The sequence below is a fragment of the Micromys minutus genome (assembly GCF_963924665.1).
Source record: "Micromys minutus genome assembly, chromosome: X".
Classification (NCBI taxonomy): domain Eukaryota; kingdom Metazoa; phylum Chordata; class Mammalia; order Rodentia; family Muridae; genus Micromys; species Micromys minutus.
The window spans coordinates 109,463,134-109,535,222 of record NC_137970.1 but is presented as its reverse complement, the minus strand read 5'-3'; the positions used below and the strand labels follow the sequence as shown (position 1 = coordinate 109,535,222).

The following is a 72,089-nucleotide window of genomic DNA, read 5'->3' as shown; positions in this document are numbered from 1 at the left end:
TTACAATTTTAATGGAAATTATTTTGAATCTGTAAATTGCTTTTGGTAAGATGGTTAATAAACTATGTTAATCCTGCTCAGTGGGGATCATGGTAGATCTTTGCATCTTCTGATATCTTCCCCAGTTTCTTCATAGACATGAAGTTCCTGTTATATAGGTCTTTGACTTGCTGGGTTAAAGTCATATGAGGAATTTTTTTTAGGATTTTGGGGTATTATAAGAGAATTATCACCTTAAATTCTGTCTAAGCATATCATTTGCACAAATGAGGCCTACTGATTTTTATTTTATTAATTTTTTGTGCAAGCATCTTGCTGAATGAGTTCATCAGCTGTGGAAGTTTTCTGGTAGAACTTGGAGGTCTGCTATTTATACTTTCAAGTCATCTGTGAACAATAATACTGTGCCTACTTTGTTCCAAATTGAATCCCTTAGATATTCTCATGTTGTCTTACTGCCCTTGTTAGAACGTCAAGTTTGTTTTGCCTACATATTGTGCAGAGATAAAGGTGGAACAGACAGTGAGGAAACAGCCCTCCAATGATTATCCCAAAGAGAGATACATTTCATGGGAGAGAGTCCACACTAGACCATATTAATGATACTTGGCTAGTCTTCTATGCTTGCATGTAGGAACCTAGCATTATTGTCTCCTGAGTCTTCATCCAGTAGAGTATAGAAACAGACTGACAAACATCATGTGGAGCCCAGGAAGCATTCTGGAAGTTAAACAGGGTCTATCTCAGTCTCTGTTCATTGATATTGGTACTATTTTCTTCTTCCTGGCCTCACTGGTTAGGCCTCAGCACAGAGGATATGACTAGACCTGCTGGGAATAGATGATCCAGGGTGGGGTAATACCCAGTGGACTCTGTTTCATTGAGGAGATAAGGAGGTAGTAATTAACATAAGGATGAGAACCAATACAACCAAATAGCATGTGTTCCATGTTTTAAATGTTTTTAACTATTGCAATAAAAAACACTCACTACCTTAGCTATCATATTTCCTGGGGAGACATAATATTCATAATATTCATGCCTACTAATCTCAGATAAGACTCATGGTATATATATACATATATATACATATACATATATATATATATATATATATATATATATATATATATATATGTGTGTGTGTGTGTGTGTGTGTGTGTGTGTGTGTGTGTGTGTGTGTGTGAAGAGCTAGAAAGAGAGAGATTGAGAGATAGAGAGAGAGAGGGAGGTATGTAGGAAGAGAGGTACGGAGGGAGGGACCGAGGTAGGTAGGGAAGGAGGTGGGGAGAGAGAGAACTAAATTCCAACTTGGTGAATCAGTAAGTTTTATGGAGGTTATTTTCACAAAAGCAGATGAGGTGTTACAGGGGCAAAAATTACACAAAAGCAGCTTTATCTCCAATGTCCACCTCATCATTGGTGACAATTCACTAGAGGTAGAAACCTGAAGAAAATTGACAGCACAACAATTGTATAGTGCCTTTTTCAAGTGACTAAGCTAATATAAACCTCTCCCAGGCATGTAGGTTTGAGCTGCAAAGGAATAGTGGCATAATGGATATAATGGGTGTTTTGTGCTTATTCAGGGACTTCATGGATGTATTATTAGTCGTTTCCCTTCCTACCTAATATTCCTGAAGATTACTGAATGATGGAATGTTTTAGTCTCAGAGGAAACCACTGACCTTGGCAGCTCAAAACCATTATGTCTTACTCTCTTGGTTGTATCATAATTCTACCATAGTATCTGAATTTATATTACTTCATTTTGATTTTCTTATGTTAAAACTGTAAGTAATAATTCTACCTGTTGTGAAAGCCCCTTACATATTTATTGGCCTAGTAAATGAATATGTTCCCTTCAACTTGTGTTTCATTTATAAATTTGTAAAGCAGTTTATAAATAGTGAGTGTAAATCACGTTAGAAGAAATTTTATACAAGATAGTTCATAACACTTGAGCATCTAAAATAATAGACCCAGAAGTTAAACCAAGATTTTGGTATAGTACCATATCCTAACATATGCTCTACAACTCTATTAGGAACTAGAGACATTGCTGTGATGATGTCAAAATGGGGACTGATTGTTCTATAAAGAAATATCATGAAAATTTATTCCTGTGACTGATGGATACCATAGAGAAGCAAAAGAAGTGGCTAATATATAGTGCAAAGATCATATTGTCAACCTAACATATGTCCAAGAAAATATGAGAAAAATAAGAACTGTCATTATTCTAAATTTTTACATCTCTAGAAATCCAACATCATGATATATGTATAGGAGGAGTAGAATCTAATGTGTATGAATGAGACAGAATTTGTGGACAGTAGTGACTAAGGTTGAAATAAGAAGAGTTGAGACAGGAATATGTGCAAGAAGTCTATTGTAAAGGAGAGTTACTTTATATTCAAGGACTTGCAGATTCTGTTACTGTTAAAACCATCTTTTCTAGAAAGGCTGGATCATTACAAAGACAAACCTAGGTGCACAACAAATATTTATTAGAAAGGCCAATAAATCACACAATTTTAAAGTATCAAAAAAAGTCACAGAGTTTAAAAACTAGTGTTTTTACTCATTTTATTTGAGATGCAATTCATGAAAACAAGTTTGAGGGAGGAGGAAAGGGGAGTAAAGGGGAGGATATAAGGTTAGAAATTTAAATGTTCAGAATAACCAATAAAATTTTAAAAATGTCAAACATAACAAATTTTTTTTCTTAAAAAATTTTATTAAATTGCAAAGCAGAACTTGAACACAAATTTAAATATCAGTAACAAGGTCACAAAACGGTTGCAAAATGTCTGTAATGGGAGGATTCTATATCCTTATAACTAAGTCACCCATCCATGCCTACATTAGTACATTAGATAAATCTACAAGTCAGCAGCCCATCGAAGAACTAGAAGTTCCATTATTGGATATTTCCTGTTACAAAAACTTGCTAATATTTTGGGTATCAGCTCTTTATCAGATGGAAACTACAAACTAAAGTTTTAAAATTTGTTAAAGAATGACTAAAATACTGTAACTAATTTGGTTTCAAAAACTCTGGGTATACAACTGAGATAAAACACTAAGAATTATATTATCGCATTGAAAAAACTATTTTATATTTACGATTTTGGTATTAATATACTCTCAATTAAATTTCCAAAAGTCCATCTCATCATACAAATAAATATTGAGACCAACCTTTCAGTGGTCTCATAATCCACACACATTAGACTAAATTCACTTTCATTCATGTCCCAAATTTGCACCTGTGGGGTAGATGTAGCACATATTTATAGGGAAAATATAGGGAGTTGGTTATTCCTTTTTATCCAGTTTTCATTCCTATTTCTATCTTTCCTCAAGTCTTTTTTTTCTTTTCCTTTTTTTCTACTTCTCACACACCAGCATCTCTATCTTTACAACACCAAATGGAATATTTCATGTAATAGAGAGATTTTGTTAGAGATTTACTCCATTTTAAATTCATTTTCTAAATAAACACAGATAGAAGGACAAATGTTAAGCATTTTTACATAAATGTATAAGAATACATTTTAGTAAGTGCTTTGCTTTTTTTTAAGGTTTGATAATCTGCATTAAGGTCTTAATAGTTACAATGAGCAAAAAGTACATGTAAATCAGGATGTAACCCAGAAGTAGTCAAAGTTTTCTTGGTGTGTGAGGATTGAGTATAATGTTTTATTTTTTTTTTTCTTGAATTTCACAGTCTGTGAGTTTTTTCTGGGGTACGCTGAGCTTTCTCGGGTTAGTATCCCATTATCAATGACTGCATATTATATCTGTTCTTTTGTGACTGGGTTATCTCACTCAGGATGCTATTCTCTACATGCAATCATTTTCTTAAGAATTTGGTTAAGTCATTGTTTCTGATAGCTGAGTAGTACTTCATTGATTAAATGTACCACATTTTTTGTATCCATTCATCTACTGAAGGGCATCTGGGTTCTTTCCAGCTTCTGGCTAACATAAATAGTGCTGCTATGAACATTGTGGTGCATGCATCTTTGTTGTATATTGGAGTGCCACTGGGGTATATGCCTAGAAGTGGAATAGCTGGATTTTCAGGTAGTACTATGTCCAGTTTTCTGAGGAATGGCCTGACTGATTTCCAGAGTTGTTTTATCAGTTTACAACCCCACCAACAGTGGAAAAGTGTTCCTCTTTCTGCACAGCCTCTCCTGCATCTGTTGTCATCTGACATTTGGATCTTGGCCAATCTGACAGGTGTGATGTGGAATCACAGGGTTGTTATGATTTGCATTTGCCTGATGGCTATGGATGTCCAGCACTTCCTAGATGTTTCTCAGTTATTGGATTTTCCTCAATTGAGAACATTTTGTTTAGCTCTGTACTGCATTTTTAATAGGGTTGTTGTATTATCTGGTGTCTAGCCTTTTCTGTTCTTTGTATACCTTGGATATTAGGTCTCTATCAGATGTGGAGTTGGTTATGATCTTTTCCCATTCTGTTGGCTGCAGTTTTGTTTCTTGACACTGTCCTAAGCCTTACAAAAACTTGCAATCTCATTAAGTTTCATTTGTTAATCTTTGACCTTAGAGCAGTGGCCATTGGTGTTTTGTTCAGAAAATTATTTCCTATGCCTAAATATTCTAAGTTTTTCCCTATTTTCTCATCTAATAGTTTCAGTGTATCTGGTTTAATGTGGATATATTTGATCCACTTACACTTAAGCTTTGTACAAGGAGATAAGAAAGGGTCTATTTTCATTCTTCTGCATGCTGAGTGCCAGTTGGACCAATACCATTTGTTGAATAAGCTGTCATTTTTCCATTGAAAATTTAAAGGTCCTTGGTCAAAAATCTGGTGACCCTATATATGGGGCCTCATTACGGGGTCTTCTATTCTATTCCATTGATCCATGTGTCTATTTCCGTACCAGTCCCACACAGTTTTCATCAGAATTGCCTTGTACTTTAGCTTGAGGTCAGGGATAGTGATTGTCGCAGATGTTTTCTTGTATTTGAGGATGGATTTCGCTTTTCTAAGTCTTTTGTTATTCCAGGTGAAATCACACATTTCTCTTTTTAACTCAATAAAGAACTACATTAGAATTTTGATGGGGATATCATTGAATCTGTAGATTGCTTTCGGTAAGATGGTCATTTTTAGAATGTTGATCCTTCCATTCCATGAGCATGGGAGATCTTTCCATTTTCTGAGACTTTCATTGATATCCTTCTTTAGAGGTTTGAAGTTCTTGTCATACAGGTCCTTCACTTACTTAGTTGGAGGCACACCAAGGTATTTCTTCGTTTTTGTGACTATTGTAGAGGATATCTTTTTCCTAATTTCTTTCTCCACATGTTTGTCCTTTAAATACAAGAAGGCTACTGATTTGTTTGAAGTAATTTAATATCCAGCCACTTTGCTGAATGTTTATCAGCAGTAGTAGTTCTCTGGTGGAATTTGTGGGATCACTTACGTAAACTATCATGTCATCTGCAAAAATTTTTAGCTTCCAAATGTGACAGATTACATTTCACAGAAAGCCCTTCATTATTTACAGATTCAATGTATCTTCAGTTGATTAAAATGGTATCAGCAATCCTCTCTTATTAGTAAAAATCTCAAATGGCAAGCAATAGATAAGAAAGTATCATAGTTTGGTATAGTGTCACTACTTAGAGTCAGGTTACTCTGTAGGAGATAACTCCTTAGTTCTTCTCCTGACGAAGATGGGAAGGCAGAGGCAGATGTAGAGGAAAAAGTGGGTGCACAAAGTACAGAAGCTCTGCATTCAGTACATGATTTTGGTCTCTTTTTTACAACATGATTATTTTCTTGTACATTTAACTAGTTAGGGTTTTGATAAAACACAGTGCTACACAATATGTGTGTATATATATATATATATATATATATATATATATATATATATATATATATATATATATATATATATATATGTAAGAAATTGGCTAAAGATTCTTCTTAAATTTTCAAAAATATATTTAATTTTAATATAAAGTCTCTTCATGTGCACATTTTCAGAGACTAATATATACATATAACGTTAGTTCAGAGATGCTCCTGTTAAGCTTTAGTATTACCTAGATCTGACATTGTCTTTATAAATACTCAGCGAAGCAAACAAAGATACTCTAACTTTTGGATCATATCCAAGATTATGTAGAAAGAACAAAAGCAGCAATCCATAGAAGACAGTGAGGTGAGCCCTTTACTATCTTTTGCTTTTCATTTTAGATGTTTGACAAACACTGGAATCAGAAAAGAGTTTATCTGTATATTGTCCAAGAACGTGATTTTCTGATTTAACTTCAGGTTTACTTCCTAAACTGCATCTACTCTTGCAGAAAGATTTTCAAGTTTGTGTTGTAGTTCAAACTCCTGATTGAGAAGTTGAGTCTTTCTTCCAGTTCCACCTGATTTTCAGCATAAACTGCGTCCATATCAGCATTCATCATCTTGGGAACATACATTGAGCTCTTGAAAGCAAACTCCTTAGTGAAGGGTCTTGCATCTGCAGCACATGGAGGAGTTGGGATAAGTAGCCAACTTACATTAAATTAAAGAGGAAAAGTTTAATATAGGGTGTATGGAATTTAGATTTAAAAATCTGGTATTAAAAAGGGATCAGTTGAGATTACCTATGCAAATAAATAGATGTGAGGATCACATGGTCCACTTTCAAATTCTAAATGTTAGTTTGTTTGTTCATTTGTTTGTAATCTTCAGACAACAGTAAAATCTACTTTTGACGGAGGTGTCCATAGAAACAATAAACCAATTTCAGGGAAGATATTTTTTGAACAGTCAGTTTGTACTGGTGAATGATGCTTGGGAGTGAGACTTCAGATGCTGCTTGAGGTAATAGGTTCTGGAATAGCTTTTGTTGCAGAGGGTACAAGCATGGGGCCTCTCACCACTGTGCTTTTTTATGTGTCTGTTTAGATCTGTTGAACGGTAGAAGGTCCATTTGCTGCCAGGCACATTGCACTCATAACTCCTCTTTCCAGTGTGTTTCTTCATGTGGTCTTTGAGGTGGTGAGCCTTTGTGTAAGATTTCCCACAATCTGGGTAGGAACATGAGTAGCGCTTCAAAGGTTGAGGGTTGATTGGAGAGACAGGGCTCAGTGTCTGGAGGTCTGCGTTCAACTCTGGACCATTTCCTTGAACCAAATCAGAAGCTGAAGAGCTTGCCTGAGGTTGCCTTTGAAAAGAAGGGTAACTTGAAGAATTTGAGGATTCACCTACATATGGGGCTTGGTTACTAAGTAAAGTCACATGATGATCAAGGCTTTGCACAACATTGGGTGTTCCATTGCTACTTGGGTAGACATTAGGATCAAGAGAGGTTCTCAAATGATCCAAGGAGAATGACTCTTCAGAACTCGGACTTCTCTCTGGATGCCAAGCTAAGTGTTCTTGTATAGGACATGAATTCACCTGAGGATCAAGTCTTTCTTCCACATCAGGTGTTCCATTCACACTTGGGGAAGCATCAGAATCAAGAAAGGCCATTATGTCATCCAAGAAGAAAGACTCTTCAGAAAGGGGACTTGTCTCTGGGTGCCAAGCCAGGTTGACTTGGTTACTAAGTGAAGTCACTTGAGGATCAAGGCTTTCTTCAACTTTGGGTGTTCCATGCAAACTTCGGGAAGCATCAGAATCAAGAAAGGCAATTATGTCATCCAAAAAGAAAGACTCTTCAGAACTGGGACTTGTCTCTGGGTGACAATCTAGGTTGGCTGGGTTACTAAGTGAGGTCACCTGAGGATCAAGGTTTTCTTCAACATTGGGGGATCCATTCAAACTTGAGGAAGCATCAGATTCAAGAAAGGCAATTATGTCATCAAAGAAAAAAGACTCTTCAGAACTGGGACTTGTCTCTGGGTAACAAGCTTGGTTGGCTGGGTTACTAAGTGAAGTCACCTGAGCATTTTGGCTTTCTTCAATACTGGTAGTTCCATTCAGATTTAGGGAAGCATTAGAATCAGGAAAAGTTATTATCTCATCCAAGGAGAATGTCTCTTCAGGACTGGGACTTGTCTCAGGGTGACAAGCTAGGTGGTCTTCCTTACTAAGTGAAGTCACCTGAGGATCAATGCTTTTTTCAACATTAGGTTTTCCATGCAGACTTGGATGGATATTTGGATCCACAGAGGTTCTCATGCGATCCAAGGAGAACAAAACGTCAGAACTGGGGTTTGTCTCTGGATGCCAAGCTAGGTGGTCTTGACCAATATGTGAAATCATTTGAGATTCATGGCTTTTTTCAACATTAGATGTTCCATTCAGTCTTGGGTGGATATTTGGATCCACAGAGGTTCTCATCTGATCCAAGGAGAATAACTCTTTAGAACTGGGACTTGTCTCTGGATCCCAAGCTATGTGGTCTTGTTTACAAAATGAATTTACCTGAGTATCCAGCCTTTTTTCAACATTTGGTGTTCCATTCAGACATGGGTAGACATTTGGATCAGAGGACCTCATCTGATGCAAGTAGCATGACACTTTATAGCTGGGATAATTCTGTGGATGCCAAGTTATATTTTCTTCTGCATTGGATGTTGCCCTCTTAGACCCATGAATATTTGGGCCAAAACTGGTGTTTGGCATCTGAAAATCATAGAAAGTCTGGCCACCAATTGGATTTGTCACCCAGTGACTAACCATCAAATCCTGATCACATCTGTGTCCTGATAACTGATACCCAGTGAGAAAGTGCTCACAACAGACCAGGTTATCCTGACCTCTGTAGACATTCTGACCACGGAAGGATGACTTCTGGTAGTAGAGCTTCATGTGGTCATGGTTATCTCTCAACGGAGACTCATAAAAAGCCTGATACTCATTAGAAGGTATCATCCGATCTGCATTGAATCTATTATTAGATACTAAATCCCTCGGCTGATACCTAAAAGAACTCTGTTCAGAAAAATAGTCCAGGGAGCGATCTACATTTGACTTCTGGTCTGCATGGCTTCCAGAGGGAGCAGCATGATGATTACCAAAGGGAATCCTCTGACTCTCATTCAAGGCTGTATTTTGGATCACAGGAGTCTTGTCAAAGTTGACTGTCCTTATCCAGTGTCCTTCAATGTAGAGAGATTCCCTAGCTTCAAGGACAGCTTTATTCTGGGCATGATGTTGGCATATCTTTGGTGTGTTGTTGAGCTCCTTAAGCTGAGGATCTTCCGGGCATTTTTTCTGCTGAAGAGACACAGCTATCTGATTCACAGAGGAAGTCTCAATTGGCTCTCCAGTTTTTCTTGGGTGTGCTGTCGAGTTCAGAGTAAAGGTTATCTCAGGTGTGCTAGAGTATGCAGATGCCATCACTGTTGGTTTCCATGCAAGCATCTCTGAGCTCTGACCTGAGACAAACTGGCTGGACTCCACAGGGAAAGGTTGGGGATTACACCTCCCTGGCTGGAATGCACCTGTGGATTCTTCCATGTCTATGCAGGCTTCACAAATGGCCTGGGGACTCTTCAAGTTTCTGCACTGTTGGGAGAAAAATCAACATCTGGCTAAACTAGGTATTCAGTGGTAGAGATTAAAGTTCTTGAGAATACTCAAACTCGGCAGACAGGAAGAACTTAAATGGTAGACACAAGAAGGCATAAAATGTTTTCTGGAGATCAGGGATTCACAACTTTAAAGGCTCTGATGAAGGTGGGATGGGCAAACAAATGCTTCATTACTCTGGGATCTCCTTTTATAAAGCTAGGCCTGATATGTTCAGAACTTCTGAGTCTATGATTTCATAAGACATATGTTTCCACATGTAGGCCCCCATACTTAGAAGACATGTTTAAATATCTCACCCCAGGCTCTTAGAGTTTAGAAGATGCTCTCATTAAGTAAACTCTTAGGAACTGTGTATGTTAGCTTGCCTCTGATTTACTTTATAAACAATATACAGTTACATGGTTGCATTCATCAACTTTAGAAGAGAATGTGGAACAGGATTTGTTGGTGGGACTGGTGGGTTTTTACAGGAGCAGTAGGTCATGTGGGGTTTGTTTTGAATGAAGAGAGTGAATGAAAAGAAACTTGTGTGATGATGAAACCTCTTGCTGTGGAGACTTATAGAGTACAAGAGGTTAATCTTTGTAATGGTGGATACAGAATCTGGTGTGATTATTTTTTTGCAATGCTACAATCTGTTGTGTCCTTTTGGTATGGAATCCCATCCATTTTCTCAAATATTATAGATAAATGCTAAGAGAGGGTTTCACTCTCAGCACACTGACAATAGGACCCAGTTACCTAGAATTGTATCCACATAGTTCATGGATCCTGGATAGATCCTGATGGTGGTAAAGGTTGATAAAATGAGACAAAAATATTATTTTAAATTTTAAAAGCAAATAGTAAAAACAAATGTTTAAGAAAGGAAGATGGAATGAAAGACAGAAAAAAACAAGAAAAGAAATAATACAAATGGAGAAATCACATCATCATCATGAGACACAACATGTAGTATTGGAACAAAAGTGAAGTTGTTTGGATGGATAGTTGCACTCTGAAAATTAATAAAAAAAAAAGCTGTAAGATAGGAGATTAAAATTGCTTGCACCTTTTCTCCAATTAGAAACTACTTAAAAAAATACACTCTGGATTTGTGAAGGAATCATTCTGTAGGCATCACTTATTAAAACACATACAAGGTGTCCAGATCAACATCCAGCCTCTCTTCTATCCCAGAGAAGTGGAAAATCATTCCTCCCATGAAGATTTAAAGGAAGTTACAGGACAACTCATTTTTACAGAAGACATTTATACTTCAATCTGGTCTCATAATCTTTATCTTTTGTCTCTAACACTTGATTGCAGAAATTAAAAATACTTGCCATAATATAGGCCAAGGATTCTCTTTCTTTGTATTGCCATAACGCATAGCTGCAGGCTACTTCCTAATTAATACCATACCACATGACATATTCAGTTTTTAAATAATTTTTAATTTGATATTTATGATTTTCAACTAACAACATCTACAATAACAACAATTAGAATACTATGGTAAGACAATAAAATCAGTCACAACAATCTTAACTATCTCTTAAGATCAATGCCCTTGCCATTCAGCTGCATAAGGAAGAATTTTTAGAAAACAAAGTGGAGAAGAGCTTAAAACATGTTGTCACAGGGGAAAGTTTTCTCAACAAAAAACAAATAGATTATACTCTAAGATCAAGAATCAACAATTGGGACCTCATATAATTGGAAAGTTTCTGGAGGCTAAGCATATTATCAAGAAGACAAAATGTCCAACCACAGATTGAGGAAGGATGTTTGATACTCCTGCAACTGATGGAGGGCTAATATACAACATATACAAAGAGCTCAGGAAGTTAGACTCCAGAGAATCAAATATTTATATATAAAAATGGTATACAGAGCCCAACAAAGAATTCTCAGCTGAGAAATTCCAAATACCTATGAAGCACAAAAAGAAATTATAAATATGACTAGTTATCAGGTAAATTTAAATCTAAACAACCCTGAGAATACACCTTACTTTAATGAGAATGGCTAAGGTCAAAAATCAGGTGACAGAAGATGCTGGCAAGAATGTGGAGAGAAAAGAAAACTTCTTGAGTGTTGGTGGGATTGTAAGCTGGTACAACCACTCTGTAAAACAGTCTGGTGGTTTCGCAGAAAATTGAACATAGTGCTACCTGAAAACCCAGCTATTCCACTCCTAGACATATAGCCCAAAGATGTTCCAACATATGACAAGCACATATGCTCCACCATGTTCTAGCAGCCTTATTTATGATAGACAGAAGCTAAAAAGAACCCAGATGTTTAAAAAAAGAAGAATGGATATAGGATGAATGGTACATTTATAAATTAGAAACAATGACTTTATGAAACACCTAGGCAAACGTATGGGTTGAGATAATATCGTGAGTACCGCAGTCACAAAAACACACACATGGAATGCACTCACTGTGAAGCAAATACTAGCCACAGAAAACTTTGAGTACCCCAGAAACATTTGACAGACCTTATGATGTGCAAAGAAGAAGGAAGTCCAAAATGCCAAACCTCAGTCCTGTTTAGTAGAAAGAACAAAACCCTTTAGATAGGAAATACAAGGTAAAATAGAGGAATAGGGAATAAAGAAAAATCATTCAGAGTCTTCTTTAAATGGGGATCCACTCCATATGAAGCCACCAATCCCTAGCTCTATTGCTGATGCACAAAGTGCTTAGAAGCAAGAAACATATAGAAATGCCTCCTCTGGGTCTCTACCAGAGTTAAATGCATACAGCTGAGCACGTTAGCATCTAACCATCAGAGTGAACTTGGTGACCCCAATGAAGGTGCTAAAGAAAAGCCTGAAGGAGCTGAAAGGGGTTGCAACTGCATGGGAAAACAATTTGATCAACCAACCAAACCCTACAAAACCCCCAGGTACTATAACACTGACCATTGAGAACACATTGAGAAAACTATGGTTACAGTTGCATATGTAGCTGAACCTAGCAGTGTCTGGCATTAATTTGAGAAGAGGTCTTTGGTCCAGGGAGAACATGTTTCCCCAATATAAGGAAATGCCAAAACACTGGGGATCAGAGGGTTGGAAGGGAGCAAGGTGGAGGAAGAGCATACCATTATAAATATCAATACAAAGAGTATGTAATAAGAAAGGAAAAGAAGAACCAATAAGAAAGAAGAATTCCCATGTCGGGTCAGGGGCTAGTTATTGGCACTTTGCTACATGTTCCAGTCATCCACCTCTATTCTGAGCAAATAGTGACATATCTTTGAAAACCATCCCTTAGTCAGACTATTAGACTCCACAAGAAACTGACTTTCTCAGATCAAAAAATTGCCCTCTCTCACCAGTGGTCAACTCCAACTCTAAATGTACTGCCCACAGGTGTGGCAGATCAACTCCACAAGGAACAGTATTTTAAAATATTGTATCGACACCTGGCTTCACAAATTTTTTTCTCCTATAGTGCTCAATCATTGTGCTAATCATTGTTGACTTAGACTTGTGTAGCCACTTCCTCCTTCCCTGGTAATGATAGGACTCACAGGAATATGTTCTTAAGCATTCCATGGCCAAGGCTAGGGATGGCTCCCACCCTGTCTCTTAAGATACAACAGAAATACAGTAAAAACTCTAATTATGGGGCTTAGAATTCCATTCCAAACAATTAAAGGAAAATCCCACATAAACTGTATATGGATTTTTTATGAACTTCTAAATTCATGCCAATAGCATAAATTAAGCTTGTGATCATTAAATAAATTTATGAAACCACAATAAAATTCACAGACTGTATGGTGATGAAGAAGGAATTACGGAAGCTTCATTCTAACTTAGAAGAAGTAACTTAGAAGACCTACTTAGAAGTAAGGCCAGAGCCTTTCTGAAACCAACACAGATGCTTATAGCCAGCCATCAGACTGAGTACTGCGACCCCATTGGAGGAGTTATGGAATGTCCTAAAAGAGTTGAAGAAGTTTGCAACCCCGTTGTAAGAACAATAATACCAACCAGCCTGACTGTCCAGAGTTCCAAGGGAATAAACCACCCACCAAAGAGCAAATATGGAGGAAGAAACCAAGGTTCCTGCTGCATGTAGCCGAACATGACCTTACTACTGATTTAAGGGGAAGCCCTTGGTCCAGTATAGACTTGATTACCTTGTGTAGGGAAACCTTAGGGTCGTGAAGTAGAACTCTCATAGAAACAACTTGATGTAAATGGAATGAGGTTTGTGTAGAGGAAACCAGGAAAGAACATATAGATGAAAGTTAAATGAATACAATATCCCATAAAAATAAAATTATGAAATTAATTTTTTTCTATAAGTATGTAAAAAAAAAGAATTTTTGGATGTACTTACGGTTCGCAGTCCTGTACACTCACAATGGCAAGCTGAGGATGAAAAGTCCAAAAGAATTGTAGTTTTGAGTATTGGAACACAGATTGGTACAGCTGGTCTAATCTAGAGCCTGGAAACAGGAACAGCTGGTGCCAGTACCAGTGTAGGGACAGACTTGTGAACAAGCTGAGAACAAGCTGACAAATAGGCACTCCTTCCTGCTTCCATGGACTTATATCGGCCTCCATTGGAAGGTGTATCCTGGATTAAAGTATGTCTTCCTGTCACGTGTTCTTGGTCACCAACCAATTAACAAAATTCAACCAGTCACTATCTCACATGTGTGTCTATCTTGTGTAGATGTTTTGGCTTTCTAGGTATTTTCAAGTGTCCAATAAAGGGAAACTTGCTGGAAATCACAACCTTGACCTCAGAAAAATGTGGTTTTCGTGTCCTAAAACACATTAAAAGTAGGGGACAACATAGTGTATCATGATTTCATTTCAGAAGATATTTATTAGATGGATGAATACCTAAGTTTGACCAAGTGGACTTGCAAATGATCTCTTTCTTTTACTTACCTCCTGCATTTGCCAGGCTTCTCTACAGGACCAACACTTTCACAGTGAATTTTCTATATATGCAAGTAGGCAGAGATTTAGTATAATGGCTTACTGGTTGAGGTAGCTCAGCAACCCGTATCAAACAGAGCATAGCTTCAATCACTAGACTACTCCAAATATGATGAGAGTTTCAAGGTTTTATATAAAAACAAGACCAGCAGTTCTGGATTATTTCCCCAACAAACCTGGTTACAAAGTCAGTGTTTGCCTCAAAACTGTCAATGCAGAGGGAAGCAGATTTTAAGTTTATGATATGACTCCCAGCATCACCCAATTATGTTAAAGGCCACAGTAGTATTCCAAGTAGATGTTGGTACCCATCCATTCTAATCGATGTTTTCTATAAAACATTATTCCAGTAGATATTTGGGGTTGCAGTACAATACAAACTATCTTGCCTTACAATTGTAAATGTGGTCATGAGATAGCTTGAATAAGGACCTAGCTGTGAGTTGCATCATTTCAAGCCTGTCTGGTTTTCGGGAGATCACAAATATTTCCCTGGCACTATAGCTTCTTGAGTTCTCTTTGTACCTTTGATACTAGGTCCAAAAGGTAGTATGTGCCTTTTATCCCAACTCTCATAAGAAAAATTGGTAGATTTCTAAGTTCTAGGTAAGCCTGGGAATGAGCCAGTTCTACTTTAAAAAAATATGATTTGGTCGAGCAATGATGACACATGCCTTAAATCCCAGAACTCTGTAATTGAGCATTCAGATCCTTCAGTTGAAAATTACACAGAAAAGGCCAAGACAGCTAATAATAAACAGGGAATGACTTAATAGAATAAGGGAGACAAGTACCAGGCCCAGGAAACAGAATCATTTGGGAGCAATGGCCTTGTACCTCTGGCTTTAGAGTCAAGAACCAAAGGGATTGCAGATTCTGGCTAGCTGGAGATAGGATATCAATGGAGATAAGAATAGACCATTTTATTATGAAGAAATATTCTGATAAGTCATTTCTGAGGACATAAAATTGTTGTGTTCCAGAATTAACTGAGTCTGTACCTAGCCCTACAGGGAAATTAATTATTTATAGGTATCACACAGGTGGTAATGATTTTTAAGGCATTTAAGGATCAAGGAGTTTTGATCCAACAATTCCTGCAGAAATTACACAAACACAGATCTCACTCAGCCAAATAGTTACTTTGAATTCACACCCGAAGACTGTTCACATCAATGATGCAGCTCATGTTTTTGAATATGCCTATATGATAGAGAGTAGAATAGAGTGACTAGGGAGTGTGAATATTAGCTGTGACCTTGTTGAAGTAGTTGTGGCTTTATTCAAGGTAGTGTTTCACTATCAGTGTGTGCTTTGATGATCCAATGCTGTGGCTCCACCCAATGCAGAATGAGAGGGCTCCCTTGGCTCCCTTTGTATCAAGCAGTAGAATAATCATCTCTGCCAACACCATGTCTGTCATGCTACATGATCGCATGCTTCTTACCATGAAGAAATGGACTGAACCTCTCAGACTGTTAACCAGCCCTAATTAAATGTTTGCCTTTACAAGAAATGACTTGTTCATAATGTCTCTTCAGAGCAATAAAACCTTAACTAAAACTTATAGGTAATAAAATGTCAGAGACTACTGTAGGTTGGAATCATATGAAAAATGTGAAAGTATTTGAAATGTCTAAGGGACAATCTGAAATAAAGCAATCTTGAAATAATACCATGGTTTTATAACCATGGTTCAATTTTATACTGTTAAATGAATTAGTAACCTTGAATTTAGTACACAAAATTGTATTGAATTATTGTTCAGAGAGTATGTGTACTTTGGAGAGGCAAGCTTAGGTAGTATATAAGTGGGTAAACAAAAAGAACGTCCAATAGGGAAAAGGAACTCCACAGGAAGACCAATAGAGTCTACTAATCTGGACTCCTGAGAGCTCTCACCAAAGAGCATGCACAGGCTGATCCAATCCCCATCCCCATGCACATATGTAGCAGATTCTTAGTCTCCACTTGGATCCCCCAACAACTACATAAGGGACTGTACCTAAAGCTGTTGTCTGACTGGAATCTGTTTCCTTAGATGGTTAACTTGTCTGACCTCAATGAAAAAGGATGAGATAAGATTAGATGTGCTAGTGTGGGTGGGTTCCCACGGAGCCTTTCCCCCTGTAAGAGGAAAAGGGAGATGGTGGGAGAGGGACTCTGTAAGGAAGTGACAAATGAGCAGTGTTTGGGATACAAGTAAATAAATAAAAAATTTAAAAATAAGAAAATATATTGATAATGTAATAAAACAAGGGGTACATAATCACTGTCCTTCAGGCAGCAGTAAATGCTCTGGCCAGATGATTCTAGAAATAGAGACAAGAATAAAGGGACCACGGGGAAAACTGATGCTGTTATGCTGGAGCAAAAAAATTAGAGTTGATTAAGAAGAGACCAGCTTAGAGTCAGCCTCGAGTGCTACAAAGATCAGAGCTGGAAAAATGGCACAAGCCCTTTGTCATGGCACAGAAGACAATAGGTGAAGCCCAACTAATGACACAAGGAGCTGGGCATAATTTCTTCCCCAGGGTATTTTACTTCCCCTTCTAAGAATGACTGAAGCATCCACATTTAGGTCTTCCTTTTTATCGATGTTCATATGATCTGTGAGATATATTTTGGGTCTTCAAAACATTTGGGCTGATATCCCTTTATCAGTGAGTGCATACCATGTGTGTTTTTTTGTGAAGGGGTTACCTCACTCAGGAGGATATTTTCTAGTTCCTTCCATTTGCCTAACAGTTTCATATAGTCAGTATTTTGAATAGCTCTGTAGTGCATCATTGAGTAAATGTTCCATGTATTTGTTGTATGCATACCTCTTTTGAAGGACATCTGGGTTCTTTCCAGCTCATGGCTTTTATAAATAAGGCTGATATGAACAAATAGGGATCCATCCTGTTATGGTTTTCATATACTTGGCCCAGGCAGTGGCACTATGGAATGTGTGGCTTTATTGGAGTAAGTGTGTCATTGTGGAGATGGACTTTGAGACCCTCCTCCTATCTACGAGAGGAGACCAAGTCTGTTCATATCTTCCTTTAGATGAAAATGTAGAACTCTCAACTCCTCATGCACTTTGCATTCCTGGACTTGCCATGTTCCTGCCTTGATAATGAACTGAATAATTGAACCTACAAAGTAATCCCAACTAAATGTTATCTGTAAGAAATGCCTTGGTCATGGTGTCTGTTGAAAGCAGTGAAACCTTAAGACAGAAGATGGCACCAGGAGTGGGTTATTGCTTTGAAAGGCCTTATCATTCATTTGAGTGGAAAAATGTGGATTTTAGTATTTTGGATTTAAAGAGTACTTTAATTCTTTAAATGGGGTTTAATAAACTATCCTTGAAGGGATATGGAAGACTTTGTTGGTGAGGGTGATCTGAACTGTTCAGACCTGGCCCAAGATCATGTGGTCTATTTCAGTGCAGAATTTCAGTCTGTGGCCTAAACATTGGTTTTCAGGTAGTTGGGTGGAAAAATTCTTAAGCAGTGAAGGAGTTAGAAAATAGGCATGTAGTGATAATGTAATACAACAAGGGGACAGATTCAAGCTCTTGCAAGCAGCATAACTCAGCAGCTTTAAGCCTGGGTCTCTGGCTTTATGTTCAAGGGAATGAGGCTACCCAGACAATTGATGCTTTTGTCTGGAGCTAAAAAATTAGGGATGATTAAGAACAGGCCAGCATCACTGTGGTAAAATCTTCTGAAAAGTATTTTTGGAGAGCAGAAAGAATCTGTGTTCCTGAGACATGGAAAGTTGCACCTCACACTGCAGTTGTACTTAGTAATATGTAAGAATCCCCCATGTGGTCCTGGTTTTGAAGGAGCCATGAAGAACTCTTGAGGCTTGTTACTATGAGAGGCCATTGAAAGCAAAAGGGATTGTGAAAATACAGCTTATCAGCTGTAAAAGGTTTCTGGTGGAATTCTTTGAGTCACATAAGTATACTATCATATCATCAACAAATAGTGATAATTTACATCTTGTTTTCTAATTTACATCCATTTGACTGAATTTGCGGTATGATTGCTCTGTTAAGACTTCCAGTACTCCATTACAGAAGAAGAGTAATAGAAGTGTGGGCAGACTTGTCGAGTATCTGATTTTAGTGTGATTGCTTCAACGTTCTCCCTATTTAGATTAATATTGGCTGCTCATTTGCTGTATATTGCTTTTACTATCTTTAAGGATGAGCCTAAAGTTCCAGATATTTCCAAACCATGAACATGAAATGGTGTTATATTTTCTCAAGTTACTTCTAAGAATCTAAAGAGATCTTTATATGGTTTATTTATTTGATTTTGTTTTTGGTTGATTACTCTGATGGATTTTCATATATTGAACTCTCCCTGTGTCCCTGGGATGAACTTTACTTGATCATGATAAAGGATCATATGTTGTGTTCTAGTATTCTTTTTACAAGAATTCGATTGAATATTTTCACTGCTGTTCATGATGGAATATTGTCTGACACTTTCTTTCTTTCTTTGTAGGGTCTCTGTGTGATTTAAGCATTAGAGTAATTTTGGCTTCAAATAATGAGTTGTGTAGTGTTCCTTCTCTTTCTATTTCTTGAAATAGTGTCGACAGTATTGGTATCAGTTTTTCTCTGAATGTCTGATAAAATATGGCACTGAAACCATTGGCATTTCCCCCCCTTGGATCAGAGGCTTTTGATGAGTTCTTGTTTTTATATAGGTATTATGGGACTGTTGGGATAATTTACTTGATTTAGATTTAAAGTTGATCTTTGGTAATATGGAGAATATGAGACATTTTCTCCACATTTTCTGTTTGGTTGAATATACACTTTTGTTGCAGGATCTGATGATTTGTTTTTACTTTCTTCAGTTTCTCTTGTTATATCTTCATTTTCTTTTCTGAGTTTGTTAATTATGATAGTCTCTGTGTCCTCTAGTTAGTCTGGCTCAGGTTTCATCAATCTTTTTTGATTTTATCAAAGACCTAGCTCCTGGTGTTGTTGATTTTTTGTATAGTTCCTTTTTGTTTCTACTTTGTTTATTTCATCTCTGATTTTGAATGTTTCCTGCTGTCTATTCCTCTTAGATGTATCTTTTTCTTTTTGTTCTATAAGGTTTAGTTCTTCTGTCAACCTGGTTGTGTATGCTCTCTGCAGTTTCTTTTGGAATAAATCCAAGCAATGAGTTTTCTTCTTAGTACTGCTTTCATTGCATCCCATAGTTTCAGTTTGGTGTGCTCTCATTTTCATTAAATTTTGAAAATCCTTAAGATTTTATTTATTTCTTCCTTGAACATTGTATTGTTGAGTAGGGCATTGTTCATGTGTATGTGGTCTTTTTGATTTGTTTTTGTTTTTGAAGAGGAGCCTTTGTCCATGGTTATTTTAAAGGGTGCATGGAATCATGTCAATTTTTTTTTTTTTTTTTTTTTTTTTTTTTTTTACTAAATGTAGGTGCTCTTGTATTTGGAGCACAGTTCTTCACCTTGATAGAACTTTTCCTCTGATTAGTCAAAATTGTCCTTCCTTAACAATGTTGGTAACTTTTGGTTGAAAATTTATCTTATTTGGTATTAGAATAGCCACTCTAGATTGTTTCTTAGTACCATTTTTCCTTGAAATTTCTTCCTAGCCTTTTACTCTGAGGTACTATTTGTGTTTGTTCCTGAGAGGAGTTTCCGGTATGCAGCAAAATGTTGGACTCGGATTGTGTATACATTCTGATAATCTATGTCTCTTTATTGGGGAAATGAATCCAATGATGCTAAGAGATATCTAAGAACCATTATTGGTCCCTGTTATTTTTATTGTTAGAAGTAGAATTATGTTTGTGTGGTTTTCTTCTTTAGGGTTTTCACAAGTGATAGAAAAACACAAGGATTTGGGGGACTCTGAGACTTTTGCAAAAAGCCTCATTTGTATAATGTAAGACACTAAAAACATAGAAATGGTTAAAGTCAAACTCATAGACTTTCCAGTCATTACTAAGCTCTGAGACTCAGCCTGTGCCTGACAAATAAAAACAGTGGCCTAGAATAAATCTCTAAAAAGCCAGAATATACTGACTGATTGCCACCTATCTAGAAAGATTTTCATAGGTTCCTGATGCATGGCATATTCAGTTCATGCTATAATAACACAATTCTGAGAAACAAAACAGGGACACAACTCTAAAATATTTGGAATGTATAAAAAAAGTTCTAAACATGTAAAAGCACAGATTTAGTGGACAGGTTAAGCTATACAGTCCAAGCTGAGTATACCTCTTTTGCTATACTTTCTTTGTTTTGAATATTTGGTATTTTGACTATTTTATGTCAGAGGAAATTTTATTTATCTGGTATAATCTATTCGGATTTCTGTAGATTTCTTGTATGTTCATGGTCATCTCTTCCTTTAGGTTAGTGAATTAGCCTCTAAAATTTTGTTCAAGATATTTAGTGACACTTTTATTTGAGAGTCTTTATTTTCTTCTACAAATATTATACTTTGGTTGACTCTTCTCATTGAGTCCTGGAATTACTAGATGCTTTAGGATAATGCTTTTAGATTTTTGCATTATCTCTGACTGATGTGCCAATGTTTACTGTGGTATCTTTTGCCCCTGAGAAACTCTCTTCCATCTCTTGCATTCCGTTGGTAATGCTTGTGTCTATGACTTCTAATCTCTTTCTGAGGTTTTCTATCTCCAGGGTTGTTTCTTTTTGTGATTATTTTTTTCTATTTTTGTTTCTAATTCCTTCACCTGTGTGGTTGTATTTTTCTGTGGCTCTTTAACTGATTTCTCTGTTGCCTCTTTAAGGTCTTCTACGTGTTTAATGGTTCTCATGTGTTTCTTCAACTTGTTTACTGGTTCTCATGTAATTAATGTGCCTCTGGAAGACCTTCATCATCCTTATCATGCAGTTTGTTTTTATGTCCAAATCTTGCTTTTCTGGTGTGTTGGGCTGTTCCTTCCTTGTTTCTGTCATTTTCAGGTTGTGTTTGATTCCCTTGCTTAGTTACTAGCACTACACTCTTAACATCTTGTTATCTGTGATGCCAGGTTTTCTTATTGTCTCTGAATTGAGTGTGTGTGTGTGTGTGTGTGTGTGTGTGTGTGTGTGTGTGAATGTGAGTGGTCCCTTCAAACTACTCCACATTAGAGAGGTAATCAAAATTTTGAAGCACAAAAAGTATATAGTCCTATGGAACCAACTGATGTCAGTAGACATTGATTTGTTTTCATTACGTTTTGTATATATCAACTAATCAGTAATATTTATGAGTGACAAATTTATTTTCAAGCTTTTTTTGTATACTTTTTACATGTTTGTTTGTCCTGAAGTATATGTATATGCTCTCTAAAGACCAGAACATGTTAGATTGCCTCTAAATAATTGTATTACAATTTTAATGGAAATTATTTTGAATCTGTAAATTGCTTTTGGTAAGATAGTTAATAAACTATGTTAATCCTGCTCAGTCGGGATCATGGTAGATCTTTGCATCTTCTGATATCTTCCCCAGTTTCTTCATAGACATGAAGTTCCTGTTATATAGGTCTTTGACTTGCTGGGTTAAAGTCATATGAGGAATTTTTTTTTAGGATTTTTGGGTATTATAAGAGAATTATCACCTTAAATTCTGTCTCAGCATATCATTTGCACAAATGAGGCCTACTGATTTTTATTTTATTAATTTTTTGTGCAAGCATCTTGCTGAATGAGTTCATCAGCTGTGGAAGTTTTCTGGTAGAACTTGGAGGTCTGCTATTTATACTTTCAAGTCATCTGTGAACAATAATACTGTGCCTACTTTGTTCCAAATTGAATCCCTTAGATATTCTCATGTTGTCTTACTGCCCTTGTTAGAACGTCAAGTTTGTTTTGCCTACATATTGTGCAGAGATAAAGATGGAACAGACAGTGAGGAAACAGCCCTCCAATGATTATCCCAAAGAGAGATACATTTCATGGGAGAGAGTCCACACTAGACCATATTAATGATACTTGGCTAGTCTTCTATGCTTGCATGTAGGAACCTAGCATTATTGTCTCCTGAGTCTTCATCCAGTAGAGTATAGAAACAGACTGACAAACATCATGTGGAGCCCAGGAAGCATTCTGGAAGTTAAACAGGGTCTATCTCAGTCTCTGTTCATTGATATTGGTACTATTTTCTTCTTCCTGGCCTCACTGGTTAGGCCTCAGCACAGAGGATATGACTAGACCTGCTGGGAATATATGATCCAGGGTGGGGTAATACCGAGTGGACTCTGTTTCATTGAGGAGATAAGGAGGTAGTAATTAACATAAGGATGAGAACCAATACAAAAAAATAGCATGTGTTCCATGTTTTAAATGTTTTTAACTATTGCAATAAAAACACTCACTACCTTAGCTATCATATTTCCTGGGGAGACATAATATTCATAATATTCATGCCTACTAATCTCAGATATAACTCATGGTATATATATACATATATATACATATATATATATATATATATATATATATATATATATATATATATATATATATATATATGTGTGTGTGTGTGTGTGTGTGTGTGTGTGTGTGTGTGTGTGTCTGTGTGTGTGTGTGTGTGAAGAGCTAGAAAGAGAGAGATTGAGAGATAGAGAAAGAGGGAGGTATGTAGGAAGGGAGGTAGGGAGGGAGGGACCGAGGTAGGTAGGGAGGAGGTGGGGAGAGAGAGAACTAAATTCCAACTTGGTGAATCAGTAAGTTTTATGGAGGTTATTTTCACAAAAGCAGATGAGGTGTTACAGGGGCAAAAATTACACAAAAGCAGCTTTATCTCCAATGTCCACCTCATCATTGGTGACAATTCACTAGAGGTAGAAACCTGAAGAAAATTGACAGCACAACAGTTGTATGGTGCCTTTTTCAAGTGACTAAGCTAATATAAACCTCTTCCAGTCTTGTATGTTTGAGCTGCAAAGGAAGAGTGGCATAATGGATATAATGGGTGTTTTGTGCTTATTCAGGGACTTCATGGATGTATTATTAGTCGTTTCCCTTCCTACATAATATTCCTGAAGATTACTGAATGATGGAATGTTTTAGTCTCAGAGGAAACCACTGACCTTGGCAGCTCAAAACCATTATGTCTTACTCTCTTGGTTGTATCAGAATTCTACCATAGTATCTGAATTTATATTACTTCATTTTGATTTTCTTATGTTAAAACTGTAAGTAATAATTCTACCTGTTGTGAAAGCCCCTTACATATTTATTGGCCCAGTAAATGAATATGTTCCCTTCAACTTGTGTTTCATTTATAAATTTATAAAGCAGTTTATAAATAGTGAGTGTAAATCACGTTAGAAGAAATTTTATACAAGATAGTTCATAACACTTGAGCATCTAAAATAATAGACCCAGAAGTTAAACCAAGATTTTGGTATAGTACCATATCCTAACATATGCTCTACAACTCTATTAGGAACTAGAGACATTGCTGTGATGATGTCAAAATGGGGACTGATTGTTCTATAAAGAAATATCATGAAAATTTATTCCTGTGACTGATGGATACCATAGAGAAGCAAAAGAAGTGGCTAATATATAGTGCAAAGATCATATTGTCAACCTAACATATGTCCAAGAAAATATGAGAAAAATAAGAACTGTCATTATTCTAAATTTTTACATCTCTAGAAATCCAACATCATTATATATGTATAGGAGGAGTAGACTCTAATGTGTATGAATGAGACAGAATTTGTGGACAGTAGTGACTAGGGTTGAAATAAGAAGAGTTGAGACAGGAATATGTGCAAGAAGTCTATTGTAAAGGAGAGTTACTTTATATTCAAGGACTTGCAGATTGTGTTACTGTTAAAACCATCTTTTCTAGAAAGGCTGGATCATTACAAAGACAAACCTAGGTGCACAACAAATATTTATTAGAAAGGCCAATAAATCACACAATTTTAAAGTATCAAAAAAGTCACAGAGTTTAAAAACTAGTGTTTTTACTCATTTTATTTGAGATGCAATTCATGAAAACAAGGTTGAGGAAGGAGGAAAGGGGAGTAAAGGGGAGGCTATAAGGTTAGAAATGTAAATGTTCAGAATAACCAATAAAATTTTAAAAATGTCAAACATAACAAATTCTTTTTCTTAAAAAATTTTATTAAATTGCAAAGCAGAACTTGAACACAAATTTAAATATCAGTAACAAGGTCACAAAACGGTTGCAAAATGTCTGTAATGGGAGGATTCTATATCCTTATAACTAAGTCACCCATCCATGCCTACATTAGTACATTAGATAAATCTACAAGTCAGCAGCCCATCGAAGAACTAGAAGTTCCATTATTGAATATTTCCTGTTACAAAAACTTGCTAATATTTTGGGTATCAGCTCTTTATCAGATGGAAACTACAAACTAAACTTTTAAAATTTGTTAAAGAATGACTAAAATACTGTAACTAATTTGGTTTCAAAAACTCTGGGTATACAACTGAGATAAAACACTAAGAATTATACTTATCGCATTGAAAAAACTCTTTTATATTTACGATTTTGGTATTAATATACTCTCAATTAAATTTCCAAAAGTCCATCTCATCATACAAATAAACATTGAGACCAACCTTTAACTGGTCTCATAATCCACTCACATTAGACTAAATTCACTTTCATTCATGTCCCAAATTTGCACCTGTGGGGTAGATATAGCACACATTTATAGGGAAAAAATAGGGAGTTGGTTATTCCTTTTTATCCAGTTTTCATTCCTATTTCTATCTTTCCTCAAGTCTTTTTTTCTTTTCCTTTTTTTCTACTTCTCACACACCAGCATCTCTATCTTTACAACACCAAATGGAATATTTCATGTAATAGAGAGATTTTGTTTAAGACTTACTCCATTTTAAATTTATTTTCTAAATAAACACAGATAGAAGAACAAATGTTAAGCATTTTTACATAAATGTATAAGAATACATTTTAGTAAGTGCTTTGCTTTTTTTTAAGGTTTGATATTCTGCATTAAGGTCTTAATAGTTACAATGAGCAAAAAGTATATGTAAATCAGGATGTATCCAAGAAGTAGTCAAAATTTCCTTGGTGTGTGAGGATTGAATATAATGTTTTATTTTTTTTTCTTGAATTTCACAGTCTGTGAGTTTTTTTTGGGGTAGGCTGAGCTTTCTGGGGTTAGTATCCCATTATCAATGACTGCATATTATGTCTGTTCTTTTGTGACTGGGTTATCTCACTCAGGATGCTATTCTCTAGATGCAACCATTTTCTTAAGAATTTGGTTAAGTCATTGTTTCTGATAGCTGAGTAGTACTTCATTGATTAAATGTACCACATTTTTTTGTATCCATTCATCTACTGAAGGGCATCTGGGTTCTTTCCAGCTTCTGGCAAACATAAATAGTGCTGCTATGAACATTGTGGTCCATGCGTCTTTGTTGTATATTGGAGTGCCACTGGGGTATATGCCTAGAAGTGGAATAGCTGGATTTTCAGGTAGTACTATGTCCAGTTTTCTGAGGACTCGCCTGACTGATTTCCAGAGTTGTTTTTTTCATTTTACAACCCCACCAACAGTGGAAAAGTGTTCCTCTTTTTGCACAGCCTCTCCTGCATCTGTTGTCATCTGACATTTGGATCTTGGCCAATCTGACGGGTGTGATGTGGAAGCACAGGGTTGTTATGATTTGCATTTGCCTGATGGCTATGGATGTCCATCACTTCCTAGATGTTTCTCAGTTATTGGATTTTCCTCAATTGAGAACATTTTGTTTAGCTCTGTACTGCATTTTTAATATGGTTGTTGGATTATCTGGTGTCTAGCTTTTTCTGTTCTTTGTATACCTTGGATATTAGGTCTCTATCAGATGTGGAGTTGGTTATGATCTTTTCCCATTCTGTTGGCTGCAGTTTTGTTTCTTGACACTGTCCTTAGCTGTACAGAAACTTGCAATCACATTAAGTTTCATTTGTTAATCTTTGACCTTAGAGCAGGGGCCATTGGTGTTTTGTTCAGAAAATTATTTTCCTATGCCTAAGTATTCTAAGTTTTTCCCTATTTTCTCATCTAATAGTTTCAGTGTATCTGGTTTAATGTGGATATATTTGATCCACTTACACTTAAGCTTTGTACAAGGAGATAAGAAAGGGTCTATTTTCATTCTTCTGCATGCTGAGTGCCAGTTGGACCAATACCATTTGTTGAATAAGCTGTCATTTTTCCATTGAATATTTAAAGGTCCTTGGTCAAAAATCAGGTGACCCTATATATGGGGCCTAATTACGGGGTCTTCTATTCTATTCCATTGATCCATGTGCCTATTTCTGTACCAGTCCCACACAGTTTTCATCAGAATTGCCTTGTACTATAGCTTGAGGTCAGGGATAGTGATTCTCGCAGATGTTTTCTTGTTTTTGAGGATGGATTTAGCTTTTCTAAGTCTTTTGTTATTCCAGGTGAAATCGCACATTTCTCTTTCCAAGTCAATGAAGAACTACATTAGAATTTTGATGGGGATATCATTGAATCTGTAGATTGCTTTCGGTAAGATGGTCATTTTTAGAATGTTGATCCTTCCATTCCATGAGCATGGGAGATCTTTCCATTTTCTGAGACTTTTCTTGATATCCTTCTTTAAAGGTTTGAAGTTCTTGTCATACAGGTCCTTCACTTACTTAATTGGAGGCACACCAAGGTATTTCATCATTTTTGTGACTATTGTAGAGGATATCTTTTTCCTAATTTCTTTCTCCACATGTTTGTCCTTTAAATACAGGAAGACTACTGATTTGTTTTAAGTAATTTAATATCCAGCCACTTTGCTGAATGTTTATCAGCTGTAGTAGTTCTCTGGTGGAATTTGTGGGATCACTTACTTAAACTATCATGTCATCTGCAAAAAGTTTTTAGCTTCCAAATGTGACAGTTTACATTTCACAGAAAGCCCTTCATTATTTATAGATTCAATGTATCTTCAGTTGATTAAAATGATATCAAGAATCCTCTCTTATTAGTTAAAATCTCAAATGGCAAGCAATAGATAAGAAAGTATCATAGTTTGGTATAGTGTCACTACTTAGAGTCAGGTTACTCTGTAGGAGATAACTCTGTAGTTCTTCTCCTGACGAAGATGGGAAGGCAGAGGCAGATGTAGAGGAAAAAGTGGGTGCACAAAGTACAGACGCTCTGCATTCAGTACATGATTTTGGTCCCTTTTTTACAACATGATTATTTTCTTGTACATTTAACTAGTTAGGGTTTTGATAAAACACAGTGCTACACAATATGTGTATATATATATATATATATATATATATATATATATATATATATATATATATATATATATATATGTAAGAAATTGGCTAAAAATTCTTCTTAAATTTTCAAAAATATATTTAATTTTAATATAAAGTCTCTTCATGTGCACATTTTCATAGACTAATATATACATATAACGTTAGTTCAGAGATGCTCCTGTTAAGCTTTAGTATTACCTAGATCTGACATTGTCTTTATAAATACTCAGCGAAGCAAACAAAGATACTCTAACTTTTGGATCATATCCAAGATTATGTAGAAAGAACAAAAGCAGCAATCCATAGAAGACAGTGAGGTGAGCCCTTTACTATCTTTTGCTTTTCGTTTTAGATGTTTGAAAAACACTGGAATCAGACAAGAGGTTATCTGTATATTGTCCAAGAACTTGATTTTCTGATTTAACTTCAGGTTTACTTCCTCAACTGCATCTACTCTTGCAGAAAGATTTTCAAGTTTGTGTTGTAGTTCAAACTCCTGATTGAGAAGTTGAGTCTTTCTTCCAGCTCCACCTGATTTTCAGCATAAACTGCGTCCATATCAGCATTCATCATCTTGGGAACATATATTGAGCTCTTGAAAGCAAACTCCTTAGTGAAGGGTCTTGCATCTGCAGCACATGGAGGAGTTGGGATAAGTAGCCAACTTACATTAAATTAAAGAGGAAAAGTTTAATATAGGGTGTATTGAATTTAGATTTAAAATCTGGTATTGAAAAGGGATCAGTTGAGATTTCTCTATGCAAATAAATAGATGTGAGGATCACATGGTCCACTTTCAAATTCTAAATGTTAGTTTGTTTGTTCATTTGTTTGTAATCTTCAGGCAACAGTAAAATCTACTTGTTGACGGAGGTGTCCATAGAAACAATAAACCAATTTCAGGGAAGATATTTTTTGAACAGTCAGTTTGTACTGGTGAATGATGCTTGGGAGTGAGACTTCAGATGCTGCTTGAGGTAACAGGTTCTGGAATAGCTTTTGTTGCAGAGGGGACAAGCATGGTGCCTCTCACCACTGTGCTTTTTTATGTGTCTGTTTAGATCTGTTGAACGGTAGAAGGTCCATTTGCAGCCAGGCACATTGCACTCATAACTCCTCTTTCCAGTGTGTTTCTTCATGTGGTCTTTGAGGTGGTGAGCCTTTGTGTAAGATTTCCCACAATCTGGGTAGGAACATGAGTAGCGCTTCAAAGGTTGAGGGTTGATTGGAGAGACAGGGCTCAGTGTCTGCAGGTCTGCGTTCAACTCTGGACCATTTCCTTGAACCAAATCAGAAGCTGAAGAGCTTGCCTGAGGTTGCCTATGAAAAGAAGGGTAACTTGAAGGATTTGAGGATTCACCTACATATGGGGCTTGGTTACTAAGTAAAGCCACATGATGATCAAGGCTTTGCACAACATTGGGTGTTCCATTGCTACTTGGGTAGACATTAGGATCAAGAGAGGTTCTCAAATGATCCAAGGAGAATGACTCTTCAGAACTTGGACTTCTCTCTGGATGCCAAGCTAAGTGTTCTTGTATAGGACATGAAGTCACCTGAAGACAAAGTCTTTCTTCCACATCAGGTGTTCCATTCACACTTGGGGAAGCATCAGAATCAAGAAAGGCCATTATGTCATCCAAGAAGAAAGACTCTTCAGAAAGGGGACTTGTCTTTGGGTGCCAAGCCAGGTTGACTTGGTTACTAAGTGAAGTCTCTTGAGGATCAAGGCTTTCTTCAACTTTTGGTGTTCCATGCAAACTTCGGGAAGCATCAGAATCAAGAAAGGCAATTATGTCATCCAAAAAGAAAGACTCTTCAGAACTGGGACATGTCTCTGGGTGACAATCTAGGTTGGCTGGGTTACTAAGTGAGGTCACCTGAGGATCAAGGTTTTCTTCAACATTGGGGGATCCATTCAAACTTGAGGAAGCATCAGAATCAAGAAAGGCAATTATGTCATCAAAGAAAAAAGACTCTTCAGAACTGGGACTTGTCTCTGGGTGACAAGCTTGGTTGGCTGGGTTACTAAGTGAAGTCACCTGAGCATTTTGGCTTTCTTCAATACTGGTAGTTCCATTCAGATTTAGGGAAGCATTAGAATCAGGAAAAGTTATTATCTCATCCAAAGAGAATGTCTCTTCAGGACTGGGACTTGTCTCAGGGTGACAAGCTAGGTGGTCTTCCTTACTAAGTGAAGTGACCTGAGGATCAATGCTTTTTTCAACATTAGGTTTTCCATCCAGACTTGGATGGATATTTGGATCCACAAAGGTTCTCATGTGATCCAAGGAAAACAAAACGTCAGAACTGGGGTTTGTCTCTGGATGCCAAGCTTGGTGGTCTTGACCAATATGTGAAATCATTTGAGATTCATGGCTTTTTTCAACATTAGGTGTTCCATTCAGTCTTGGGTGGATATTTGGATCCACAGAGGTTCTCATCTGATCCAAGGAGAATAACTCTTTAGAACTGGGACTTGTCTCTGGATCCCAAGCTATGTGGTCTTGTTTAAAAAATGAATTCACCTGAGGATCCAGCCTTTTTTCAACATTTGGTGTTCCATTCAGACATGGGTAGACATTTGGATCAGAGGACCTCATCTGATGCAAGTAGCATGACACTTTATAGCTGGGATAATTCTGTGGATGCCAAGTCATATTTTCTTCTGCATTGGATGTTGCCCTCTTAGACCCATGAAAATTTGGGCCAAAACTGGTGTTTGGCATCTGAAAATCATAGAAAGTCTGGCCACCAATTAGATTTGTCACCCAGTGACTAACCATCAAATCCTGATCACATCTGTGTCCTGATAACTGATACCCAGTGAGAAAGTGCTCACCACAGACCAGGTTATCCTGACCTCTGTAGACATTCTGACCACGGAAGGATGACTTCTGGTAGTATAGCTTCATGTGGTCATGGTTATCTCTCAACGGAGGCTCATAAAAAGCCTGATATTCATTAGAAGGTATCATCCGATCTGCATTGAATTTATTATTAGATACTAAATCCCTCTGCTGATACCTAAAAGAACTCTGTTCAGAAAAATAGTCCAGGGAGCGATCTACATTTAACTTCTGGTCTGCATGGCTTCCAGAGGGAGCAGCATGATGATTACCAAAGGGAATCCTCTGACTCTCATTCAAGGCTGTATTTTGGATCACAGGAGTCTTGTCAAAGTTGACTGTCCTTATCCAGTGTCCTTCAATGTAGAGAGATTCCCTAGCTTCAAGGACAGCTTTATTCTGGGCATGAGGTTGGCATATCTTTGGTGTGTTGTTGAGCTCCTTAAGCTGAGGGTCTTCCGGGCATTTTTTCTGCTGAAGAGACACAGCTATCTGATTCACAGAGGAAGTCTCAATTGGCTCTCCAGTTTTTCTTGGGTGTGCTGTCGAGTTCAGAGTAAAGGTTATCTCAGGTGTGCTAGAGTATGCAGATTTCATCACTGTTGGTTTCCATGCAAGCATCTCTGAGCTCTGACCTGAGACAAACTGGCTGGACTCCACAGGGAAAGGTTGGGGATTACACCTCCCTGGCTGGAATGCACCTGTGGATTCTTCCATGTCTATGCAGGCTTCACAAATGGCCTGGGGACTCTTCAAGTTTCTGCACTGTTGGGAGAAAAATCAACATCTGGCTAAACTAGGTATTCAGTGGTAGAGATTAAAGTTCTTGAGAATACTCAAACTCGGCAGACAGGAAGAACTTAAATGGTAGACACAAGAAGGCATAAAATGTTTTCTGGAGATCAGGGATTCACAACTTTCAGGGCTCTGATGAAGGTGGGATGGGCAAACAAATGCTTCATTACTCTGGGATCTCCTTTTATAAAGCTAGGCCTGATATGTTCAGAACTTCTGAGTCTATGATTTCATAAGACATATGTTTCCACATGTAGGCCCCCATACTTAGAAGACATGTTTAAATATCTCACCCCAGGCTCTTAGAGTTTAGAAGATGCTCTCATTAAGTAAACTCTTAGGAACTGTGTATGTTAGCTTGCCTCTGATTTACTTTATAAACAATATACAGTTACATGGTTGCATTCATCAACTTTAGAAGAGAATGTGGAACAGGATTTGTTGGTGGGACTGGTGGGTTTTTACAGGAGCAGTAGGTCATGTGGGGTTTGTTTTGAATGAAGAGAGTGAATGAAAAGAAACTTGTGTGATGATGAAACCTCTTGCTGTGGAGACTTATAGAGTACAAGAGGTTAATCTTTGTAATGGTGGATACAGAATCTGGTGTGATTATTTTTTTGCAATGCTACAATCTGTTGTGTCCTTTTGGTATGGAATCCCATCCATTTTCTCAAATATTATAGATAAATGCTAAGAGAGGGTTTCACTCTCAGCACACTGACAATAGGACCCAGTTACCTAGAATTGTATCCACATAGTTCATGGATCCTGGATAGATCCTGATGGTGGTAAAGGTTGATAAAATGAGACAAAAATATTATTTTAAATTTTAAAAGCAAATAGTAAAAACAAATGTTTAAGAAAGGAAGATGGAATGAAAGACAGAAAAAAACAAGAAAAGAAATAATACAAATGGAGAAATCACATCATCATCATGAGACACAACATGTAGTATTGGAACAAAAGTGAAGTTGTTTGGATGGATAGTTGCACTCTGAAAATTAATAAAAAAAAAAGCTGTAAGATAGGAGATTAAAATTGCTTGCACCTCTTCACCAATTAGAAACCACTTGAAAAAAATACACTCTGGATTTGTGAAGGCATCATTCTGTAGGCATCACTTATTAAAACACATACAAGGTGTCCAGATCAACATCCAGCCTCTCTTCTATCCCAGAGAAGTGGGAAATTATTCCTCCCATTAAGATTTACAGGAAGTTACAGGACAACTCATTTTTACAGAAGACATTTATACTTCAATTTGGTCTCATAATCTTTATCTTTTGTCTCTAACTCTTGATTGCAGAAATTAAAAATACTTGCCATAATATAGGCCAAGGATTCTCTTTCTTTGTATTGCCATAATGCATAGCTGCAGGCTACTTCCTAATTAATACCATACCACATGACATATTCAGTTTTTAAATAATTTATATTTTGATATTTATGATTTTCAACTAACAACATCTACAATAACAACAATTAGAATACTATGGTAAGACAATAAAATCAGTCACAACAATCTTAACTATCTCTTAAGATCAATGCCCTTGCCATTCAGCTGCATAAGGAAGAATTTTTAGAAAACAAATTGGAGAAGAGCTTAAAACATGTTGTCACAGGGGAAAGTTTTCTCAACAAAAAACAAATAGATTATACTCTAAGATCAAGAATCAACAATTGGGACCTCATATAATTGGAAAGTTTCTGGAGGCTAAGCATATTATCAAGAAGACAAAATGTCCAACCACAGATTGAGGAAGGATGTTTGATACTCCTGCAACTGATGGAGGGCTAATATACAACATATACAAAGAGCTCAGGAAGTTATACTCCAGAGAATCAAATATTTATATATAAAAATGGTATACAGAGCCCAACAAAGAATTCTCAGCTGAGAAATTACAAATACCTATGAAGCACAAAAATAAATTATAAATATGACTAGTTATCAGGTAAATTTAAATCTAAACAACCCTGAGAATACACCTTACTTTAATGAGAATGGCTAAGGTCAAAAATCAGGTGACAGAAGATGCTGGCAAGAATGTGGAGAGAAAAGAAAACTTCTTGAGTGTTGGTGGGATTGTAAGCTGGTACAACCACTCTGTAAAACAGTCTGGTGGTTTCGCAGAAAATTGAACATAGTGCTACCTGAAAACCCAGCTATTCCACTCCTAGACATATAGCCCAAAAATGTTCCAACATATGACAAGCACATATGCTCCACCATGTTCTAGCAGCTTTATTTATGATAGACAGAAGCTAAAAAGAACCCAGATGTTTAAAAAAAGAAGAATGGATATAGGATGAATGGTACATTTATAAATTAGAAACAATGACTTTATGAAACACCTAGGCAAATGTATGGGTCGAGATAATATTGTGAGTACCACAGTCACAAAAACACACACATGGAATGCACTCACTGTGAAGCAAATACTAGCCACAGAAAACTTTGAGTACCCCAGAAACATTTGACAGACCTTATGATGTGTAAAGAAGAAAGAAGGCCAAAATGCCAAACCTCAGTCCTGTTTAGTAGAAAGAACAAAACACTTTAGATAGGAAATACAAGGTAAAATAGAGCAATAGGGAATAAAGAAAAATCATTCAGAGTCTTCTTTAAATGAGGATCCACTCCATATGAAGCCACCAATCCCTAGCTCTACTGCTGATGCACAAAGTGCTTAGAAGCAAGAAACATATAGAGATGCCTCCTCTGGGTCTCTGCCAGAGTTAAATGCATACAGCTGAGCACGTTAGCATCTAACCATCAGAGTGAACTTGGTGACCCCAATGAAGGTGCTAAAGAAAAGCCTGAAGGAGCTGAAAGGGGTTGCAAATGCATGGGAAAACAATGTGATCCACAAACCAAACCCTACAAAACCCCCAGGTACTATAACACTGACCATTGAGAACACATTGAGAAAACTATGGTTACAGTTGCATATGTAGCTGAACCTAGCAGTGTCTGGCATTAATTTGAGAAGAGGTCTTTGGTCCAGGGAGAACATGTTTCCCCAATATAAGGAAATGCCAAAACACTGGGGATCAGAGGGTTAGAAGGGAGCAAGGTGGAGGAAGAGCATACCATTATAAATATCAATACAAAGAGTATGTAATAAGAAAGGAAAAGAAGAACCAATAAGAAAGAAGAATTCCCATGTCGGGTCAGGGTCTAGTCATTGGCACTTTGCTACATGTTCCAGTCATCCACCTCTATTCTGAGCAAATAGTGACATACCTTTGAAAACCATCCCTTAGTCAGACTATTAGACTCCACAAGAAACTGACTTTCTCAGATCAAAAAATTGCCCTCTCTCACCAGTGGTCAACTCCAACTCTAAATGTACTGCCCACAGGTGTGGCAGATCAACTCCACAAGGAACAGTATTTTAAAATATTGTATCGACACCTGGCTTCACAAATTTTTTTCTCCTATAGTGCTCAATCATTGTGCTAATCATTGTTGACTTAGACTTGTGTAGCCCCTTCCTCCTTCCCTGGGAATGATAGGACTCACAGGAATATGTTCTTAAGCATTCCATGGCCAAGGCTAGGGGTGGCTCCCACCCTGTCTCTTAAGATGCAAAAGAAATACCGTAAAAACTCTAATTATGGGGCTTAGAATTCCATTTCAAACAACTAAAGGAAAGTCCCACATAAACTGTATATGGATTTTTTATGAACTTCTAAATTCATGCCAATAGCATAAATTAAGCTTGTGATCATTAAATAAATTTATGAAACCACAATAAAATTCACAGACTGTATGGTGATGAAGAAGGAATTACGGAAGCTTCATTCTAACTTAGAAGAAGTAACTTAGAAGACCTACTTAGAAGTAAGGCCAGAGCCTTTCTGAAACCAACACAGATGCTTATAGCCAGCCATCAGACTGAGTACTGGGACCCCATTGGAGAAGTTATGGAATGTCCTAAAAGAGTTGAAGAAGTTTGCAACCCCGTTGTAAGAACAATAATACCAACCAGCCTGACTGTCCAGAGCTCCAAGGGATTAAACCACCCACCAAAGAGCAAATATGGAGGAAGAAACCAAGGTTCCTGCTGCATGTAGCAGAATATGACCTAACTATTGCTTTAAGGGGAAGCCCTTGGTCCAGTATAAACTTGATGACCTTGTGTAGGGAAAACTTAGGGTGGTGAGGTAGAACTCTCATAGAAACAACTTGATGTAGACAGAATGAAGGTTTGTGTAGAGGAAACCAGGAAAGAACATATAGATAAAAGTTAAATGAATAAAATATCCCATAAAAATAAAATTATGAAATTAATTTTTCTCTATATATATATGTCAAAAAAAGAATTTTTGGATGTACTTACGGTTCGCAGTCCTGTACACTCACAATGGCAAGCTGAGGATGAAAAGTCCAAAAGAAATGTAGTTTTGAGTATTGGAACACAGATTGGTACAGCTGGTCTAATCTAGAGGCTGGAAACTGGAACAGCTGGTGCCAGTACCAGTGTAGGGACAGACTTGTGAACAAGCTGAGGACAAGCTGACAAATAGGCACTCTTTCCTGCTTCCATGGACTTATATAGGCCTCCAGCGGAAGGTGTATCCTGGATTAAAGTATGTCTTCCTGTCACGTGTTCTTGGTCACCAACCAATTAACAAAATTCAACCAGTCACTATCTCACATGTGTGTCCATCTTGTGTAGATCTTTTGGCTTTCTAGGTATTTTCAAGTGGACAAAAAAAGGAACCTGTTGGAAATCACAACCTTGACCTCAGAAAAATGTGGTTTTTGTGTCCTAAAACACATTAAAAGTAGGGGACAACATAGTGTATCATGATTTCATTTCAGAAGATATTTATCAGATGGATGAATAACTAAGTTTGACCAAGTGGACTTGCAAATGATCTCTTTCTTTTACTTACCTCCTGCATTTGCCAGGCTTCTCTAGAGGACCAACACTTTCACAGTGTATCTTTCTATATATGTAAGTAGGCAGAGATTTAGTATAATGGCTTACTGGTTGAGGTAGCTCAGCAACCCGTATCAAACAGAGCATAGCTCCAATCACTAGACTACTCCAAATATGATGAGAGTTTCAAGGTTTTATATAAAAACAAGACCAGCAGTTCTGGATTATTTCCCCAACAAACCTGGTTACAAAGTCAGTGTTTGCCTCAAAACTGTCAATGCAGAGGGAAGCAGATATTAAGTTTATGATATGACTCCCAGCATCACCCAATTATGTTCAAGGCCACAGTAGTATTCCAAGTAGATGTTTGTACCCAGCCATTCTAATCAATGCTTTCTATAAAACATTATTCCAGTAGAATTTTGAGGTTGCAGTACAATACAAACTATCCTGCCTTGCAAATGTAAATGTGGTCATGAGATAGCTTGAATAAGGACCTAGCTGTGAGTTGCATCATATCAATCCTGTCTGGTTTTCTGGAGATCACAAATATTTCCCTGGCACTATAGCTTCTTGAGTTCTCTTTGTACCTTTGATACTAGGTTTAAATGGTAGTATGTGCCTTTTATCCCAACTCTCAGAAGACAAATTGGTAGATTTCTAAGTTCTAGGTCAGCCTGGGAATGAGCCAGTTCTACTTTAAAAAAAATATGATATGGTCGAGGAATGATGACACATGCCTTAAATCCCAGAACTCTGTAATTGAGCATTCAGATCCTTCAGTTGAAAATTACACAGAAAAGGCCAAGACAGCTAATATTAAACTGGGAATGACTTAATAGAATAAGGGAGACAAGTACCAGGCCCAGGAAGCAGAATCATTTGGGAGCAATGGCCTTGTACCTCTGGCTCTAGGGACAAGAACCGAAGGGATTGCAGATTCTTGCTAGCTGGAGATAGGATATCAATGGAGATAAGAATAGACCATTTTAATATGAAGAAATATTCTGATAAGTGATTTCTGAGGACATAAAATTGTTGTGTTCCAGAATTAACTGAGTCTGTACCTAGCCCTACAGGGAAATTAATTATTTATAGGTATCACACAGGTGGTAATGATTTTTAAGGCATTTAAGGATCAAGGAGTTTGGATCCAACAATTCCTGCAGAAATTACACAAACACAGATCTCACTCAGCCAAATAGTTACTTTGAATGCACACCCTAATACTGTTCACATCAATGATGCAGCTCATGTTTTTGAATATGCCTATATGATAGAGAGTAGAACAGAGTGACTAGGGAGTGTGAATATTAGCTGTGACCTTGTTGAAGTAGTTGTGGCTTTATTCAAGGTAGTGTTTCACTATCAGTGTGTGCTTTGATGGTCCAATGCTGTGGCTCCACCCAATGCACAATGAGAGGGCTCCCTTGGCTCACTTTGTATCAAGCAGTAGAATGATCATCTCTGCCAACACCATGTCTGTCATGCTACATGATTCCATGCTTCTTACCATGAAGAAATGGACTGAACCTCTCAGACTGTTAACCAGCCCTAATTAAATGTTTGCCTTTACAAGAAATGACTTGTTCATAGTGTCTCTTCAGAGCAATAAAACCTTAACTAAAACTTATAGGTAATAAAATGTCAGAGACTACTGATGGTTGGAATCATATGAAAAATGTGAAAGTATTTGAAATGTCTAAGGGACTATCACAAATGAAGCAGTCTTGAAATAATACCATGGTTTTATAACCATGGTTCAATTTTATACTGTTAAATGAATTAGTAACCTTGAATTTAGTACACAAAATTGTATTGAATTATTGTTCAGAGAGTTTGTGTACTTTGGAGAGGCAAGCTTAGGTAGTATATAAGTGGGTAAACAAAAAGAACATCCAAAAGGGTGATCAATAGAGTCTAGTAATCTGGACTCCTGAGAGCTCTCACCAAAGAGCATGCACAGGCTGATCCAATCCCCATCCCCACGCACATATGTAGCAGACTCTTAGTCTCCACGTGGATCCCCCAACAACTGCATAAGGGACTGTACCTAAAGCTGTTGTGTGACTGGAATCTGTTTCCTTAGAAGGTTACCTTGTCTGACCTCAATGAAAAAGGATGGGCCTAATCCTGATGAGATAAAATTAGATGTGCTAGTGTGGGTGGATTCCCACGGAGCCTTCTCCCCTGTGAGAGGAAAGGGGAGTTGGTGGGAGAGGGACTCTGTAAGGAAGTGACAAAAGAGCAGTGTTTGGGATACAAGTAAATAAATAAAAAAATTAAAAATAAAAAAAAATATAGTGATAATGTATTAAAACAAGGGGTACATAATCACTGTCTTCAGGCAGCAGTAAATGCTCTGGCCAGATGATTTTAGAAATAGAGACAAGAATAAAGGGACCACGGGGAAAACTGATGCTGTTATGCTGGATCAAAAAAATTAGAGTTGATTAAGAAGAGACCAGCTTAGAGTCAGCCTCGAGTGCTACAAAGATCAGAGCTGGAAAAATTGCACAAGCCCTTTGTCATGGCACAGAAGACAATAGGTAAAGCCCAACTAATGACACAAGGAGCTGGGCATAATTTCTTCCCCAGGGTATTTTACTTCCCCTTCTAAGAATGACTGAAGCATCCACATTTAGGTCTTCTTTCTTATCGATGTTCATATGATCTGTGAGATATATATTGGGTCTTCAAAACATTTGGGCTGATATCCCTTTATCAGTGAGTGCATACCATGTGTGTTTTTTTGTGAAGGGGTTACCTCACTCAGGAGGATATTTTCTAGTTCCTTCCATTTGCCTAAGAGTTTCATATAGTCAGTGTTTTGAATAGCTCTGTAGTGCATCATTGAGTAAATGTTCCATGTATTTGTTGTATGCATATCTCTTTTGAAGGACATCTGGGTTCTTTCCAGCTCATGGCTTTTATAAATAAGACTGATATGAATAAATAGGGATCCATCCTGTTATGGTTTACATATACTTGGCCCAGGCAGTGGCACTATGGATTGTGTGGCTTTATTGGAGTAAGTGTGTCATTGTGGAGATGGACTTTGAGACCCTCCTCCTATCTACAAGAGGAGACCAAGTCTGTTCCTATCATCCTTTGGATGAAAATGTAGAACTCTCAACTCCTCAGGCACTTTGCATGCCTGGACTTGCCATGTTCCTGCCTTGATAATGAACTGAATCAATGAATCTACAAAGTAATCCCAACTAAATGTTATCTGTAATACATGCCTTGGTCATGGTGTCTGTTGAAAGCAGTGAAACCTTAAGACAGAAAATGGCACCAGGAGTGGGTTATTGCTTTGAAAGGCCTTATCATTCATTTGTTTGGAAAAATGTGGATTTTGGTATTTTGGATTTAAAGAGTACTTTAATTCTTTAAATGGGGTTTAATAAACTATCCTTGATGGGATACAGAAGACTTTGTTGGTGAGGGTGATCTGAACTGTTCAGACCTGGCCCAAGATCATGTGGTTTATTTCAGTGCAGAATTTCAGTCTGTGGCCTAAACATTGGTTTTCAGGTAGTTGGGTGGAAAAATTCTTAAGCAGTGAAGGAGTTAGAAAATAGGCATGTAGTGATAATGTAATACAACAAAGGGACAGATTCAACCTCCTGCAAGCAGCATAACTCAGCAGCTTTAAGCCTGGGTCTCTGGCTTTATGATCACGGGAATGAGGATATCCGGACAATTGATGCTATTTGTCTGGAGCTAAAAAATTAGGGATGATTAAGAACAGGCCAGCATCACTGTGGTAAAATCTTCTGAAAAGTATTTTTGGAGAGCAGAAAGAATCTGTGTTCCTGAGACATGGAAAGTTGCACCTCACAATGCAGCTATACTTAGTAATATGTAAGAATCCCCCATGTGGTCCTGGTTTTGAAGGGGCCATGAAGAACTCTTGAGGCTTGTTACTATGAGAGGCCATTGAAAGCAAAAGGGATTGTGGAAAATACAGCTTATCAGCTGTAAAAGGTTTCTGGTGGAATTCTTTGAGTCACATAAGTATACTATCATATCATCAACAAATAGTGATAATTTACATCTTGTTTTCTAATTTACATCCATTTGACTGAATTTGAGGTATGATTGCTCCGTTAAGACTTCCAGTACTCCATTACAGAAGAAGAGTAATAGAAGATTGGGCAGACTTGTCGAGTATCTGATTTTAGTGTGATTGCTTCAACGTTCTCCCTATTTAGATTAATATTGGCTGTTCATTTGCTGTATATTGCTTTTACTATCTTTAAGGATCAGCCTAAAGTTCCAGATATTTCCAAACCATTAACATGAAATGGTATTTTATTTTCTCAAGTTACATCTAAGCATCTAAAGAGATCTTTATATGGTTTATTTATTTGATTTTGTTTTTGGTTGATTACTTTGATGGATTTTCATATATTGAACTCTCCCTGTATCCCTGGGATGAACTTTACTTGATCATGGTAAAGGATCATATGTTGTGTTCTAGTATTCTTTTTACAAGAATTCGATTGAATATTTTCACTGCTGTTCATGATGGAATATTTTCTGACACTTTCTTTCTTTCTTTGTAGGGTCTCTGTGTTATTTAAGCATTAGAGTAATTTTGGCTTCAAAGAATGATTTGTGTAGTGTTCCTTCTCTTTCTATTTCTTGAAATAGTGTCGACAGTATTGGTATCAGTTCTTCTCTGAATGTCTGATAAAATATGCCACTGAAACCATTGGCTTTTCCCCCCCTTGGGATCAGAGGCTTTTGATGAGTTCTTGTTTTTATATAGGGATTATGGGACTGTTGCGATGATTTACTTGATGTAGATTTAAATTTGATCTTTGGTAATACGGAGAATATGAGACATTTTCTCAACATTTTCTGTTTGGTTGAATATACACTTTTGTTGCAGGATCTGATGATTTGTTTTTACTTTCTTAAGTTTCTGTTGTTATATCTTCATTTTCTTTTCTGAGTTTGTTAATTAAGATAGTCTCTGTGTCCTCTAGTTAGTCTGGCTCAGGTTTCATCAATCTTTTTTGATTTTATCAAAGACCTAGCTCCTGGTTTTGTTGATTTTTTGTATAGTTCCTTTTTGTTTCTACTTTGTTGATTTCATCTCTGATTTTCAAAGTTTCCTGCTGTCTATTTCTCTTAGATGTATCTTCTTCTTTTTGTTCTATAAGGTTTAGTTCTTCTGTCAAGCTGGTTGTGTATGCTCTCTGCAGTTTCTTTTGGAATAAATCCAAGCAATGAGTTTTCTTCTTAGTACTGCTTTCATTGCATCCCATAGTTTCAGTTTGGTGTGCTCTCGTTTTCATTAAATTTTGAAAATCCTTAAGATTTTATTTATTTCTTCCTTGAACATGGTATTGTTGACTAGGGCATTGTTCATGTGTATGTGGTCTTTTTCATTTGTTTTTGTTTTTGAAGAGGAGCCTTCTTCCATGGTTATTTGAAAGGGTGCATGGAACCATGTCATTTTTTTTTTTTTTTTTTTTTTTTACTAAATGTAGGTGCTCTTGTATTTGGAGCACAGTTCTTCACCTTGATAGAACTTTCCCTCTGATTAGTCAATATTGTCCTTCCTTAACAATGTTGGTAACTTTTGGTTGAAAATTGATCTTATTTGCTATTAGAATAGCCACTCTAGATTGTTTCTTAGTACCATTTTTCCTTTAAATTTCTTCCTAACCTTTTACTCTGAGGTACTATTTGTGTTTGTTCCTGAGAGAAGTTTCCGGTATGCAGCAAAATTTTGGACTCGGATTGTGTATACATTCTGATAATCTATGTCTCTTTATTGGGGAAATGAATCCAATGATGCTAAGAGATATCAAAGAACCATTATTGGTCTCTATTATTTTTATTGTTAGAAGTAGAATTATGTTTGTGTGGTTTTCTTCTTTAGGGTTTTCACAAGTGATAGAAAAACACAAGGATTTGGGGGACTCTGAGACTTTTGCAAAAAGCCTCATTTGTATAATGTAAGACACTAAAAACATAGAAATGGTTAAAGTCAAACTCATAGACTTTCCAGTAATTCCTAAGCTCTGAGACTCAGCCTGTGCCTGACAAATAAAAAAATTGGCCTGGAATAAATCTCAAAAAAGCCAGAATATACTGACTGATTGATACCTATCTAGAAAGACCTTCATAGATTCCTGATGCATGGCATATTCAGTTCATGCTATAATAACACAATTCTGAGAAACAAAACAAGGACACAACTCTTAAAAATTTGGAATGTATAAACAAAGTTCTAAACATGTAAAAGCACAGATTTAGTGGACAGGTTAAGCTATACAGTCCAAGCTGAGTATACCTCTTTTGCTATACTTTCTTTGTTTTGAATATTTGGTATTTTGACTATTTTATGTCAGAGGGAATTTTATTTATCTGGTGTAATCTATTTGGAGTTCTGTAGATTTCTTGTGTGTTCATGGTCATCCCTCCCTTTAGGTTAGTGAATTAGCCTCTAAAATTTTGTTCAAGATATTTAGTGACACTTTTATTTGAGAGTCTTTATTTTCTTCTACTACTATTATACTTTTGTGACTCTTCTCATTGAGTCCTGGAATTACTAGATGCTTTAGGATAATGCTTTTAGATTTTTGCATTATCTCTGACTGATGTGCCAATGTTTACTCTGGTATCTTTTGCCCCTGAGAAACTCTCTTCCATCTCTTGCATTCCGTTGGTAATGCTTGTGTCTATGACTTCTAATCTCTTTCTGAGGTTTTCTATCTCCAGGGTTGTTTCTTTTTGTGATTATTTTTTTCTATTTTTGTTTCTAATTCCTTCACCTGTGTGGTTGTATTTTTCTGTAGCTCTTTAACTGATTTTCTGTTGCCTCTTTAAGGTCTTATACGTGTTTAATGGTTCTCATGTGTTTCTTCAACTTGTTTACTGGTTCTCATGTAATTAATGTGCCTCTGGAAGACCTTCATCATCCTTATCATGCAGTTTGTTTTTATGTCCAAATCTTGCTTTTCTGGTGTGTTGGGCTGTCTCTTCCTTGTTTCTGTCATTTTCAGGTTGTGTTTGATTCCCTTGCTTAGTTACTAGCACTACACTCTTAACATCTTGTTATCTGTGATGCCAGGTTTTCTTATTGTCTCTGAATTGTGTGTGTGTGTGTGTGTGTGTGTGTGAATGTGAGTGGTCCCTTCAAACTACACCACATTAGAGAGGTAATCAAAATTTTGAAGCACAAAATGTATATAGTCCTATTGAACCAACTGATATCAGTACACATTGATTTGTTTTCATTACATTTTGTATATATCAACTAATCAGTAATATTTATGAGTGACAAATTTATTTTCAAGCTTTTTTTGTATACTTTTTACATGTTTGTTTGTCCTTAAGTATATGTATATGCTCTCTAGACACCAGAACATGTTAGATTGCCTCTAAATAATTGTATTACAATTTTAATGGAAATTATTTTGAATCTGTAAATTGCTTTTGTTAAGATAGTTAATTAACTATGTTAATCCTGCTCAGTCCGGATCATGGTAGATCTTTGCATCTTCTGATATCTTCCCCAGTTTCTTCATAGACATGAAGTTCCTGTTATATAGGTCTTTGACTTGCTGGGTTAAAGTCATATGAGGAATTTTTTTTAGGATTTTTGGGTATTATAAGAGAATTATCACCTTAAATTCTGTCTCAGCATATCATTTGCACAAATCAGGCCTACTGATTTTTATTTTATTAATTTTTTGTGCAAGCATCTAGCTGAATGAGTTCATCAGCTGTGGAAGTTTTCTGGTAGAACTTGGCGGTCTGCTATTTATACATTCAAGTCATCTGTGAACAATAATACTGTGCCTACTTTGTTCCAAATTGAATCCCTTAGATATTCTCATGTTGTCTTACTGCCCTTGTTGGAACGTCAAGTTTGTCTTGCCTACATATTGTGCAGAGATAAAGATGGAACAGACAGTGAGGAAACAGCCCTCCAATGATTATCCCAAAGAGAGATACATTTCATGGGAGGGAGTCCACACTAGACCATATTAATGATACTTGGCTAGTCTTCTATGCTTGCATGTAGGAACCTAGCATTATTGTCTCCTGAGTCTTCATCCAGTAGAGTATAGAAACAGACTGACAAACATCATGTGGAGCCCAGGAAGCATTCTGGAAGTTAAACAGGGGCTATCTCAATCTCTGTTCATTGATATTGGTACTCTTTTCTTCTTTTTGGCCTCCCTGGTTAGGCCTCAGCAGGAGAGGATATGACTAGACCTGCTGGGAATAGATGATCCAGGTTGGGGTGATACCCAGTGGACTCTCTTTCATTGAGGAGATAAGGAGGTTGTAATTAACATAAGGGTGAGAACCAATACAACAAAATAGCATGTGTTCCATGTTTTAAATGTTTTTCAGTATTGCAATAAAAAACACTCACTACCTTAGCTATCATATTTCCTGGGGAGACATAATATTCATAATATTCATGCCTACTAATATCAGATAAGACTCATGGTATATATATACATATATATACATATACATATACATATACATATACATATACATATATATATATATATATATATATATGTGTGTGTGTGTGTTTGTGTGTGTGTGTGTGTGTTTGTGTGTGTGTGTGTGTGTGTGTGAAGAGCTAGAAAGAGAGAGATTGAGAGATAGAGAAAGAGGGAGGTATGTAGGAAGGGAGGTAGGGAGGGAGGGACCGAGGTAGGTAGGGAGGAGGTGGGGAGAGAGAGAACTAAATTCCAACTTGGGAAATCAGTAAGTTTTATGGAGGTTATTTTCACAAAAGCAGATGAGGTGTTACAGGGGCAAAAATTACACAAAAGCAGCTTTATCTCCAATGTCCACTTCATCATTGGTGACAATTCACTAGAGGTAGAAACCTGAAGAAAATTGACAGCACAACAATTGTATAGTGCCTTTTTCAAGTGACTAAGCTAATATCAACCTCTCCCAGGCATGTAGGTTTGGGCTGCAAAGGAAGAGTGGCATAATGGATATAATGGGTGTTTTGTGCTTATTCAGGGACTTCATGGATGTATTATTAGTCGTTTCCCTTCCTACCTAATATTCCTGAAGATTACTGAATGATGGAATGTTTTAGTCTCAGAGGAAACCACTGACCTTGGCAGCTCAAAACCAGTATGTCTTACTCTCTTGGTTGTATCAGAAATCTACCATAGTATCTGAATTTATATTACCTCATTCTGATTTTCTTATGTTAAAACTGTAAGTAATTATTCTACATGTTGTGAAAGCCTCTTACATATTTATTGGCCTAGTAAATGAATATGTTCCCTTCAACTTGTGTTTCATTTATAAATTTATAAAGCAGTTTATAAATAGTGAGTATAAATCACGTTAGAAGAAATTTTATACAAGATAGTTCATAACACTTGAGCATCTAAAATAATAGACCCAGAAGTTAAACCAAGATTTTGGTATAGTACCATATCCTAACATATGCTCTACAACTCTTTTAGGAACGAGAGACATTTCTATGATGATGTCAAAATGGGGACTGATTGTTCTATAAAAAAATATCATGAAAATTTATTCCTGTGACTGATGGATACCATAGAGGAGCAAAAGAAGTGGCTAAAATATAGTGCAAAGATCATATTGTCAACCTATTGTATGTCCAAGAAAATATGAGAAAAATAAGAACTGTCATTATTCTAAATTTTTACATCGCTAGAAATCCAACATCATGATATATGTATAGGTGGAGTAGACACTAATGTGTATGAATGAGACAGAATTTGTGCAGTAGTGACTAGGGTTGAAATAAGAAGAGTTGAGACAGGAATATGTGAAAAAAGTCTATTGTAAAGGAGAGTTACTTTATATTCAAGGACTTGCAGATTGTGTTACTGTTAAAACAATCTTTTCTAGAAAGGCTGGGTCATTACAAAGACAAACCTAGATGCACAACAAATATTTATTAGAAAGGCCAATAAATCACACAATTTTAAAGTATCAAAAAAAGTCACAGAGTTTAAAAACTAGTGATTTTACTCATTTTATTTGAGATGCAATTCATGAAAACAAGGTTGAGGGAGGAGGAAAGGGGAGTAAAGGGGAGGATATAAGGTAAGAAATGTAAATGTTCAGAATAACCAATAAAATTTTAAAAATGTCAAACATAACAAATTTTTTTTCTCAAAAAATTTTATTAAATTGCAAAGCAGAACTTGAACACAAATTTAAATATCAGTAACAAGGTCACAAAACGGTTGCAAAATGTCTGTAATGGGAGGATTATATATCCTTATAACTAAGTCAACCATCCATGCCTACATTAGTACATTAGATAAATCTACAAGTCAGCAGCCCATCGAAGAACTAGAAGTTCCATTATTGGATATTTCCTGTTACAAAAACTTGCTAATATTTTGCATATCAGCTCTTTATCAGATAGAAACTACAAACTAAACTTTTAAAATTTGTTAAAGAATGACTTAAATACTGTAACTAATTTGGTTTCAAAAACTCTGGGTATATAACTGAGATAAAACACTAAAAATTATACTTATCGCATTGACAAAACTCTTTTATATTTACGATTTTGGTATTAATATACTCTCAATTAAATATCCAAAAGTCCATCTCATCATACAAATAAACTTTGAGACCAACCTTTCAGTCGTCTCACAATCCACTCACATTAGACTAAATTCACTTTCATTCATGTCCCAAATTTGTACCTGTGGGGTACATGTAGCACACATTTAAAGGGAAAATATAGGGAGTTGGTTATTCCTTTTTATCCAGTTTTCATTGCTATTTCTATCTTTCCTCAAGTCTTTTTTCTTTTCCTTTTTTTCTACTTCTCACACACCAGCATCTCTATCTTTACAACACCAAATGGAATATTTCATGTAATAGAGAGATTTTGTTTAATATTTACTCCATTTTAAATTTATTTTCTAAATAAACACAGATAGAAGAACAAATGTTAAGCATTTTTACATAAATGTATAAGAATACATTTTAGTAAGTGCTTTGCTTTTTTTTAAGGTTTGATATTCTGCATTAAGGTCTTAATAGTTACAATGAGCAAAAAGTACATGTAAATCAGGATGTAACCCAGAAGTAGTCAAAGTTTTCTTGGTGTGTGAGGATTGAGTATAATGTTTTATTTTTTATTTCTTGAATTTCACAGTCTGTGAGTATTTTCTGGGGTAGGCTGGGTTTTCTGGGGTTAGTATCCCATTATCAATGACTGCATATTATGTCTGTTCTTTTGTGACTGGGTTATCTCACTCAGGATGCTATTCTCTAGATGCAACCATTTTCTTAAGAATTTGGTTAAGTCATTGTTTCTGATAGCTGAGTAGTACTTCATTGATTAAATGTACCACATTTTTTGTATCCATTTATCTACTGAAGGGCATCTGGGTTCTTTCCAGCTTCTGGCTAACATAAATAGTGCTGCTATGAACATTGTGGTGCATGCGTCTTTGTTGTATATTGGAGTGCCACTGGGGTATATGCATAGAAGTGGAATAGCTGGATTTTCAGGTAGTACTATGTCCAGTTTTCTGAGGAATCGCCTGACAGATTTCCAGAGTTGTATTTTAATTTTACAACCCCACCAACAGTGGAAAAGTGTTCCTCTTTCTGCACAGCCTCTCCTGCATCTGTTGTCATCTGACATTTGGATCTTGGCCAATCTGACTGGTGTGATGTGGAATCACAGGGTTGTTATGATTTGCATTTGCCTGATGGCTATGGATGTCCAGCACTTCCTAGATGTTTCTCAGTTATTGGATTTTCCTCAATTGAGAACATTTTGTTTAGCTCTGTACAGCATTTTTAATAGGGTTGTTGGATTATCTGGTGTCTAGCTTTTTCTGTTCTTTGTATACCTTGGATATTAGCTCTCTATCAGATGTGGAGTTGGTTATGATCTTTTCCCATTCTGTTGGCTGCAGTTTTGTTTCTTGACACTGTCCTAAGCCTTACAGAAACTTGCAATCTCATTAAGTTTCATTTGTTAATCTTTGACCTTAGAGCAGGGGCCATTGGTGTTTTGTTCAGAAAATTATTTTCCTATGCCTAAGTATTCTAAGTTTTTACCTATTTTCTCATCTAATAGTTTCAGTGTATCTGGTTTAATGTGGATATATTTGATCCACTTACACTTAAGCTTTGTACAAGGAGATAAGAAAGGGTCTATTTTCATTCTTCTGCATGCTGAGTGCCAGTTGGACCAATACAATTTGTTGAATAAGCTGTCATTTTTCCATTGAATATTTACAGGTCCTTGGTCAAAAATCAGGTGACCCTATATATGGGGCCTCATTACGGGGTCTTCTATTCTATTCCATTGATCCATGTGCCTATTTCTGTACCAGTCCCACACAGTTTTCATCAGAATTGCCTTGTATTATAGCTTGAGGTCAGGGATAGTGATTCTTGCAGATGTTTTCTTGTTTTTGAGGATGGTTTTCGCTTTTCTAAGTCTTTTGTTATTCCAGGTGAAATCGCTCATTTCTCTTTCCAACTCAATGAAGAACTACATTAGAATTTTGATAGGGATATCATTGAATCTGTAGATTGCTTTCGGTAAGATGGTCATTTTTAGAATGTTGATCCTTCCATTCCATGAGCATGGGAGATCTTTCCATTTTCTGAGACTTTCCTTGATATCCTTCTTTAGAGGTTTGAAGTTCTTGTCATACAGGTCCTTCACTTACTTAGTTGGAGGCACACCAAGGTATTTCTTCATTTTTGTGACTATTGTAGGGGATATCTTATTCCTAATTTCTTTCTCCACATGTTTGTCCTTTAAATACAGGAAGGCTACTGATTTGTTTGAAGTAATTTAATATCCAGCCACTTTGCTGAATGTTATATAAGAAATTGGCTAAAGATTCTTCTTCAATTTTCAAAAATATCTGTAATTTTAATATAAAGTCTCTTCATGTGCACATTTTCATAGACTAATATATACATATAACGTTAGTTCAGAGATGCTCCTGTTAAGCTTTAGTATTTTCTAGATCTGACATTGTCTTTATAAATACTTAGCTAAGCAAACAAAGATACTCTAACTTTTGGATCATATCCAAGATTATGTAGAAAGAACAAAAGCAGCAATCCATCGAAGACAGTGAGGTGAGCACTTTACTATCGTTTGCTTTTCGTTTTAGATGTTTGAAAAACACTGGAAGCAGACAAGAGGTTATCTGTATATTGTCCAAGAACTTGATTTTCTGATTTTAGCTTCAGGTTTACTTCCTCAACTGCATCTACTCTTGCAGAAAGATTTTCAAGTTTGTGTTGTAGTTCAAACTCCTGATTGAGAAGTGGAGTCTTTCTTCCAGTTCCACCTGATTTTCAGCATAAACTGTGTCCATATCAGCATTCATCATCTTGGGAACATACATTGAGCTCTTGAAAACAAACTCCTTAGTGATGGGTCTTGCATCTGCAGCACATGGAGGACGTGGGATAGGTAGCCAACTTACATTATATTAAAGAGGAAAAGTTCAGTATAGAGTGTATGGAACTTAGATTTAAAAATCTGGTATTGAAAAGGGATCAGTTGAGATTTCCCTATGCAAATAAATAGATGTGAGGATCACATGGTCCACTTTCAAATTCTAAATGTTAGTTTCTTTGTTCATTTGTTTGTATTCTTCAGGCAACAGTAAAATCTACTTGTTGACAGAGGTGTCCATAGAAACAATAAACCAATTTCAGGGAAGATATTTTTTGAACAGACAGTTTGTACTGGTGAATGATGCTTGGGAGTGAGACTTCAGATGCTGCTTGAGGTAACAGGTTCTGGAATAGCTTTTGTTGCAGAGGGGACAAGCATGGGGCCTCTCACCACTGTGCTTTTTTATGTGTCTGTTTAGATCTGTTGAACGGTAGAAGGTCCATTTGCAGCCAGGCACATTGCACTCATAACTGCTCTTTCCAGTGTGTTTCTTCATGTGGTCTTTGAGTTGGTGAGCCTTTGTGTAAGATTTCCCACAATTTGGGTAGGAACATGAGTAGCGCTTCAAAGGTTGAGGGTTGATTGGAGAGACAGGGCTCAGTGTCTGCAAGTCTGCATTCAACTCTGGACCATTTCCTTGAACCAAATCAGAAGATGAAGAGCTTGCCTGAGGTTGCCTTTGAAAAGAAGGGTAACTTGAAGGATTTGAGGATTCACCTACATATTGGGCTTGGTTACTCAGTAAAGTCACATGATGATTAAGGCTTTGCACAGCATTGGGTGTTCCATTGCTACTTGGGTAGACATTAGGATCAAGAGAGGTTCTCAAATGATCCAAGGAGAATGACTCTTCAGAACTTGGACTTCTCTCTGGATGCCAAGCTAAGTGTTCTTGTATAGGACATGAAGTCACCTGAGGATCAAGTCTTTCTTCCACATCAGGTGTTCCATACAAGAGGTTAATCTTTGTAATGGTGGAAACAGAATCTGGTGTGATTAATTTTTTGCAATGCTACAATCTGTTGTGTCATTTTGGTATGGGATCCCATCCATTTTCTCAAATACTATAGACAAATGCTAAGAGAGGGTTTCACTCTCAGCACACTGACAATAGGACCCAGTTACCTAGAATTGTATCCACATAGTTCATGGATCCTGGATAGATCCTGATGGTGGTAATGTTTGATGAAATGAGACAAAAATCTTATTTTAAATTTTAAAAGCAAATAGTAAAAACAAATGTTTAAGAAAGGAAGATGGAATGAAAGGCAGAAAAAAACAAGAAAAGAAATAATACAAATGGAGAAATCACATCATCATCATGAGACACAACATGTAGTATTGGAACAAAAGTGAAGTTGTTTGGATGGATAGTTGCACTCTGAAAATTAATAAAAAAAAAGCTGTAAGATAGGAGATCAAAATTGCTTGCACCTTTTCACCAATTAGAAACCACTTGAAAAAAATACACTCTGGATTGGTGAAGGCATCATTCCCTAGGTATCACTTATTAAACACATACAAGGTGTCCAGATCAACATCCAGCCTCTCTTCTATCCCAGAGAAGTGGGAAATCATTCCTCCCATGAAGATTTACAGGAAGTTACAGGACAACTCATTTTTACAGAAGACATTTATACTTCAATCTGGTCTCATAATCTTTATCTTTTGTCTCTAACTCTTGATTGCAGAAATTAAAAATACTTGCCATAATATAGGCCAAGGATTCTCTTTCTTTGTATTGCCATAAAGCATAGCTGCAGGCTACTTCCTAATTAATACCATACCACATAACATATTCAGTTTTTAAATAATTTATATTTTGATATTTATGATTTTCAACTAACAACATCTACAACAACAACAATTAGAATACTATGGTAAGACAATAAAATCAATCACAACAATCTTAACTATCTCTTAAGATCAATGCCCTTGCCATTCAGCTGTATAAGGAAGAATTTTTAGAAACAAAGTGGAGAAGATCTTAAAACATATTGTCACAGGGGAAAGTTTTCTCAACAGAAAACAAATAGATTATACTCTAAGATCAAGAATCAACAATTGGGTCCTCATAAAATTGGAAAGTTTCTGAAGGCTAAGCATATTATCAAGAAGACAAAATGTCCAACAACAGATTGAGGAAGGATGATTGATATTCCTGCAACTGATGGAGGGCTAATATACAACATATACAAAGAGCTCAGGAAGTTATACTCCAGAGAATCAAATATTTATATATAAAAATGGTATACAGAGCCCAACAAAGAATTCTCAGCTGAGAAATTCCAAATACCTATGAAGCACAAAAATAAATTATAAATATGACTAGTTATCAGGTAAATTTAAATCTAAACAACCCTGAGAATACACCTTACTTTAATGAGAATGGCTAAGGTCAAAAATCAGGTGACAGAAGATGCTGGCAAGAATGTGGAGAGAAAAGAAAACTTCTTGAGTGTTGGTGGGATTGTAAGCTGGTACAACCACTCTGTAAAACAGTCTGGTGGTTTCGCAGAAAATTGAACATAGTGCTACCTGAAAACCCAGCTATTCCACTCGTAGACATATAGCCCAAAGATGTTCCAACATATGACAAGCACACATTCTCAACCATGTTCTAGCAGCCTTATTTATGATAGCCAGAAGCTAAAAAGAACCCAGATGTTTAAAAAAAGAAGAATGAATAAAGGATGAATGGTACATTTATAAATTAGAAACAATGACTTTATGAAACACCTAGGCAAACGTATGGGTCGAGATAATATCGTGAGTACCCCACTCACAAAAACACACACATGGAATGTACTCACTGTGAAGCAAATACTAGCCACAGAAAACTTTGAGTACCCCAGAAACAATTGACAGACCTTATGATGTGCAAAGAAGAAGGAAGGCCAAAATGCCAAACCTCAGTCCTGTTTAGTAGAAAGAACAAAACAGTTTGGATAGGAAATTCAAGGTAAAATAGAGGAATAGGGAATAAAGAAAAATCATTCAGAGTCTTCTTTAAATGGGGATCCACCCCATATGAAGCCACCAATCCCTAGCTCTATTGCTGATGCACAAAGTGCTTAGAAGCAAGAAACATATAGAGATGCCTCCTCTGGGTCTTTGCCAGAGTTAAATGCATACAGCTGAGCACGTTAGCATCTAACCATCAGAGTGAACATGGGGACCCCAATGAAGGTGCTAAAGAAAAGCCTGAAAGAGCTGAAAGGTGTTGCAACTGCACGGGAAAACAATGTGATCAACCAACCAAACCCTACAAATCCCCCAGGTACTATAACACTGACCATTGAGAACACATTGAGAAAACTATGGTTACAGTTGCATATGTAGCTGAACCTAGCAGTGTCTGGCATTAATTTGAGAAGAGGTCTTTGGTCCAGAGAGAACATGTTTCCCCAATATAAGGAAATGCCAAACCACTGGGGTTCAGAGGGTTGGAAGGGAGCAAGGTGGAGGAAGAGCATACCATTATAAATATCAATACTAAGAGTATGTAATAAGAAAGGAAAAGAAGAACCAATAAGAAAGAAGAATTCCCATGTCGGGTCAGGGTCTAGTCATTGGCACTTTGCTACATGTTCCAGTCATCCACTTCTATTCTGAGCAAATAATGACATATCTTTGAAAACCATCCCTTAGTCAGACTATTAGACTCCACAAGAAACTGACTTTCTCAGATCAAAAAATTGCCCTCTCTCACTAGTGGTCAACTCCAACTCTAAATGTACTGCCCACAGGTGTGGCAGATCAACTCCACAAGGAACAGTATTTAAAATGTTGTATGGACACCTGGCTTCACAAATTTTTTTCTCCTATAGTGCTCAAGCATTGTGCTAATCATTGTTGACTTAGACTTGTGTAGCCTCTTCCTCCTTCCCTGGGAATGATAGGACTCACAGGAATATGTTCTTAAGCATTCCATGGCCAAGGCTAGGGGTGGCTCCCACCCTGTCTCTTAAGATGCAACAGAAATACCGTAAAAATACTAATTATGGGGCTTAGAATTCCATTACAAACAATTAAAGGAAAATCCCACATAAACTGTAAATGGATTTTTTATGAACTTCTAAATTCATGCCTATAGAATAAGTTAAGCTTGTGATCATTAAATAAATTTATGAAACCACAATAAAATTCACAGACCGTATGGTGATGAAGAAGGAATTACGGAAGCTTCATTCTAACTTAGAAGAAGGAACTTAGAAGACCTACTTAGAAGTAAGGCCAGAGCCTTTCTGAAACCAACACAGATGCTTATAGCCAGCCATCAGACTGAGTACTGGGACCCCATTGGAGGAGTTACGGAATGTCCTAAAAGAGTTGAAGAAGTTTGCAACCCCGTTGTAAGAACAATAATACCAACCAGCCTGACTGTCCAGAGCTCCAAGGGAATAAACCACCCACTAAAGAGCAAATATGGAGGAAGAAACCAAGGTTCCTGCTGCATGTAGCAGAACATGACCTTACTATTGATTTAAGGGGAAGCCCTTGGTCCAGTATAGACTCGATGACCTTGTGTAGGGAAACCTTAGGGTGGTGAGGTAGAACTCTCATAGAAACAACTTGATGTAGACGGAATGAAGGTTTGTGTAGAGAAAACCAGGAAAGAACATATAGATGAAAGTTAAATGAATAAAATATCCCATAAAAATAAAATTATGAAATTATTTTTTCTCTATATATATGTCAAAAAAAGAATTTTTGGATGTACTTACGGTTCACAGTCCTGTACACTCACAATGGCAAGCTGAGGATGAAAAGTCCAAAAGAATTGTAGTTTTGAGTATTGGAACACAGATTGGTACAGCTGGTCTAATCTAGAGGCTGGAAACTGGAACAGCTGGTGCCAGTACCAGTGTATGGACAGACTTTGAACAAGCTGAGGACAAGCTGAAAAATAGGCACTCCTTCCTGCTTCCCTGGACTTATATAGGCCTCCAGCCGAAGGTTTATCCTGGATTAAAGTGTGTCTTCCTGTCACGTGTTCTTGGTCACCAACCAATTAACAAAATTCAACCAGTCACTATCTCACACGTGTGTCCATCTTGTGTAGCTCTTTTGGCTTTCTAGGTATTTTCAAGTGGACAAAAACGGGAATCTTGTTGGAAATCACAACCTTGACCTCAGAAAAATGTGGTTTTTGTGTCCTAAAACACATTAAAAGTAGGGGACAACATAGTGTATCATGATTTCATTTCAGAAGATATTTATCAGATGGATGAATACCTAAGTTTGACCAAGTGGACTTGCAAATGATCTCTTTCTTTTACTTACCTCCTGCATTTGCCAGGCTTCTCTAGAGGACCAAAACTTTCACAGTGAATCTTTCTATATATGTAAGTAGGTAGAGATTTAGTGTAATGGCTTACTGGTTGAGGTAGCTCAGCAACCCGTATCAAACAGAGCATAGCTCCAATCACTAGACTACTCCAAATATGATGAGAGTTTCAAGGTTTTATATAAAAACAAGACCAGCAGTTCTGGATTATTTCCCCAACAAACCTGGTTACAAAGTCAGTGTTTGCCTCAAAACTGTCAATGCAGAGTGAAACAGATATTAAGTTTATGATATGACTCCCAGCATCACCCAATTATGTTAAAGGCCACAGTAGTATTCCAAGTAGATGTTTGTACCCATCCATTCTAATCGATGCTTTCTATAAAACATTATTCCAGTAGATATTTGGGGTTGCAGTACAATACAAACTATCCTGCCTTACAATTGTAAATGTGGTCATGAGATAGCTTGAATAAGGACCTAGCTGTGAGTTGCATCATATCAATCCTGTCTGGTTTTCGGGAGATCACAAATATTTCCCTGGCACTATAGCTTCTTGAGTTCTCTTTGTACCTTTGATACTAGGTCCAAATGGTAGTATGTGCCTTTTATCCCAACTCTCAGAAGACAAATTGTTAGATATCTAAGTTCTAGGTCAGCCTGGGAATGAGCCAGTTCTACTTTAAAAAAAAAATATGATATGGTCGAGGAATGATGACACATGCCTTAAATCCCAGAACTCTGTAATTGAGCATTTAGATCCTTCAGGTGAAAATTACACAGAAAAGGCCAAGACAACTAATATTAAACAAGGAATGACTTAATAGAATAAGGGAGACAAGTACCAGGCCCAGGAAGCAGAATCATTTTGGAGCAATGGCCTTGTACCTCTGGCTTTAGAGTCAAGGATTGAAGGGATTGCAGATTCTGGCTAGCTGGAGATAGGATATCAATGGAGATAAGAATAGACCATTTTACTATGAAGAAATATTCTGATAAATGATTTCTGAGGACATAAAATTGTTGTGTTCCAGAATTAACTGAGTCTGTACCTAGCCCTACAGGGAAATTAATTATTTATAGGTATCACACAGGTGGTAATGATTTTTAAGGCATTTAAAGATCAAGGAGTTTGGATCCAACAATTCCTGCAGAAATTACACAAACACAGATCTCACTCAGCCAAATAGTTACTTTGAATACACACCCTAATACTATTCATATCAATGATGCAGCTCATATTTTTGAATATGCCTATATGATAGAGAGTAGAATAGAGTGACTCGGGAGTGTGAATATTAGCTGTGACCTTGTTGAAGTAGTTGTTGCTTTATTCAAGGTAGTGTTTCACTATCAGTGTGTGCTTTGATGATCCAATGCTGTGGCTCCACCCAATGCAGAATGAGAGGGCTCCCTTGGCTCCCTTTGTATCAAGCAGTAGAATAATCATCTCCGCCAACACCATGTCTGTCATGCTACATGATCCCATGCTTCTTACCATGAAGAAATGGACTGAACCTCTCAGACTGTTAACCAGCCCTAATTAAATGTTTGCCTTTACAAGAAATGACTTGTTCATAGTGTCTCTTCAGAGCAAAAAAACCTTAACTAAAACTTATAGGTAATAAAATGTCAGAGACTACTGAAGGTTGGAATCATATGAAAAATGTGAAAGTATTTGAAATGTCTAAGGGACTATCTCAAATAAAGCAGTCTTGAAATAATACCATGGTTTTATAAACATGGTTCAATTTTATACTGTTAAATGAATTAGTAACCTTGAATTTAGTACACAAAATTGTATTGAATTATTGTTCAGAGAATATGTGTACTTTGGAGAGGCAAGCTTAGGTAGTATATAAATGGGTAAACAAAAAGAACGTCCAAAAGGGAAAAGGAACTCCACAGGACGACCAATAGAGTCTACTAATCTGGACTCCTGAGAGCTCTCACCAAAGAGCATGCACAGGCTGATCCAATCCCCATCCCCACGCACATATGTAGCAGATTCTTAGTCTCCACCTGGATCCCCCAACAACTGCATAAGGGACTGTACCTAAAGCTGTTGTCTGACTAGAATCTGTTTCCTTAGAAGGTTACCTTGTCTGACCTCAATTAAAAAGGATGGGCCTAATCCTGATGAGATTAGATTAGATGTACTAGTGTGGGTGGATTCCCACGGAGCCTTCCCCCCTGTAAGAGGAAAGGGGAGATGGTGGGAGAGGGACTCTGTATTGAAGTGACTTATGAGCAGTGTTTGGGATACAAGTAAATAAATAAAAAAATTAAAAATAAAAAAAATATACTCTCATGCTCATCATTGAGCCTATATTCTTCTGCCTGACATCTTGTTTCTCTCCCTCTCACCTAGATTCCAGGGTTCCTCCCCTTCTTATCTCATCTGTTTCCCACGTCCTTCTAACAATGGCTTTTATCTTTCTCTAGCGTACAATCTGCTCCTTGAGCATTCCATCTCAGCAAGCTTCAGCTTTCTCTGAGCTTACTACCCTTTACTGTGAGATGCCCCTCAGATTCCCACTCCTTACTAGCCTCCACTTACCCCACCAGCCCAGCCTGGTGACTGTATTTCTAACCTCCTCCCTGTCTTCTACACTCCCCAATAGCTTTATGTCTTCATGTAGCCTGACATTAACAACCCAAGCCTACTGTTCTCAGCCTCACATGTTCTCCCTGAGTTTCTCACCTCTTGCTGACATTCAGCCTTTCCTCTCCAGACTCCTGCCTTGTCTCTAGGCTTATGTCCTCTTTTGCTGGTAACCTAAGAGACTCTGAATCTCCAACCTTCTTTTTGAAGCATGTATCACTGCAGTCTTTTGATGGCAAGGAAGAAAATCAAGAGCCCTTAAACTACCTATAATCCACCCACTCTTCTCCACAAAAGCCCAAGTCCTAAACACAGTTCAACGTTCCAGAAAGCTGTGGTATAAGAAAACATATAAATGGACCTCAAATGGATTGTGCTTAGACTAAATATGAATATTGTAGTATATCTTTGTTTGTATCAGTATATGTTGATATGAAGACAATCCTCAGTAGCTCTACTTAATATAATTTGGGAATGTTTAAATAAATCTTATGCAGTGAGTGACATACAGAGGTTGCTAAGGGATTTTAGACAGTCACAATTAAATGGAAATAGTTACTTTCATTTGATATTATATTATATTATTTGAATAATTTATTTCCTTACTCCTTTATTTATTTGTTTACAGTTGCACTAGCATTTGTAAGCACATGTCAACATCTGAGGACTATTATTCATGAATTAGATTTCTCCTTTGTTTATGTGTGTCTTACATTGTGAATTCATGTTATCTGTCTTGGCATCAAGTCCCTGTAACTTTATGAGCCACATTATAAACTCAGAAATTGTCCACCTCTTAAAATTAGAAATGTGGGAGGTGATTTATTGTCTCCATATGAGAAAAAATTCTTTGGGGCACTTCAGCAAGTTGAGTACATATTGATTGGGTAGTTACATTTCTATTGATCAGCTTAACCATGAGAAAAAAGATTGACTGCCAAGGAATGAATTATCTATTCAGCTACCATCATGCTGCTTACCCCAACTTTGAAGAACACAGATATTTGCTTATATTTGGTGAAGAGAAGTAACAGTTCCTCACTCCCAACTCAGGGAAGAAGGAATGAATGAATAAAAATGTCAGTCAGTGAATGGCCAAAAGAACAGTGCTTTACATTTTCCCTGATAACAAGAATGGGGTGGGTAACGATGGATGTGGCAGTTGCTTATATTTGTTTGTCCCCCAAAGTGCATGCTCCTTGCAACTTCTACCAATTGTTCAGAGGTAAATGAGATGAAAAGTAGAACTTTGGAAAAAGCATGTCACATTCATAAAATGAACAGGTTACTATCCTCTTTTCCCTCTATATGAAGAAAAGGCCTAAGGACATACAGTCTTCATGTCTCACTTTGGGTAGATATTTTCACTGTGGGTAAATATGATGAATGCACAATGTGACTCTTCTCTCTCTGCTATGGTTCTCTGGATCTTCGAGATGTCACAACCAAAGGTTCAGAAATAGGTTCCTCTCCTCAATACCTCCAGCTGTTCTCTATCATATGGTAGCCAATGGCATTCTGCTTAACATTTAATGGGCCTTCCTTAAAGAAAAATATAGTTAAGATTACTGAAAATTATTCAGATCCACATTAAGTTTCTCAAATGACATGAGCTCTATCTGAGGTACTCATGATCTACCTGTCGCCAGTAGCTCCATCATGTGAAGAAATATGAATTCTGATTGCCAAAGTGTCCATCCCATTGTCAAATGCCCTGAACCTATCTTTTCTGTAAGTTAGGCACTTGCTCACTGCTGACTCCCCATAGATACTGAAGTGGACATTGAGGAAAGGGAGAATCTGTTTTCTTGTTCCATTTGCCCTGCTCTGTGGGCACTATGGAATAGTAGTACCTGTTATTGCACATCTCAGCTTGAGTGTTCCCATGGACCCCAGACAGGGACTCTTTTTCAAGAAGTTCAGGCCTCACTCCTGGTAAAGTAACATTAATCTTGTGTTTTGAAGTTCATGAGCACTCCAGAAGAATGAGTGAAAACCATATATAATTCTCCTGAATAACCATTAACAAACTCTCTAGTTTTGAGTCTCCCCTAATATCATTCTATATAAGAGACCAACCCAGAAGCCACAATATCTAAAGACAACAAATCCTTTCACCTCATTTTTTTGATCAGAGGCTACTTGTGAGCTAGGGACCCCCACACAATGTTCCAGTGTCTTATCAGCCTGTGTGGTACACATTACCACCAATGCAACTTTGGGGAGAAAGAATTTATTTCATCAATATGATTTAAAGTACACCATGAAGGAAAGCCAAGGCAGAGTGACATGGAAGATGTCTCAGGCAGAAACCGTAAAATACTGCTGATTATCAAGATAATGCATCCTGTATGTGTAAGCCAAACATGACCTCTCCTACCCAAGTTGCTTTTTGTGGGTATAATTTAACACAGCAGCAGGAGACTAGAACAGAAGGCCATCTATACTCACAAGAATGATTTCTAAGTTGCAAACACATTTTAAAATCTATCTGAAATCTAACCAACATAGCCCTCATTGTGGCCATGACCTGCAACTTAAGACTTTGACCCAGTTGATCTAAATTCTTTAAAACTCCCATGTTTACAAAAGCCTTTTGGGTCTGGAGAGCTGGCACAGTGGTTATGAGCACTTGTTGTTCATTCAGAAGACCTGGGTTTGTGTACCACACCCATAAAATGGCTCACAACCATGTGTAACTCCAGTTTCAGAGGTTATAATACTCTCTGCTACACTCCATGTTCTCCAGGCATGCATATGGTGCACAGTCATACTTGCTGACAAAATTTAAATAAACTTAAAATCAAAACAATTCCTTTTTTTAAAAAATCTTTCACAGTATTGAAGGTGTATGGCAGACTTTGAAAAAGAAGTCGCTCTTTTCTAGTTCAGCTGGCTTCTTAATTAAGGTTGTTTTTCTTATCACAGCATCATTGCATGGTTGGTATATCTTACATCCAGAAGATGAACATAAATACAATAACAACCATTTATCATGTGGCATTGTATGAATTGGTTTAATGCTCCTTTCCCATTATCCCAAGGGGAATCACACAACACTGCCTTATTTGTAATCTCTGGTGAGGGTTAAATTTCAGGACATGTAGGATCTCATCTGACACATAGCAGAACTTAGTAACTGTCCTTTATTCCTGGCATATTACTCATAGCCCTTCCTGTTGCAATATATATTTCTAGTTGGAAAGCTACTTGGAGGGTATGCTGTTTAGTTTTTATTGTCCATTTGACTCAAAGCAGAGCTATATAGGAAGAGGCAGCCTAGGGTGTAAGTTTGCCTAGGTGAGATTGGCCACTAGGTATGTATGTCTGTTGGACATTGCCTTGGGTGTTGTTTAATATAGGAAGGCCAAGCTTACTATGCACAAGGTAATTGGACCAGAAATCTATTTTTTAAGTTGAAGCTAATTGAGTGGGAGTGGGAGCTAGTCCAAGTGATGGCAGGGCAGGATATAAGGAAAAACCCTGAAAGCATGAACAACAGAGGAGTGGTACTTGCTGGCTCACTCACAAACATTTTTATATAGCCCAGGCATCCCACACATCCATAGGCTAAGACCTCCATCATCAATTAATAATCAAGACAATCCTCAAAGATATATCCTCTAGAAAATATAATGGAGGCAATTCCCCAAGTGAGATTTCTTTTTTTAAGTGACTCTAGGCTATGCCAGGTTGACAGTTAACAATCTTACCCTCTCAAGCATTACATTAAAAATCATATCCTTGCTTCTGACTATGTACAAAAATAATGGTTACTTAATGACCATCTTTTCTATCTTGTATCTGTCCTATGATATTACTAGTAATCTCTCAAGGTTTAATAGGTCTCTATCTTCTAGAGTTCACAGAAATTTTCTGGAATAAGTTAATGCTCTTGCAAAGAGTTGAGGTTGTAATGTATAATTTTCTGCCATGCTAATGCCAAGAGAGTTAAAAAAATCTTGCTGCAAATTCTATGATAAAGAGGGTAGTTATATAAATGTCTCTTATAGCCCCAAGATTTGGATGTCCCTATGTGCTATGTGTTCTCTCCTGTATCATAGCTTTTGTTGAGACACTTTCTATAGCAGTCCACTTGTGTAAAAAAAAGTCATAGATGAGAAATACTCATGATTCTCATCAGGTGTGCTAATAAAAGCACATGGGAGACTAAAACAGGAGAAACCTTAATTTAAGGTCAGTCTGAGCATCTTAAAATGTGAAGTTAAGGTTGGACTGTATAGAAAGCTCTTGTCTTAAAATAAAAAGAAAATAAAATCTCCAAGAACAGCAATAAAAATCAATGGCCTGTGTCTTAACAACTCAGTGATAGAGTGCTTGCAGAGCATGTGCAAAGCCCTAACTTCTATCTACAGCAAACACACACATACACACACACTCACTCACACACCCATAACACCCACACATATCCTCACAGAATCTCACCCCTCTTCCCCAGTCTGTGACTGAAAAACAATATTTTCTAAGTGAAACCAATTTTGGTGCTAGCCTGTGTGATCATAACTCTCAGTGTGTACATTTGCAACATGTCATTTACTATAAAATATATTTCATAAAATGCCCTGAGTTCAATTTTATAGGAAAAAAAAAAAAAACAAGTATACTGGTTTCCAGTATCTGATAGAGAAATGTGAGTCCATACTCCAGTGCCAGAAAAGAAAGAAGGTCAGGTGAGTCTGAAAAGTTGAAGAAATTGCAAGGAGTCACAGGCAGATACAAGATAGTGTGGTGATTTGTATGATATGTCCCCCATATGATTCAGTCATTTGAATGCTTAGTCACTAGTTGGTAGCTGTTTTGTGTGTGGCTTTCATAGTGCAGTATGTGAATCCAGACAGACTTTGAGGTTTACAACTATTAGTGTGATTCCCAGTGAGCCCTCTCTTCTTGCTAATTATGGATACAGATGTGAGGTCTTAACTTCCCCTGCCACTATCCCTTTGCCCTGTCCTAATGGACACTAAGCTTCTGCACACACAAACCTAATTAAGTAAAAACAATGGTAATAATAATAATAATAATAATAATAATAATAATAATAATAATAATAATAATAATAATAATTCCTTATTGTTTCTAAGTAAGCCACTAGACAAGCAGATACCAGCAGGCTCACAGGTACACACCAGCACACAAAGGCTGAAACATGCAAAGCAGTCACAAGCAGGATCTTAGGGACACACAGGCCAGTGCAAGCACACACACCAAGCACAAGGAGGCAGACTCATAGAACTCCAAACACTCACAGACAGGCTACTGAAGGCACAAGACATAGATAAAGGCCTAAGGAAAGGTCCAACCTCTAACATCAAGGACATACTTATACAAAATCAATGCAAAATTAGCATTCTGAAAAATAACTAGTCACATATCAGATTTTAATACTTTTTACTTGGGGGTATACGGGACATCCAGTGTCAATGAGTTTTGATGACTCATAGAGTCCCCTGGATAATCAGAGTTACCCAACTAGGCTCATTGAAGGGATCCATTTTAGCATGTTGTTGTCTAAACATAAATTGGTCATTATTGTCCTCTGTTTTCTACCAGAGGTAGTATTTCAAGCTTATCTATCATGTGGACTCCTTCCTAGGAAGACTTGGTTTACATGAGCCTAAGCATCTAAACTGTAGAGTTTTTGTTGCTGTTGCTCTTGTTTTGTTTTGTTTTCTTTGAGCTCTCCATTAATTGATTTTCAGCTCAGCATTTGTAGCCTCAACGACCCAAACCTTTCCACTATGTCAAGTAGTATGGCTCAGTGTTAGAGCATTTTCACAGCATGTGATAACCCTGAGTTCCATCCCCAGCACAGAGGAAAGTATAAACAAAACACAGAATGTAGGAGGGAAGACTGACTTGGCATGGATCCAGTAGAAGTAGAAACAATAAAATATAAAAAGATCTAGTTTGGGTTAATGTGGATTAGGAATCAACTTCAATTAATTGACAGTTCTGCTGTTAGCTCTGATCAACCCCTCAATAGGCAGCTGGAAACAGGCATCTTGTTTTTACTGGTGATATCTCAAAGGCATGGTTTTCTGTCCTTGAAAACGATTCAATAAAATGTAGATTGTGGGTTTAGAACAGAGTGCTTTGTAAAAGCCATTGTCTCAGAAAACCTCACGAAATTTACTGGGTTTTTGTCTAGAGCCTTGAATACTCTAAGGAATGATGGTCCCAGGCCATGTGAACAGTCGAGTCTCAAAAGACAAAGTCATATTTGTCTCTCGGGACTTGGAGAAAAAGCAGAGCTCTGTAATCACCTCACCAATACTGACAGTATGGAACATAACCACAGAAAATAATTTCTATCCAGGTCTAGAGGCTCAAGCACACAATTCCTGGTATCTGGCAGGTTGGTGCAGGAGGATTGCAAGTACAAGGGCTTCCTGGACCTGTCCACTAAGTTCAAGGCCAATCTAAGAAAACATGTGAGATAAATGATGCACACCAACATCTAAAAGGTAGAAACAAAGGAAGACCAAAATGTGGATGCTTCAGTACTTCTTAGAAGGGGGAACAAAATACTCACTGGAGGTAGAGGGTGGGATAGAATTGGAAGGAAGAGAGGGAAGGCAGGGTCAGGTATGAGAGGAGAAAATTAGGATGATATACAAAGGATCAGGAAGTTTAACAGAGCTGTGTAGCAATGGGAGGTGGGGACCTAGGGGTAGCCAACAGCAATTCACAGATGCCAGGAATGCAAGAGGCTCACTGGACCCAACAGGGAGAAACTTAATTGAAAAATGTAACAAAGTTGGGGGACAGCCTGTAGAGACTATATCCAGAAGTTAGGTAAGGCTCCTGGTCAGGGGATGGGGCAACCCACACTTCTCCAAATTTTAACACAGAATGGCTCCTGTCTAATGGACATCCATGGACAATAAGTCTATCAGAGACTGAAGGAAAGCCATTCAGAGACTGCCCTACCTTGGGATCCATCCCATATACAGATACCAAACCCAGACACTATTGCTGATGGCAAGAAGTGCATGCTGACAGAAGCCTGATATGGATGTCACCTGAGAGGATCTGCCAGAAAGAACCTTACAGAAAGGTGAGGATGCTTGCAACTAAACATCAAACTGAGCATGGGAACCATAATGGAGGACTTAGAGAAAAGACTGAAAAAGCTGAAGTGGTTTGCAACCCAATAGGAAGGTCAACAGTATCAACCAACAGGACTCCTGAGTTTTCCCAGGGAATAAACCACCCAGAAAGATTACACATGCAGGGAACCATTGCTCCAGTAGCACATGTATTAGAGGATAGCCTTGTTGGACATCAATGGTTGAAAAAGCTCTTGGTCCTGTGAAGGCTCAAACTCTAGTGTAGTTGAATGCCATGGCAGTGAGATAGGAGTGGTCGGGGTCATCCACAGAGAAACATGGGAAGGGGAACTGGTGAGGAGGGAACCAGAAAAGGGGATAACATTTGAAATCCAAATACTTAAAATATCCAATAAATAGGTGGAAACAAATTTCAAGGCCATCCTTGGATACTTAAGCAGGTCTATAGGCTTCATGGGCTACATGAGACTGTATCTTTAAAAACAACAACAAAACAGTTTTTTGAAACTACAGAGGCTAGCCATGGTGGCTGAGACCTTTAGTCCCACAGCTTGGGAGGAAGAGGTCAACAGATCTGAGTTCCTGGACAGTCAGGAATGCATATAAAGAATCAATTCAGTGTGTGGGAGAAGCAGAAATAATTACAGACTTTAATGCAGTTGAAACATATCTGAATTTTGTCTTTATCTGCTTCCCTGGATTTTCACCAGTCCCTTACTATACTTCAGAATAATTTTACAACTACGATTCTGATATATTTAGGCCATGTACAGAATGGTTTGTGAACATAAATATTCCCACAGTTGTTCCCTTCAAATTTCCTTCACCACCTTCTAAGCCACCTCACTCCACATCATGAACTGATCACTGACAAAGCCCCCATCTTTCTCTATTTGAAGACTAATACCATTTTTGTTTTCTCAGTACCGATGGGGGCTTTAAACATGGCAGTGTGGTATGAGTACCCTGTAAATTTGGCACCATTTTCAATTCTAATCCTTCTAGAGAGACTCATTCCAGTTCTCCTGTGTAGTAGTGCCACCATACACACAAATAGATGTGATCTGGAAAATAAAATTAGATGCCATCTCTGTGTCCTGGACAGACTTGGGGTGGAGAAGGTTTGTTCTCTGTTCTCTGGTTCTCATTTGTCTCCTTCCTCTCTCATATCCTCACCCTCAACTCTTCCCCCTTTCCCTCCTAGTGAGTCTTTGACTTAGCATCTCCAGCCAGTGTCACAGGCATGAGAGTACTCTAGTATGTTCTACAAACTGTCCCTGGTATGACATGCATCTCTGAGAATAGATTAGAACTTGTGTTCAGTCACTGCACAATTAGAGACCAGACAGATAAAGAGGAGGGACGGAAGATGACCAGAGAGTTAAAGTTGTGAGGCATAATAAGGATTCAGAAGGAAGTAGGATAGGAGGGCAAAGGGTGACTCTCACTGGGATGTAGGAACAGGGAACGAGCCAGCAAGAGGTGAAGAAGTTCTCTTTGGGGGGGGGCAGAATAGTACAAGCTTCTGGGACTCCTCCCCTCCTTTCTTCCTGTTTTTCCTTTCCTTTTGTTTTTGTTTTTGTTTTTTTTTTTTTTTTTTTTTTTTTCTTATTTGTTTTGTGTTTTGAGACATGGTTCCTCTGTGTAGCCCTGGCTGTCCTGCAAATAATTCTTATAGACAAAGCTAGCCTCAAACTTAAAAATTTGTCTGCTTCTGCCTCACAAATGCTGGGATTAAAGGGGTGGACCTCCACTGCCAGATTTTGGACTCTTTTTACTAAGTTATATTTTCACTATAAGGGTTAAGCTGGCTAGAAGCACAATATCATCCTGACTCAGCCTCTAAAATGATAGCAATAAAAAGTCCACAACCACACATTCAGCTTTCAAATGTCACTTTACATAATGGGAGTGATGCTTGCAATATGTCTTCATTTTAATGTTGGAACCTTCAGAACTTTTCCTTTTCTCATTGCTTACACTTGCCTAATCAATCAATCAATCCAGTATGTGGCTTTCTGTTTCCTGCTGTCATTTATTCTGACATTTAATATATATATATAATTGATATTTATTCATTCATATAAATGATTAAAAAAGAAGGAGTGCATTTGAGAGGGTATAGGTACAAGGGGCAGGCATTGGAAAGCTAGGAGGGAAGAAGGTAAAATTGTCATCTTCTAGCATATTTCCAGGGAGGAAGAGAGAGAGAAAGAAAGAGAGAGAGAGAGAGAGAGAGAGAGAGAGAGAGAGAGAGAGAGAGAGAGAGAGAGAGAAAGTTTGTGTGTGAGTGCTGAGGCCAGAAGAGATTTTCAGATATTTTTGGTCTAATGTTACAGGCAGTTGTCAACCACATGATCTGGGTGAATCAAACACATGTCCTCTGGAAAAACAGCAAGTGCTCTAAATCAAAGAGCCATCATTAAAACCCTCCAATTTTTTAATTTTAATTAAAATATAATGACATCATTTTAGCTCCTCTCTCCTACACTTCTCATGTCTGCACTTCTGCTACATACCTTCTCCAAATCATGATGACCTCTCTTCAACTATTGCTACATATATGTATGAATGAACACATATATCTATGATTTGTCATTTTTTTTCTAACAATTGTTTTATTATATGAGAATTTCACAAAATGCATCTCAATTACACTCACCTTCCAGTACTCTCAGGTCTGCCCCCCACTTTTGTAGCTTCCCCTCACAAAAAAGGATAAGAAAAAAACCGTCCAATTGTGTTCACTGTGTACTCCCTTGAGCACAATCAAACTCCCAACAGTCATAAAATTGAGTCCTTACCAACTTGTAACTCTCACCAGAGAGTTGAGACCATGTGGATATCTGTGGTTCATGCTGTCACCAGAAACCATGAGCAAATTCATTATCCATGCTCTCATTGCCTGTAAAGGACAAATAAGATACTCTTGCCATAATACTGATGACTATAGACTCCTAGTTGAGAAATAGGGACATAAAAGGTTCTGTGACAACACCTGCCATAGAATTGATTATTATAGACGGTTAGTTTAGAAAGAAGGACATAGAAATGTTCTGTGACAACACTGACACCCATCTTTGACCTCCAAAAATGTCACAGTTTATACAGATGCTCAAGTATAGGTCTCCACAATTTGTCATTTGTTTATGCCCAATTTCTTACACAATTCCCATTCTTAATTCCTCAAAGTGGATATGATTTTCTAAGCACAATCATTAGTGAATAGAGCTTTTAGATTGGGAGTGACTACATTAGTTTTATGTCCTTAAGTCAAAGGAATACTTTCCCATTCATTGTAATCTGAATCTCTGGGAATAAGGATCAACCTTAAATGGCATATATTCTAAAATCCCATCCCAGGTCTTCTTTGCTCTCCAAGTGTACCGTTTCACCAGGGCAGTCAGTTGGGTTTTATAATGGGATGCAGTCAATATCTCTAAAAAATGGACAATGAAAGTGTCTTTAGTACTGATTGGTTGGTTATGTGACAGAGATTTCGGCATAAACAATAACATATAAGGCAAATAACAGAAGAAACATGACATTCAATGCAACCTCCTATCCTTACTTCAGCTGAGATCCTACAAGAAATATCAAGATGCATACAATATCCTCCACAGTCCAACCCAAGAAGGCCAAGTCAAGAAACACACAATGTACCTAAAGCAGTTGGAATGAAGGCTAGTTTAATGACTGAAAAATCTGAGTGGCTTTTACTTTACTTCTCTTTAAGTCATTTATTTTGAGTAGACATAAACATGAATTTTGCAATGGCCACTCTATTCTAGAGGGAGCACTTTACTTTAGTGACCAAGCCCATACTAACAAATCCATATCATTTCTGGGCTTCCCCAGCTGCCGGTCAATCAAGTAGATCAGAATATTGTTGGAGCGCTTCTGCAATTTCAACTTTTTCGGGGGAACCACCTCCATGTTCTGTTTTGGTGTAGTGCGAACAGCTTCAGAATTTTCTTTATCCATGACTGGTAATATTCAGTGGCCCCAAGGCAACAGAGAAAGCCTGAAAAAGCAGATGAATCCACATAATCAGGTCAACCCAAAGGCCTGTTTTTACTGCTTTCTCCCTTTTTTGTCTGTCAGTTTCTCAAATATAAATTCTACATGCCATAGTCAAATAATGTGGCTTTGAGACATAATTTGATTTTCAATGTCTCTCCTCATATTCGACATTATCACATTTCACATGACCTTATCTTATATCCTGACATATACATTGATGTATGTTAAGAAGCTCTATTTTGTTTCACCAACACATTTGCATTCCTGTTTCTTTAAAAAAGACATTGTGTGTGTGTGTGTGTGTGTGTGAGAGAGAGAGAGAGAGAGAGAGAGAGAGAGAGAGAGAGAGAGAGAGAGAGAGAGAGAGAGAGAGAGAGAGGGAGGGAGGGAAAGCTTACCTATGGAGATCACAAGGATAATCACCATATGGGTTTCAGGGATTGAACTCAGTTCATTAGTCTTTGCAGCAACTGGTTGAGCAACCTAGGTAGTCCACAATTGCTCCTCCTTATAATAAAACATTTATGCTATATGCTAACTACTACATTTCTCTTTGTTTCTGGTTTTAGAACATTAGGGGGGAGTGTAAGCCTTTCTCTTTGCATCTGTCACAAAGAAAGTTACAGAAAAACAAGTACACAGGTTTCAAGAAGAAAGGGATTGAATTTCTAGGATACTCCTGACACATTTAGCCAACATGTAAAGAAAAAAAAGGGAAATTCAGCCAAGAAATAAGGACACAGCTCTAAACCAAAGCAAGGTGTTCTGAATGCTGAGACCTGGATATGAACATAGAGAGCCTATAGTCTAGAGAGTGTATAATATAGAGAGTCTATAGTATAAAGACTCTGTAGTATAGAGAATTTATATTCTAAAGCATCTATAGTCAATACAGTCTGTAGTCTTGAGACTATAGTATAGAGAGTCTACAGTGTAGAGTCTACAGTCTAGAGAGGTCATGATGATTATACCTTGGACATTTTCTACAGAAAATTTTCTCTTATCAGCTTAAACACAAAACTATCATCCTCCCTCTCCAGTACCCAATATGTTCAGAACATACTCAGCAGATGAGTTGATGATGAAACACCCAAAGGTCACCAATATTGCCTGTTTTTCTCTCAGACCACCAGAGGATCTTAGTAAGAAATGAGCTGTTGGCACAAGACATGAGAGTTCTGCCTTATCTTTGTCTTGAATACTGATTGGTCAGTTTTTACAAGAATTATGATGATGCACAATGGACTTAGAACCCTCAAAGTAACCTTTCTATGATGAAACCACTGGCCATTACTTCTGGTTTTGGGCTTATACAGTAAAGAAAAAGAGCTACTACCAGGCATTATGAATTATGAAAGTATAAAATTACACAAACACACACACACACACACACACACACACACACACACACACCCATATACCACACCCATACAAACAACTGCAAGTGCCCATAGAAGCCAGGGTAATGCATTACATGCCCTGGAGCTAGTCTTCCAGGTTTTGAAGCTTCAAAAGTGTGTGCTAAGAACTGAGTTTTGGTACACTGCAGGAGCAACAAGAACTTTTAGGTGATTAGCATAGACATCTCTTTTTCACATATTTTATAGTACAAACTTTATACAGTTTATAGTGGGCTGTTTCCTTACTAACATGTTCGCTATGAATAGTCACAATTGCCAGTCTTTAGTACCGGCCAGGAAGGTAAAACATAATCTCTAAGGCTAGTAAAGAAATGGAGTTTCTGAAATGCAAGTACAGACTGTATCAAGTTTTTTTTTTTTTTTTTTTTTTTTTTTTTTTTTTTTTTTTTTTTTTTTTTTTTTTTTAATAGCTAGCTGACAAAGAAAAAAAACAAGATTCCTTCTTCCAAGCCTTTAATATTGGCTGCCAACAGAGGCTGTGGTCCAGATTAAAGGTCCAGATTCCTGCCTCAAAATATCTGGAATAAAGGTCAATTTTCCTATCCCAATTATCCAGATTAGAATTGGGCCCTCTCACTTCAAATGATTTACTTAAGAAACAAACCCCCACACAAAATAATAAAAAAAAGAAAAGAAACAAATTCTCCACAGGTGTGACCAGACATTTTGGTTTTAGCTACCTGTAGATATAGTCAAGCTGGCAACCAAGGTTAACACACTATGGATACACATGGCCTAATACTGCTTGATAAACTTATTTTGTAAACATTAATATCATGGAATACAATCAATAAAATCCAATAATTACAGCAAAATTGTACAATTCTGGCCTGAAGAGATGGCTCAGTGGTTAAGAGACCTGACTGCTCTTTCAAAGGTCCTGATTTCAAATCTTAGCAACCACATAGTGGCTCACAACCATCTGTAATGGGGATCCGATGCCCTCTTCTGGTTTGTCTGAAGAATGCTACAGTGTACTCACATATAATAAATAAATCTTTAACAAAATAGAACAACATTGAAAAAAATATTCAGTTCCCATTAGCACACATGTTCTATGCATGACACACAACTTACTCCCCTGTAAAATGCTTCATTACACAGGCATTGAAGGCTATTCATCAGAAAATAAACTATTTCATTTTACTCGGTAATGTGTGTGCTTTTGGATGGCTATATTCTAAAATATATCATTTTGAAGAGGACAAGAAAGGATTGTCCCATGTGGAATGTATCTTAATAGCTCTCTTAGTGTTTTACTCCAGTTAACAGAATCAATGACCAAGGAAACTTTCAATAGAACATTTAATGCTTGGTGGCTAGAGAGATAGGAATGGCTGTACTTATTAACACAACACGACCAGGCTAGAGTTGGCCTTGGCCAAAATACCATATAATATGATGATAAAATGATTAAGATGATGTGGATCAACAAATTACTCCATTAATGGAACCATTAAACTGGAAGGTTAGTTTTCTGTCCTTGAGTTAAATATGGTTTGGTTTTATTTCACCTTGTTTGGTTTTGTTTATTCACATGTGCCATATATTCCAGTCCTGAGTAGGTGTCATCCAATAGCTGCAGGCATGTGATCTTTGGCCACTCATTCATGAAAATGTGTTTAGTAGCATTGTAAAGTAAGGGAGATTTGATCAGAGCAGCTGTCAAGTCACCTAAGGACATGCATTGAATGAAAGGAATTCTTGAAAGAATGGGGACCTAGCTAGGAAATATTACCAGTTTCCCTTGTGTCCATTTGGAGTATATGACTAGGGAAACCCTGTGGAAGACACCTCCATTTGAATTGCTAAAGTATATCTTTCTGGAGCCACTTAAACCCCTGTTACTTTCAAGTAGCCTTGGTTTATTCCCAAAATGTCTATTGGATGA

At 37.2% G+C, this 72,089-nt stretch overlaps 2 pseudogenes across 2 annotated transcripts; both read right to left on the bottom strand.

Annotated features, from left to right (window-relative positions):
* Positions 1-28,114: 28,114 nt before the first annotated feature.
* Positions 28,115-28,358, bottom strand: LOC308415939 (short coiled-coil protein-like; annotated as a pseudogene). Its single transcript has one exon. The product of its transcript is annotated as a short coiled-coil protein-like (transcript).
* Positions 28,359-49,452: 21,094 nt separating this feature from the next.
* LOC308415742 (short coiled-coil protein-like) lies at positions 49,453-49,697 on the bottom strand (annotated as a pseudogene). The gene has a single exon. The product of its transcript is annotated as a short coiled-coil protein-like (transcript).
* Between the last annotated feature and the right edge of the window lie 22,392 nt (positions 49,698-72,089).